The sequence below is a fragment of the Malus domestica genome, chromosome 10 (genome assembly GCF_042453785.1).
Source record: "Malus domestica chromosome 10, GDT2T_hap1".
NCBI classification, from domain to species: Eukaryota; Viridiplantae; Streptophyta; class Magnoliopsida; order Rosales; family Rosaceae; genus Malus; species Malus domestica.
In genome coordinates, this window is record NC_091670.1 from 40,410,885 (window position 1) to 40,461,578 (window position 50,694).

General features: G+C 37.3%; 6 protein-coding genes and 1 long non-coding RNA gene across 12 annotated transcripts; 4 read left to right on the forward strand and 3 right to left on the reverse strand.

The window, feature by feature from the left end:
* Positions 1-9,254: 9,254 nt before the first annotated feature.
* NAC2 (NAC transcription factor 25-like) lies at positions 9,255-10,795 on the forward strand. The gene is given in 3 exon segments (NM_001294041.1): positions 9,255-9,461; positions 9,565-9,890; positions 10,103-10,795. Coding segments are annotated over 3 exon segments (1,107 nt in total). The 5' UTR covers positions 9,255-9,277; the 3' UTR covers positions 10,700-10,795.
* Positions 10,796-15,467: 4,672 nt separating this feature from the next.
* On the reverse strand, positions 15,468-19,588 carry LOC103446448 (serine carboxypeptidase-like 31). The gene is made up of 10 exons (XM_008385565.4): positions 19,242-19,588; positions 18,487-18,594; positions 18,032-18,127; positions 17,729-17,821; positions 17,555-17,637; positions 17,170-17,457; positions 16,468-16,598; positions 16,221-16,316; positions 16,022-16,127; positions 15,468-15,877 (listed from the first exon to the last, which is right to left on the reverse strand). Exons 1-10 carry the CDS (start codon positions 19,519-19,521, stop codon positions 15,728-15,730), a joined length of 1,431 nt encoding a protein of 476 aa, XP_008383787.1. The 5' UTR covers positions 19,522-19,588; the 3' UTR covers positions 15,468-15,727.
* A 4,254-nt stretch (positions 19,589-23,842) lies between these two features.
* Positions 23,843-24,505, reverse strand: LOC139188356 (uncharacterized). The gene is made up of 2 exons (XR_011571740.1): positions 24,289-24,505; positions 23,843-24,193 (listed from the first exon to the last, which is right to left on the reverse strand). It is a non-coding gene; the product is annotated as an uncharacterized lncRNA (long non-coding RNA).
* A 1,860-nt stretch (positions 24,506-26,365) lies between these two features.
* Positions 26,366-27,909, forward strand: LOC103446451 (caffeoylshikimate esterase). Its single transcript, XM_008385568.4, has one exon. The coding sequence runs from the start codon at positions 26,726-26,728 to the stop codon at positions 27,752-27,754; it is 1,029 nt and encodes a 342-aa protein (XP_008383790.2). The 5' UTR covers positions 26,366-26,725; the 3' UTR covers positions 27,755-27,909.
* Positions 27,910-28,245: 336 nt separating this feature from the next.
* Positions 28,246-36,748, reverse strand: LOC103446452 (helicase-like transcription factor CHR28). The gene is made up of 12 exons (XM_008385569.4): positions 36,138-36,748; positions 35,460-35,532; positions 34,859-35,257; positions 33,482-34,704; positions 32,875-32,946; positions 32,274-32,351; positions 31,284-32,178; positions 30,794-30,924; positions 30,378-30,599; positions 29,333-29,950; positions 29,009-29,218; positions 28,246-28,767 (listed from the first exon to the last, which is right to left on the reverse strand). Exons 1-12 carry the CDS (start codon positions 36,273-36,275, stop codon positions 28,663-28,665), a joined length of 4,164 nt encoding a protein of 1,387 aa, XP_008383791.3. The 5' UTR covers positions 36,276-36,748; the 3' UTR covers positions 28,246-28,662.
* A 1,331-nt stretch (positions 36,749-38,079) lies between these two features.
* LOC103446453 (protein GID8 homolog) lies at positions 38,080-41,033 on the forward strand. Of its 6 annotated transcripts, none has more exons than XM_008385571.4 (7): positions 38,080-38,302; positions 38,458-38,568; positions 38,740-38,899; positions 39,008-39,114; positions 40,030-40,161; positions 40,336-40,492; positions 40,667-41,033. In XM_008385571.4, the coding sequence occupies exons 2-7, from the start codon at positions 38,518-38,520 to the stop codon at positions 40,786-40,788; spliced, it is 729 nt and encodes a 242-aa protein (XP_008383793.1). In that variant the 5' UTR covers positions 38,080-38,302; positions 38,458-38,517; the 3' UTR covers positions 40,789-41,033. The 6 variants fall into 6 exon arrangements, with proteins under 6 accessions (XP_008383793.1, XP_008383794.1, XP_008383795.1 ...); XM_008385572.4 differs by having other exon boundaries at positions 38,136-38,302; positions 39,011-39,114; XM_008385573.4 differs by having other exon boundaries at positions 38,136-38,302; positions 38,740-38,878; positions 39,011-39,114.
* A 4,988-nt stretch (positions 41,034-46,021) lies between these two features.
* Positions 46,022-47,438, forward strand: LOC103446556 (uncharacterized). The gene has a single exon (XM_008385688.4). The coding sequence runs from the start codon at positions 46,051-46,053 to the stop codon at positions 47,167-47,169; it is 1,119 nt and encodes a 372-aa protein (XP_008383910.1). The 5' UTR covers positions 46,022-46,050; the 3' UTR covers positions 47,170-47,438.
* The last annotated feature ends 3,256 nt before the right edge of the window (positions 47,439-50,694 follow it).

Sequence of the window (50,694 nt, forward strand, 5' to 3'; positions counted from 1 at the left end):
TGGTTCTAAACCTAAAATTAGATATCCTAGAATGAGTTCTGCATTACGAAAGGCTGGAAGGCCGATTCTGTACTCCATATGCAAATGACCTCATGAAATCGTTCTATATATACTCCTCTAAATTTGTTTACAAGGTGTTTGTTTGCATCACTAGAAGGTTGGAAATTTTTTGGTTTTGTCAAACAAAGCTTTGATAAAGAAATATGTTCTTAAAGGGGACAAGAGGATCCTGCGAAACGGGCTGGTCAGTACGGCAACGCTTAGAGAACTACAGGAGACACTAAGGACAACTGGGAATGGTTCGATAAAAAATAATTCCTTTTTCCTTTCAAGTTCTCAACCTGAATTCTGATATGCCAGAGAATTCTAACTATGAAAACATTAAGACGGTTGCTTGAATTAATCTAATGTATACTACAATTTTAGTATCACGTCGAATGCAGATCAAAACAACATTTGGGGGAGATATGCAGGACCTGGGAAGTGGAATGGTAATATTTTATGTTGTTGCATTGACTGCCCTGTTTTCTTATCTTTGTTAAAAAAAAATGCTGTGTAATTATTCGAAGTTTAATTAATCGTAATACATCCTGACATGTTGGAAGTGGGAAATGGAGGGATGAGTTTTGAGGAGTACCGGCCTCATTTTAGCATTTGGGCTGTTATGAAAGTATGTACTCTCCACATTGTCTGATAAATTTCAGTTCATTGGTTTGACTCGCATTTATACATTGATGATCCCAAAAATATAATTGCAACATGCTCCCTTACTTGTCGGATGTGACATCCGATCTGTAAGCAAAGAAACTCTTCAGATTCTCAGAAACAAAGAAGTCATTGATGTTAATCAGGATCCAGTCGAAGTTCAAGCAGGGAAACTGCGATCTAAAGATGGCCTAGAAGTATGTTGTGTAAAATGCCGCCATTTTCCATAACTTCTACAATTAATTTTACGTTTCTGACTGGTCATGCTTGGGCTGCAAGGCATCGGCTGACTTTGAATTTGATGCAGGTATGGGCAGGACCACTATAAGGAGAAGAGTGGTGGTAGTGTTGTGGAATAGAGGCAGGTAATTACTCATTAGCACCTATGACTATGACATGGAGGAAAGTTGGACTCTCACCACATACGCCTGTTGTAGTCAGAGATGTATGCGTGGTATGACTAAAAAAAAAAAAGGTCGTACCCAGTCCCGCTTTACGCAAGGTCTGGGAGAGGTGAATGTCGGCTAGCCTTACCCCCATTTATGGAGAGAGACTGCTCCCAAGTCTCGAACCCGAGACCTACCGCTCATGAGTGGTATGACTGCCACATTAAAAAAATTCTCTTTCTAGTACCTCATAAAATAAAGGGTTTTTATCACAAATAGTCCCTGACATTGATCAAACACATCATTTTGGTCCCTGACATTGAAAATCAATAGAAATGGTCCCTGACATTGATCAAACACATCACAAATGGTCCTTCCGTTAAAAACTTTTTGGCAATTTTCAAAGTTTCGTAACTCAATCGTTTCTTAACCAAATTCGACCCATGATATATCAAAATGAAGATAGGAAAGTGTAGAACAAGATTATACCTATTTGGAAGCCCAATGGTTGCCGGAGATTGCCGGAACATAGCCTCAAATGTGACTGGTCCGCGAAAAAACTGTAAAACTCGCCTGAAATGGGGTAAACTTTAAACATTCATAACTTCTTCAATACTCAACGAAATTGAGTGATTCAAAAATGAAAATCATATTTCTCAATGAGAAAAAGAGAATGGTATCTTTATTGACAGCTAATTTACCGTGGTTTGACCGGAAAATGGCTCAAACTTGGATAACCATTTTCGAGTTAGCCAATTTCGAGTCGTTTTACGGCCAAACTACGACGAGTTAGCCATCAAGAAAGCTACCATTCTCTTAGTCTCATCGAGAAGTATGATTTTCGTTTTTGAATCACTCGATTTCGTTGATTATTGAAGAAGTTATGAATGTTTAAAGTTTACCCCATTTCAGGCGAGTTTTCCAGTTTTTTCGCAGACCAGTCACATTTGAGGCTATTTTCCGGCCATCTCCGGAAACCATTGGGTTTCCAAATAGGTATAATCTTGTTCTACACTTTCCTATATTCATTTTGATATATCATGGGTCGAATTTGGTTAAGAAACGATTGAGTTACGAAGCTTTGAAAATTGCCCAAAAAGTTTTTAACGGAATGACCATTTGTGATGTGTTTGATCAATGTCAGGGACCATTTCTATTGATTTTCAATGTCAGGGACCAAAATGATGTGTTTAATCAATGTCAGGGACCATTTGTGATAAAAACCCTAAAATAAATGAACTATATCTTAGTCCTCACTAACAGAAAACCGTAATGTCATTTGGCTGCAGCACTCATTTGTTTCAAGGAACATGCAACTAGGCTGACTGCAAACGTTGCTCTTCATGGTTGTAACTCGTAAGATGTATGTCCTGATTACTTAATTAGTCCTACCATAGGGGATTAATATCTCCAAAGATTTATAAAATAAATATATAAACATCTGTTGAATTGAATTGAATGGTTTGACTTGTATATTGAATGAGAAGTTATGGGATTGCTTGTATGAATTTCTCCATTGCCCCTTCCAGAAACATTACCCCATAAGGAAAAATAATAGAACCACTTGGAAAATATGCACAAATTTGTACAATCTCTCCTGTTCATATGAAGGGCTTATTTTAACAATAACCCTTTGTAATCTTTATCAAGTCTCACTTTATCACTGCACTTTATTGGGTCTCACTTTTCTTCTTGTACTCTTGTTTAGTGTCCCAGCTTCGTCTATCTGTTAATTTTGTTAACAACACCATGAAGTAGCTGATGTTGCATAAACATTACGTTTAATTTCTCCATTAACATCAAATACAATTAGAAAGTTATGTGATATAATGAAATCCCTCAATATTTTGCAACTTTCAGCTACCCCGGTCCAACATAAGGCCTGCTAAGTCCATGCATAAAAAATAACTAGCCTTCATGCAAGCGCTCACGCGCATGCTTAAGACATTTTTTGAATCACGACGTGCTATGTAACATCCCACATCGCCCAGGGGAGTGATCCTTAAATGTATATTCTCATCCCTACCTAGTACGAGGCCTTTTGGGAGCTCACTGGCTTCGGGTTCCGTCGAAACTCTGAAGTTAAGCGAGAAGGAGGTCAGAGCACTCCCAGGATGGGTGACACACTGGGAAGTTGTTCATGAGTTCCCAAAAACAAAACCGTGATGAAATGGTAAGCCCAAAGCAGACAATATCGTGATACGGTGGTGGAACGGGCCCGAGAAGTGGTCCGCCCCGGGCCGGGATGTGACAATTTGGTATTAGAGCCAATCCCTGGCCGGAAGTGTGCCGACGAGGACGTCGGGCTACTAAGGGGGGTGGATTGTAACATCCCACATCGCACAGGAGAGTGATCCTTAAATGTATATTCTCATCCCTACCTAGCATGAGGCCTTTTTGGAGCTCACTGGCTTCGGGTTCCGTAGGAACTCTGAAGTTAAGCGAGTAGCGCACGAGAGCACTCTCATGATGTGGTGGACCCGGGTCGAGATGTGACATGATACGCGTTATTTACACGTTTTAAATGTATTTATATGCACGAATTGCTTGTATAATTTTTGTTATGACAAAAAGAAAGTCAAATATTTGAATTAAATGTATAATATTAGACCATGCTAGAAGAAACCTCTTAGTGTAGATAACATCTTTTGTTCAAAAAAAAAAAATCATTTGAAAACTAATTGAATCACATTATTATGTGTGTGCGAAAGACCTTTTTTATAACTAGCACTACGCGCGCTAGTGTTTAAAAATAGATAAATAATATTTAATAAACAATAGTGTGCAAAAAGTATTTTTTAAATCACATCGCGCTACACACGACTTACATTATTTTCCTTTTTATCATTGGCGTTATACACCTCTTAAGATGTCTTGAACACAACTTTCATGATTTTCCTTAGTTTTTATTATATTTTCCTTTCCCCTTCAAGTGATCACCATCAACTTTCCACTCATCCTTTTATTTATTTTTTATTCTTTTCTCTTTCCGTTTATATTTATTTTATATTTTTATGATGACAAAATTACCAAATTACTCATGTATTATTATTATTATTATTATTAGATTTAATATCAAGATTGAGATTAAACATTGAAAACATCTTTTTATTTTCCATCTTTGATATCAAATTCAAAGTTGAATTAACATTTCAGATTGATTTAGAGGACAATTAGTTGAGCGAAAATGACTTGCTAAAGACAAACTGGAATTTGAGACTTCTTTCCAGAAACATTATTCATTAAGCCTTAATTTCAATTCGAACTTTGAAGTCGGGCCAAAAAATGATTAAAAATTGTTTGAACATGAAGCCACGATGTTTTAGATACCATCTGACCTTCGAGTATGTTCATGTGCATGTTTACACAATTTTGCACCATATGAACTAATGAAGTGTGATGGGTCGCAGATTTTAAGCCACAGAACACCATGTTGTAGTACACATGATAATGGCAGCTGTCATATGATTATAATTTTAATTAAGAAAAGAAATTTTTTGATGTTCACGGGCATCTGGGCCAACCCACTTGTTGATTTCCTAAACGCTTTATAATCGTTTTTATTAATGAGACTGTTATTAGTATTCTAAAAAAATTATTCTACACTCTTCACGAGTGTATTTTTTTTTAATTATAGAAAGTTAAGAGTGCCAAATAAAATTTTTAGAGTACTAATAACAATTTCCTTATTAAAATTTAAATAAATGCTTTTAGAAAGCACTTCTATAGCTTATAAATGGTTTAAGTTTTTTTTTGAAACATTTGCATATAGCGTTTTTTTATAATCATATAGCATTTTAGCTCTTCCAAAAGTATTTCAATCAACACACCAATAAATTAGTGTGCATTCAAATTAGAATTTTTTTACTACATTTGGTAAAGCGAAGCTAAGTTGTATCATCATCATGCATCAACTACATCATTGACCCTAATTAAGCTTTAATTAAACATCAGATAATGAAGAAATTAATTCCACATCCCTCAATCATAAGCTGATCACAGATCACTAATATAACTTATATTATGCCAGCATGTGGCTATTAATAATCCTAAATAGATCTCATCAGCAAAGTTTGGATTTTGTGATGCACAAAGCATCCCAAGTCACGGATCAATGTGATATGGTTCAGAAGCAAAACTGCAAAGGTATATAAAGCTATAGAAGCAAAGCAAATGACCTCATTTGTTTTTATAATTTGTGGATGGTGATGGATGGTTTTGGTTAGGGTGGTGCTATCTATACATTCTTTTTTACCTTTCATACATTCTTGTTAATTTTTTTTTCTTTTGATCATCTTCAATTCATTTGATCTCACAGTTGAAAATTTGGAGGTGTATGGATAGCACCACCCTTCAATGATGCTCACCTAAGGTCTTAATTTTGAGGAACTTTTTATGTGAATCAATAGATTAAATTGACGGTAGCTAGGTTTATTAGCTTAAATACTCCATGTTACACCTAAACAAAATATTAATTGATAAAAAAATAAAAATAAAAAGAGGGAAGAAGGTTTCACATATTCCCTCCATCTACAAAACCCATCCATCCTAATCGTGTATCTCAACAAAATTCAACGTTTGAAAATTGCTTCAACAATTCAAGAATTCAATTTTTCTGACAAAAACGACGCAAAATCCCATTCATGCAAAATCCCAGTCGGACCTTATTTTTAATAGGCAAAAAATGAAAATTTGAGATAGAGAAAGGATTTCCGAGTGAAAGGGATTCGATGTTGGACATAATCAACAAGGTGCAAACGATAGCACGCTATTCTCCGTTGACTGGGAGAGATTTTTCAATGTGATCGGCACATGAGGTGGTATATCATATGTCACTATATGAATGGTAGGATATAGTGTTAAAAAGTTAATAACTTAAAAAGTAAAATTTCTCACCGCTTACATAAAAACACGTGGTGTACCACCCGTGTTCTCGTCACAATAAAAAAATTATCGTCGACTAGAAGAGATTGATCCCCATCTTCTTTTTTAATTGGTTCATGTGCTAGATTTGTTTTGGTACAACATAGCTTATTGGGTAAATTACATTTTACCCCCTATGTTTGGGGTCAATTTCAATTTGTTACAATATTTTTAAAACATTTCAATTTCATAAATTTACTTATCATTTTATTTCAATTTCATACATCTGTTAGAAAATCCGTTAAGTGATGACGTGACAAATATGAGATCCACATTTGTGTTGTGGCTGGCACGTGGCAAAAAAAAATTTTATGCATTTAAAATATAATAATTTACCCTTTAAGAAAAATAATAAATTAAAAAAAATAAAATAAAACCCATCTTCCTTCCCCGACCCCTTCCCCTTCCCCCCAACCCAAACCCCACCCCCACCCCTATCTCCCCCGCAACCCCCCCCCCCCACCTCACCCACCCCCACCTCTCCCGCAACCCCCCAACCACACCCCACCCCACCCAAAACCCAAAAAAACCCAGATGTTCAACCCACAACCATGGCCGGTGAAATTAAGCCGAAGACAAATAATATAAGTCCAAACTGCCTCTGCCACCTCCATCTGCTCTCGCAGCCCAACACAATCTTCAAGCCCAACAAAACACAGCAGCAATCTCGTGCCCACCACCGTTGCCGAGTCTCTTGCACCGTTTGATTTGAAGGTTAGACAATTAAGGTTTACAATTTGCTGGGCTTAGCCGTGGAATGAGGCACGAAGACAGAGAGGATGGTTGTTGGAGAGAATGGAGGGTGGGTGCGAGTTGCAGAGGAGAGAAGGGTGGGTGGGGTTGTAGATGAGAGAATGGAGAAAGGGGTGGGGGTGATGAGGTATGAGACATGTGGGTTTTAGGGTTTTCGGTTGAATAGCTAGGTTTTTTGGGGCTTTGGGTGGGATGGGGGGGTTGCGGGGGAAGGGTGGGTTTTTGGATGGGAGGGGAGGTGAAGAGAGTGGAGGACAGGGAGGTGGGTCGAGGGGAGAAGATGAGTTTCAGGGTTTTTTTTTTTTTTTTTTAAATAGGGTAAATTATTATATTTTAAATGCATAAAAAATTATTTTTTTACCACGTAGCACAAATTTGGCAACTACGTCAACACAAATGTAGATCCCATATTTGCCATTTCATCACTTAACGGATTTTCTAACGGATGTATGAAATTAAAATAAAATGATAAGTAAATGTACGAATTTGAAATGTTTTAAAGATATTATAAGAAATTGAAATCGACCCCAAACCTAAAGGGGTAAAATATAATTTACCCTTATTTTAGTTAATAAGCTTAGCTATCGTTAGATTAATCTAACAACTCATATGAAAGAGGTCCTCACATGCTCTCAAAACAAGGACCTTAAGTGAGCATCACTGTACCACCGTTTGGTTATTGAAAGCAAATTGAGTGGACAAAAGTAACATGGACCGTTCGTATAGTAGTCAAAGTCGGAAGAAGATCCTCTCTGAATTCATTTTATGGGGATCTTGGGAATCCTCACATCCTAGCCGTTCAGTATATATTGTGCGACCAGTATTTGTCAGATACTATTTGTGTTTAATTTTAAATAAAAAAATCAAATAATTTATTATCGCATGAGGTACGATGAACGATTAAGATGTGAGAATTCCTATAATCCTCACAATTTAGATCCGTATGGGATCCAAATCCGTCGAAGTCCATCCATGCATGATTAGGCCTATATAATTGATTCCATGGATTAGTAGTTCTCGCCCATGTGATAATCTGTAGAAATCGAAGTAATAATACAACAAAATGAGCCAATAGATGATTGCGTTTTAATTACCTAAAAGGAAATTAGAAAATAACATTCAACTGAATCTTCTAGCTAGCCATAGCTAGGCCACGTTATATGGGTAAATTACAATTCAAATGTCATTTGGGTCTTATTTTAAATGGCTAAATTAATTTGATCACTAGCTACTTGAGCTTCTAAATTAATTAATACACATGCAATGAGGAGCTAGTGGTGGAAACTACACTAACTTGACGTGTTTACTTATGAGAAATGAATGTTAAGGTTATTCAATTTTGGATTTTCATGTGTTTATTAATACATATGAATTAATAAAAATAATATGTTAATTTCCATATTAAAATTTGCAATCCAATTTCTAAAAACTTAGAAATTAGATTGGTCACTTTTTATTTTTTTTATTTGAAAAGTTGATCACTTGTATATGCCTATTTCCTCTTAACCTAGCCCTATTTTAAGTAAGTAAACATGTTATCTGCTTGACTATAGATTCAATCCGATAAAGCTTGTTGCCTTTAATTAACATCTATTACAAAAAAATTTAAGTCAATCACATCTACAAGCAATGAACTCACTCACCTGGTAAACAAAAGTAAAAGACAAGTTCAAGAGGTAGGTGTAATTTTCCCATACGATATTCATTGAAAATTGAATACGTACAATATTAAGGATATGGTGCATACAATGAATCTCGATAAAAACTTTGTCGGAAATTTTAACTCGAATGAGAAAAAAAAAAGCGTTCATCACCAATATAAAGATCACAAAAAAATACTATATCCTCAATGAGAAGATCACAGATTACATCAGGATCTTCCCTTGTGTTTTTGGTTCATCAACAAATTGAGAAAATGGAATCTACAACATGCTCTCTCTCTCTCTCTCTCTCTCTCTCATAAATCTGTTATTTGGAGGGAGTGTTTGGCTGTCCAACAAGAAAAGCATGACATGAAAGGCGTACAGGCAGTTCCAAAACTCCGACCCACATAACCTGTCCCTCCCCCATTTCGTTTCTCCCTCGTATCCGAGATGGATTGTCTGCTCTTCCCTTCCCATACTCTCTTCATACCTTCCTGTTTTGTGTGGTCATGATTAAGTCATATCAATATTTTATATTAATATTTTTATAAAAATAATAAAATAAAAAGTAAATATTAACGTGACTTAACCATAACTACATAAAATAAGAGGGTATGAGAAGAGATGGCAGACAATTCATCTTCCCTCACATCACCGCCCCCTTGCAAATTTGTGGTCCCCGACCCCCACGTGTCGCCAAACCATTGCGTAGAAAATCCACATGTCGGGCGATCACCTGTTCCCCTTTTGTCTTTTATATCCAGCTCCCACTGCCAACTCTCAAAACCTTTCTAAATCCTCATCAATTCATATTCGTATTTTTCTTTTCTTTCCAATATTAATTATTTGTTGAGAGGGAGAATTTTGATGGAGAGCACAAATTCATCATCAGGTTCACAGCACCCGCAGCTCCCGCCGGGGTTCCGGTTTCACCCGACGGACGAAGAACTGGTGGTCCATTACCTCAAGAAAAAGGCCGCCTCCATCCCGCTTCCGGTCACCATCATCGCGGAGGTCGACTTGTACAAGTTTGATCCATGGGAACTGCCAAGTACGTTTCTTTGGTTTTGTTTACACTATACGAACTGACCTAATTCGCGTCTGAAATTGAATTTCAATTTGGGAAAATTTTGATTTTGGTTTTGGTGATATAGGTAAGGCGACGTTTGGGGAGCAAGAGTGGTATTTTTTCAGCCCAAGGGACCGGAAGTATCCAAATGGGGCACGGCCAAACAGGGCAGCAACTTCAGGGTATTGGAAGGCAACTGGGACGGATAAGCCTGTTCTATCATCAATCGGAAACCACAAAGTCGGTGTGAAAAAAGCTCTTGTTTTCTATGGAGGGAAGCCCCCAAAAGGGACTAAAACCAATTGGATTATGCACGAGTATCGGCTTGTCAACAACACCACCACCACCATCAACATGAGTTCTAGTACTACTAAGCCTTCTGATGCAGCTAACAAGAAACCCTCCCTAAGGGTATGCACTTTTTTTGTACAACAAAAAAGACATGTGTAGCACAAGATGGACTGACTGAAAGTGTACGGCATATCGTGTTATCAGGCACAGTCCACGAATAGCACTTTCACTCAAGCCATCATGTGCGACATATATCTTGTGTTCATTTTTTTTTTGTCATGACTGTATGATCTATTCCTTGTTATGTATTGTTGATCATGTTGTTGTTGTAGCTTGATGATTGGGTTTTGTGTCGGATTTATAAGAAAAACAAAGGGCCTGTGATGTCTATAGATGGTGATCATTTTCTTCACAAGGCCGAGGACTCTAATAGTTCTATGGAAGAGGGTATGTTTCTCCACCCGTCAATACTGCCAACTCAAAAACTGCCGCCGCTGCCGCCGCCACCATCATCAAAGCTGCCAACTACAGATTACACCGCGTTGCTAGAAAGCGATGATCACGAGAGCTATCTTGAGGGCATACTATCGTCAAGCGATCATCAACCAGGCTCTCACTCTCATGATCATGATCAGTTTGGCACTATATCAACTTCCATCTCAAAAAGCAGCCTACCCTTGAAACGTCATCTTCCTTCGCCGTTTTGGAACGACGTGGGATCGATAGGGACTGCTGCTGCTACTACTACTTCATCGAGCAAAAAGTTTCATGCTGATCTCATCAATGAAAACAACTCATTTGTTTCTATGCTGAATCAGACGCCACAGGGCACGGCACCGTTTCACGCTAATGCTGCACTTCTTGAGTTGCTAGGAGATGGGGTTTTGCGCCCACAGTTTCAACTCCCAAGCATGAACTGGAATTCCTAGTTTGGTTTTGGTAAGGTTTCGTATATATGTTTTATGTTATTATATTTTTTTTAATGAACATGTGATTTAAATTTTTAGTTTAGTTTCACTCTCAAATTATATACTTGTTATATAGGCGATAACAAATATGTTATATGTAGTTACAGAAACAATTGATAAAAAAAAATTAATTTGATAGTTTTATCCAACTCTAATTTGTATTAAGTGTGAATATATAGAAACCTTGATTTATTTATTTTTAAATTAAAAGCAATACTCTATACTAATTTACACTATGAGTTTAGCATGCCTAACCACCGGGACAATCTATTACTTAATTTTTAATGTGGTATGAGGTGTATCAAAAAAAAAAAAATGTGGCGTGATCTGAAATTATCTTAGTAAAATTCTAACCAATTCCCTCACCAGACCGTACTTAAGCCACATGAGATGTTTCTCAATTACGTACGATAAGCCCATATGAGATGTTATCTACATTTATGCACAATTACTTAATATACACTAATAATTTTCGACTCTTTTTATTTATTTATTTATTTATTTTCACATTTATAGAACAACACTAGGCAATTCGATTTTTCTTGGAAAAATGTTTTTAATTGTTAGAATTATTTTCTTTATTTTAATAAATTTAAAACCTATGTAGGCCAGCCCAAAAACCCTTTGATTAAAAGCTAGAATTTTTAGAACTATTAAAACGACTTTAATCTACTGTAAACTAATGACATTAACTAGGCATGCATGCAACAAATCGAAGGAGTTGAGGTTTCACCATAAAATTAATTTGTAATATGGAGATTAGTTCAATTACTTATAACTTATAAGCACATGCAATGTCATCTCCCGTTAATGTGAAATTCATTCTCAACATACCCCTTAAGTGTGGCTTTCAAACCTAACACGTAGACAACACAAATCGGGTGATGTGAAGTACGTGTGTCCGCTGAGCTTCACACATTGGACCCCTTGATAACCAATTAGCAATATATGAAATAGACCAACTATTTATAAGCACATATAAGGTCTCTTATTCCATGCGAGATTTATTCTCATCACAAACTTGTACGAAGCTTCTTTCAGTTTTTTTAGTTGTCTCCAATATATATACTTTCTTTTGACTAGCTAGGGTTTAGCTATCGGCTAGCAGCACCTTATTTCATTTGCTTAATTTCTTTCATTTTTAACATGAAATGTTAAATTCTGTCTAACTAAAGATATGATTTTGTATCTTCATCAAAACAAAGGATTTCGTTTTATATTTTTGTTGTAGATATTACCTACATCTTAGACATCTTTTTTTCTTTTTGGAAAATACACAAATGTTCTTGGAAAATTTTGATAACTAGCCATATTTTTCACCACAAAATGATTTTTAATCAACCTTTTATTATTCTTACAAATTTAACAAAAAACTCATGAAAAAGTACTAAATTACCCCCTCCCTTCTTCTTTTATCTCTTCCCCCTCTCGAATCCCATCAGTCCACCATACCCCACCCCAATCCAACTCAACCTGGCTTTTCTCCCAAATCCACCACCACCATTGCCACACCCACTACGACCGACGCCGCCGCCATATCTTGCTTTGTTTCTCAATTTGGAAATCAAATTAAAGTTTAATCTTTCTATGCTTGCATTTTGATTGTTGGATGTTGTATTCAGTTTTGACTCTATTACTCTTTTGTGGTAGAGTAAACTCTATGAATATCATTTTTTCTCTTCATGTTTGTCATTCTTCTCCGTTTTGTGAATGTGCTGTTAGTTTTGTTGGTGATAAGGACAATTATGATGTTTCTTGCCACTGCTTCTATGGCTTTTGTTGGAATGGTTTACAAAAAATGAGAATTCAAAGTATGCAAAAATGCTTTAATGGAGGCAAATTAGAACAACGTATATTCTTATTTATTCCACATATCATATAAAACGATGAGATGAGAAATTGCATATTTAGATGCATTTTCAAAAATCTTCTATCGTAAGGAGAGAGCGAGATGTGGTGGCAGTGTCGGTCGTACAGGGTGCCGCGACGGTGGTGATGGATTTGGGAAAAGGGATGGAGTAGGGTGGAGTGAACTGTGGAGTGGACTGTAGAGTCGAAGAGGAAGGAGGAAGAGACAAGGGAGAAGGGAAGGGGGCATTTTAGAATTTTTGCATGGATTTTTTGTTAAATTTGTAAGAAATGTAAAGGGTAGGCTAAAAATCATTTCACGCTACAAAATATGGTTATTTATCAAAATTTCCCAATGTTCTTTATACCTTGTTATATTATTTTAAAACTTTAATAAGAAATATTATCAAAATAAACCTTTATCAGTTTAGAATTAATTTATTAACTAGTTTCGGGGCGCGGTAAAAAACCACTAATGGCATAGAATTTTGGAGACTTTATAAAACATATGATATGGACACAAACCATAATATTAAAAGGACTGATAGTGATTATTGACAGCCAAGTGGCTCAAATCTAATTGAATGTAGGAAGAAAAACCTAAGATAATATATGAAGATATGGAAAATGGGGAGAGACCCAGTGAGGCCAATATTTTCCACGAAATGACGCATGATTATTCCATGTCGCTATCCGCCGTTGATTACAAGATGAGATTTTGGATTTCAAATGTCAACGTGTCAAAAGTTGGCATTTAATTACGCGCTAGAATATTTCATCCGAGCTAATTTTTTCTCTAATTCTAATTTCTAATGCACATTATGTATCGCCCTGGTAATGGCAGGCTTATCTCAAAAGCACTTCCACCTAATTGTCGCGTTTTCTTGATCGGCTGCAGTTCATAGAACTTCATAGCGTACGTGTCCTTGACCTATTTGCCCTAAATCTTAATTGATTAGCAAAATAAGAATTATGCTACTGAAAAAAGAGCATAAAGTACTGTTGAAATCCAATCACAAATATACAAGTGTCCAAATACAATTTAAATTCAATTATTCATATACGTGTCAATTTGTGATTGGTTTTTCAGTAATACTTGCTGCTTTTCTTTTAGCAGAGAAGCATAGTTCGCAAAATAATATGCAATGCAAGGTTTGGAAAACTCTAGGGAGACATCATTTTTATATCACATTTGTGTACCATACGATGTCATAAGTGATGTGTAGACATCACGTCAATTAATAAATTTATCTCATTAATTGAATGTTGATTGTATACATCACTTACTGCATGAAATGATATACAAATAAGGTATAAATATGTGATCTCCTTACCATCATCATCGTGCCAAAAACTAAGATCTTTTACATGATGTTTTGTAAATGTCAAGAAGACATATTTATATCTTGTTGAAGTAAGAAATTATGGATCCACGGAATAATTTCTATATAAAAAAATAAAAAAAATAAAAAACATCATATCTTCATTACCACCTAATTAAACATGCTTTGTAAGCAATCACTTTCTCTAGTTAAGAAAGAGAACAAAATATCTTTATGAAAATATCCACATAATTAGTCCTTCATTTTGGAATAGAAATCGAAACCGGCCATGAAAGTCGTTTGGGGATAAAGCATTTCTTCTTCGAATTCCTCTATATATGTACGTTGAACTTCACCCAAAATCTTAGTATAGTATAGGCATTTCATAATTATCTTTTTTTTTTTGGACAAAATATAATCATCTAAACATTGAAAAGGAGATATCATTTTCATTTCCATCAATGACAATCAAGATCGACGTCACAGCCCACGTCCACACTTTTATTTGTGCACCGATTGTGTAACTTGAAATTGTTCAAAAATCGTAAGAGACTTTTAGTTTAAATAATTAAAAGTATTTATTCTTACACATGAAGTTCTGTGTTAACGCCCACTGCCTCCCACATTGCTTGCAAAATATTGAAACCCCTTGGGCCATTCCATGACAGTGGCATAATGTCAATTGTCCCCTGTCCATTGAGCCTAATCAAACAAAATTAGTAATTTTAAAATGATTAATAGGTACTTACTAGAGAAAAGAGTGATTCTTTGTACGCTTAAATTTGGTCTCTAAACACTTTTGTTTTTCTGAACATCTAATTTACTTCATTTCTTTGAACACCCAAAATATATTCGTTTACATTTTATGAATTTATTTTCTCTAAACACTGATTTTTTATTTTTTATTTTTACACCCATTTTCCCTTACCCAACTTGAAAGGTTGAATTTTTGGGTTATCTGATTGGTCTCGAATTCAAGAGGCAGATGAAGGGGTGTGGGTATGGCTGGGCTGGGATTAGGGTGGGAGGGTGTGGGGCGCAGATGGGCCGGAGGATATCTGGGTACGAAAGCTTGCTTTTTTCTGTCTTTTCACCCACCATTCAACTTGGTATTCATTCTCCTTCACAGACAAACATTTCAATTATTTCTTGGAAATTATTTCATAATGCCCCAGCCCCCTCCTTTGCTCTGTCTAATGCTAAAAATAGATAGTATTCCGGTTAATTGTGATTGATCCACAACTGATACTCTAAATGTTGGTTTGAGCCAGGATATCCGGTCGACAACTGATATTCTAGATGTTGGTCTGGGTGAGATCTATATGTGTACCACATCAACACACTAATATAAAATTTGACAAAAGGTAACAGAAGAACCAAATTGATTTCGAGATTCATTTTTCGGGACCAGAATGAAGGATTTTCTATTCCAAGGACCTTTTGATTAAAAGGTTCAATTTCAAGACCAAACTTGATAAAAACCCTAAAAAAATTGATAGGTGTACAGATACGAAACTTGAATATACAAAGAACCACTCAGAAAAGTAGATACCAGAACATTTGAATGATATCTGAAGGTTTTATTTTGGATACGTAGTTTTGTATACAATACTAGTTAATTTCTTGGCACCGAGGGCTTTATTTTATATAGAAATATTTGAAGGGTTACTCCTCTTGATGTGTAAACCAACTTGTTATCCTTTATTTTGGCTATATATAGTCTTCTACTACATATGTCGTCTAGCAATAGTTGGTATAGTACTAAGGGCAAAATCATTTTGAGCCCTATACATATTAATATAGGATCTACTTTAATTAGTTACACTCGAGAGGCGGGCAGAGGTTCACCAAGGAGAAAAGACGTGAAGAAAGCCAGTGAGTTGCTTGGTTTGAAGCAGGGAACTGCATGCCCAGCTCCTCTAAATGTTGCAAATGTAAGACCTTCATATTCTTGAAACCATCCACTGACCTGCAACATATACCATAATCCCAGATCAATTAATAATTTGGTAAAGTCGAATTAACAGAGAACAGAAAAAAGCTATATCATCATAGTTTTAATTATTTATGCCAACTTCAATTTTTAAGGCTAGCTAATTAATCAACTAATTACCTGCTTCTCGTGGTACCAAGGTCTCCATGCCTTAGTAATAGGCAATCCCAGAGCACTCAAGCTGTATCTTGTGGAAAGCACAGGAACTCTTCCATCTGTGTCTCCGCTGAGCCATCCGAAAAATAAAAACATAAGCCGGCGGGGTTTCATATTTTTTATATTTATCAAGGAAATCGATACTGAGGCAGGAAACATCTACCTGTACACCCATATTCTAAGTCCTGCTGCAATGAGTTTCTTGTATATAGGGAGAACAGATGGCTTCGTATATGCCCAGTCGTCGAATATTTTTTTGCTACAACCAAAATAGTTGAAGAACATGTTCTCAGCAAGTTGGAATTTCTTGAATATACATATATTAGAGATAAATGACCTTGGAAAACATATTAAAATGAATTATAACTGCTACTTTCAGAAAAGACCGAGAGGGAGGCAGCGGTAATTACTTGCAGATGCTCCAGTTCTTGAGCCGGACACCATCACTAACATGAAGGGCCTTTTGCACATCTGGTCTGTTATAGAAGGTTTTTGAATATTCATCGAGACATGGATCGTAGCCACCCATAATCCTTGGCATCTGATAAGAATTAATCATGAACGTTAAACTAACTAAGGGCTGGTTTGGTATTGCTGTGCTTTGAAAAAAAGCTGCTGTGAGAATAAGCGGTTGTGCTGTGAGAATAAGCGGCTGTGAAATAAATCAGCAGAGTGTTTGGTAAACTTTTTTGTAAAAGTGCTTTTGGAAAAAAAAGCAGTCTGATAGTGGATCTTTTCATTAAAGGAGCACTGTAGTTCTATGTGCTTTGAAAAAAAAACCAGTTTTCCAAAGCTACAAATTGCAGTTTCAGCTTTTTCCTTTGATTTCAGCTTATTCTCACAGCGGCTTCCAAAATAAGCCCTTTTTTTTAAGTTTACCAAACACCAAAAACACTCCCAGCTTTTTTTCATAGGAGCTTTTTTTAAAATCACTTCAACCCCAAACTGGGGCTAAATGTGCCTAAAATATCTGTTGAACCAAAAATTCGTAAGTAATGAAAAAAGTTGATATACCAATTCACTCCTAAAATTGTAGAATTAAGGACATAATATATCTGTATATCACTGTACTGGTTTATAAAATTAATTTAAAAAAAAAAAAGCTTACTCACCATCGTAGATGTGCGCTTCATCATGACGTGCATCGAACCATCATTTGAACTTGCCGTATCGCCAATGCAGACTGAGGTGTAAAGGCTGTAAATATCTATCTCCCCATACTGTTTTAGCAATTCTTCCACAGCTAGAGTACAATCCTTGTTACTCCAAGTATCATTTCTGTCGAAATCACAGCTTTCGCCTATTACTTTGTGAGTTTCGTCTGATATCACAGCATGACTCCAAGCATAATCTACCAGACCTCTCCAGTCATCAGCATCAGATGTTTCAGGATTACCCAACTGTATATCAAACACAAGAAATTGAAATGACAAATTTTTTTTTATTTAATGTCTAAACGGAGCTCGATCCTTTTTATTGTTTCCCAAATGACCATACCAGGATACCCTTGAGATCAATATGGAGGGAAGGATTATTGTTCTTGTCATATATGAGCTCGGCGAGCTCCGGAACATACTTTCCTGTTAACAAAGAACGAGAAGAATTAGGGTACACAAAGGAAGTTCAGTTGCAGCACATGGTCAAAAGGGTGAGGGACTGAGAGCGACTTACCTGCATAACTCTCTCCAGAAATGTAGAAGGTCCTTCTTCTGTATGATGGGAACTTGAGATACCACTTATGCAAGAAGTTATACGCATCATTCGCTGAATTAAATCCAAGGAACAGAATGAAAAACATATCAGAAAACCAGATTAAAATCTTCTAACAGTCATGAGACTCGTCATTAATTAGGTCAAAATATATAAATTAACATGTTTGGGAAATAAATAGAGCAGTAATACTTGTTTATTATTGCAAATAGTAATATCAATTGCTAGAGAAATATATAGCAGTCAACTTTAAAAGTAACTGACCTGTAAAGCCATCTCCGAGATTATCATAATCACTAGTTGTATTAGAGTATGAAAAGCCAACCCCAACTGGAGATTCCAAGAATAACATGTTGGCCTCTGCGTCATACACATGCAAATTAGGGCGCACAATTACTAGAAGCAAATGTGATGTTTAAGTGTAAAACATATGACATAATTTTGAGTGCAACCAATGGTATATCTTGTTCAGTTCTCTCTCATTATCGACTAGGTCACTTAATGAGAGAAAAAGAGAGTAGAGATATAAAACCAGTTGCATGGTAAAATCCGCCATAATGCAAGGCAGAACTTTAGGTGCAACAAATGATTTATCCTGTCCCTCTCATAACTTGGAAGATACACAACTGATTGCATAGCACAACCATTGATATATAACATTCTCTCTGTTTCTCTTATAACGTGGCTGGTTTGATTATGAAATTTGAAGTACCCAATACCTTTATTCCATGAGTAGTTATTAGATTTAATTCCATGTCCATCAGTGTCCACTAAGAATGGACCAATCTCTTGGGTTGCTCCATATCCCACAGAAGAGCACCCAGGACCTGAAACATAGAGCATCTTGTCACCTAAGCATATAACATGAGGCAAAAAGTTGCAGGTGGGGATTATGTATCATTGAACACTCTTTGGATGATTTGGAAAGGACAAAGGATGACCTCCACTAAAGCAAGTACAATAGGATAATTAACCACCCCATAATGCAATACAAACTTTATGTAATTGTTTATTAACACAAAATTAGAATGTTTATAGCATGACGAACTGTCTAAAGATTAGGAAACATGAAGATATCAAGGAACCTGTGGTTTGCTTCCTCCTCCACACATGCATGATTATGTATTTGGCATATAGATAATTGCATACTTAGTCAAAAATGGATACATACATACATACATATATATATATATATATATATATATATATATATTCACACACACACACACACACACACACACACATAATAGCATGGAATATATCTATATGGCTAAAAAGATAATTGCAAGCTGATTAATAATTGTTCCCGGCTAAGATGATCAGGTTTAAAATTCAAAAACAAATTGATCGATCATGTGTAAATCTTTTTCTCAGGCTTAATCAAATTAATTAAGTGGTTTCAGTCAGGTATCACCATGATTAAAGCACTGATGATATATAATATACAGTTTTGATATTGCTCAGGAGTGTTCACCTCCATTAAGCCACAACACCAGAGGTTTTCCATCTGGGTTGGACGCAGCCTCATAAAACCAGTAAAAAAGAGCCCTCCCATTTGTTTCGTTCACGGTCACATAGCCTGCGTAGTGCTTGAAGTCTGCAGCAGGCTGGCCGGGCAAGTTGGTCACAAGGTCCTGAGTCCTCATCCGTTTCTCAGTACTAGACCGTTTCCTTCTACCCGAAACAGGCTCCACAAACAGCAGTGCAACAAGAGCCAAAACAAAGAAAACTGTCGCTTTTTGTACAAAATTCATATTGTTGGATATATGGAAGTACAAAACTCAAACTATATCTTAGCTAGAGACAGCTACCATAAAACAAGGATGAAACATAAGCGAATCCACGTCTCTATTTATAAGAAACCATACGAGGATGATATAAAATTGAAAAAAATAAAAAAGCTAGGAAAGAAAAAGAAAGTAGATATAGTCCTACGTGGCAATGTAATTTTTTTAAGGCTAAATAGTCAAAATGTTCCCTGAGATTGTCCACCATCCATGATTTTAGTCATTCCGTTAAAAACTTTTTGGACAATTTTCAAGGCTTCGTAACTCAATTGTTTCTTAACCAAATTCGACTCATAATATATCAAAATGAATATAGGAAAGTGTAGAACAAGATTATACCTACTTGAAAGTTCAATGGTTGCCGAAGATGGCCGGAAAATAGCCTGAAAGGTGACTGGTCCATGGGAAAATTGGAAAACTCGCCGGAAATTGGGTAAACTTTAAACGTTCATAACTTCTTCAATACTCAACGAAATCAAGTGATTCAAAAACAAAAATCATACTTCTCAACCAGACAAAGATAATGATATCTTTCTAGATGGCTAACTCGCCATGGTTTGGCCGAAAAACGGCTTGAAAGTGGCTAACCATTTCCGAGTTAGTCACTTTTGAGCCATTTTCCGGCCAAACCATGGTGAGTTAGCCATCAAGAAAGGTACCATTCTCTTCGTCTGGTTGAGGAGTATGATTTTTGTTTTTGAATCACTTGATTTCGTTGAGTATTGAAGAAGTTATGAACGTTTAAAGTTTACCCAGTTTCCGGCGAGTTTTCCAATTTTCCTGCAGACCAGTAACCTTTCAGGCTATTTTCCGACCATCTCTGGAAACCAATGGGCTTCCAAATAGGTATAATCTTGTTTTACACTTTCCTATCTTCATTTTGATGTATTATGAGTCGAATTTGGTTAAAAATCGATTGAGTTACGAAGCTTTTAAAATTGCCTAAAGAGTTTTTGACGGAATGACCAAAATCATGGATGGCGGACAATCTCTGGGACCATTTCTATTGATTTTCAATCTCAATGACCATTTCTATTGATTATGCAAATCTCAGGAAACATTTTGGCTATTTAGCATTTTTTTTTTAATTTCGTTGAGGAATCTTGCATTGACATCTGACGTGGGTTAATTACGCAAGCTCAGCTACTAGGGTATTCATGCAGGAGCAAGAGTGTGATAAGTGGTACCTCCATTGTCTAGTGTGTGGGTTGGATATGACATGATGAACAAACTAAGTGAATGAGTTCAAAACAATACACGTATTTGATTTTGAAACCTCATACGAAGAATTCAAACATATATGCAATGAATTTACTTGAGTGATGTTTTTTATTGGATGAGTTGATACGTGATATGGTCTTATGATGTTGGATAAGTAATTAACTTTTGACCGTTCCTCTTGGATTTGCATTTATCGTGTAACAATTGAAAATTCTGTGCAAATAACTTTACATTGTGGAAGTAGTCAGCTCTTCCACAGCAACTAGCATGATAAATTCAAGAACACAAAGGAAAAAGTTACCCAGCAAATTAAAGGTCAATACATTTTTTAGCATTATCTTATCTGCAAATAATCAAATTAGATATTGCAGTTAATGGTATATTTCTAATTTAAAATTACTAACCTATAGGATTAGAGAAAATATATACAGAGGGGAGATAGCACTATAAAAAACCAGTGGTATTAGGCTTAGCTTTACATGTGGAAAAGCAGTCATTAAAACAGATGGATGGGACTAGAGTCCCATAGTAAGTACTAACTAAACCTAGGGAATCATTATCCTTAATATACATCGTTGTGATGCCGAAGCCACTGTTACAGAGTCTAATGACGACTAATGGCTACATGTTCATGATTGAAAAAGGATAAACCAGGACAGCTCGTGGCGATCTCTTGGTGCATATATATATCAGATAGATCATGTTCTTGCCAGTCAATGAGTATATCACACAGTGGAAAAGCCATTTTGGTATATATTCCAAATTGGTGGTGTTCTCTCTAATAGAAAAAGGAAAAAAACTACTCTCAAGAATCTCATCATAAAAAAGTAGGAAGACGGATTTTGTGGCGAACCTTGTGCGTAATGACTCTTGAATCTGGCGAAGGCAAAGAGGCGAAAAGGAATGAAGACAACCAATTAAGTAAGTGGGGTTGAGCAATGACTTGGATTCCAACTTTATTAGTTGAAAATAGAATGGAATAATCTCTTAATTATTCAATTTTCAATCTAATTTAACTTTAATTTGTTAAATCCTTGTGTAAGACATCTACACTTTAGAACAAACCCTAGTTGCTATTTTCAGGTTCACTCAATACAACTCGAGATGGTTTCAGGCAGTTTTATCTTTACTGCAAATCCAATACTATGACAGCAGATTAGTACTGGAAGTGTAAACACATCTATTGAAAAGCAATTATTCTCAGTCCCACCGGTGTGTCATCTCGTTAGGGACGTGAAAATACATCTCTGGCAAAGGACTTGCCACATGCATCTATGACCTACCTCCAACTTAATGAGTAGATCTCCACCTATTTCTTTAGGAAACTATTTTCCTCATTTCACTTTTTGTGTTTTTCATTGCCACTGAGGTGGAGTTTAGTCAATGCAAATAGAGGAAAGTGCAAATCTGTATTATACATGCTCATTAGGATTAAACTTGATCGCCACTCAACTAACATCTCAAGTAAACACGCATCAGAACATGTAATATTTATGCCCGCGTTCGGTGTATGCATTCAGTGCTCAAAATTCATCATCAGTTTTGCTACCAACCATATGCAGAATGAAGACACCTTTTCCTAAAATCAGGAACTCTACATACTTTACGTGTAGGTTTCATTTGACCAAGCGCGATCATCACTTGAGTCACCAAATGCTGAAAGGCTCGAGCTTGCTGTGTAATTTTTTTCCTTTCTATAACCCTGTTAGGTAACAAGGCATCAGCAATCTGATCAAACTTCAGATAAAGCGCACTGAATAGCTACAGGATTGAAATCAACTTTACAAATTAAAAAATTCAATGTCAAATTTAACCAACTATTGAGGTACACGTGGATAATACAACAAGTTGACATGGAGCACATGTGACCGTTTGACTTCACATGTAGGATAACCTGCTCTGATACCATGAAGAAAGTTGAGGTTCCACCATAAAACCAATTAGCAATATGAGGAGTAGCCTAACCTCTTATAAATTCATGCAAGATTCCTCCTTCTATCAATGTGGGACTCATTTTCAACACATGATATATGCTTTTATGTATATAGAATTGAGAAGACAACACAATTCCCATTACAGATTAAAAGTACTATGTATGCACATACGCATGTCATCGAACATTATGCTTCTAAAGGTAGAGAAAAAGCTTATATTTAGGGGAGTGCTATTCGCATTTTCCTTTTTACTTTCCACACACTCTTGTTAATTTTTATCAATTGATCATCTTCAATTCATTCGATTTGACGGCAGAAAGATGAGAGAGGTGTGTGAGAAGTAAAAATAGGTGTGTGGATAGCACCAACCTATTTTTACTGTCATTGTCAACGTAGATAAACATTCAATTAGTCTTTAAGGTTTTTAGATCCCTCCATGGTGAACCAGCCAGACACTTTAGTATAAACTAGTAACTAGATAATTCAAACAGGATGACTAGATTTGTTTGTACTCGGAAGACTTGGATAATGCAAACCGGTCTAGGCTATTAGTGCCATGGAAACCAATTATCGCTGACTTTACACACTGTGAATCTACAGGGACTATTGGTTTTAACATCTAGCAACATATACTCTTGCTTCTAATTTCCCTCCCATTTTTGAGGTAAATTTCCTGACAATTAAACGAGACTTTTCATATGTGCATATGTCTGATGCATCAAACACTATAGGTTTTCGTGCTCACGCAAAAGTGCACGTCTAAAAATAATAAACAAAATAACGAGTGCTACTAGCAGGACGAGGACAACCATAATCTTCTGTCTATTGCCTCATGTACCTGCTTGCAGAGAAGAAACCATCTAATGATCTCATTGGTTGGATGGAGAAAAGGCAACGCCATGTGGTTTACGTGTTAACATATTGAGATCTTTCTTCCCTGTAAAACGATGTCACCAAGCAATTAAAATTTTTTAAGAGGACTACCGACATCATAATCCATGGAGAAGCAGCTATAACCTATAACATACATTTTTTATGGGAGGAAAGGATACTTTTAGAATTCATAATCATGTAATACTGAAAATGTTATATCTATCATAAAGTATATAACATATGGCTGAACCAGAAGAAAATCGTTCGTAATCCATTCAACAAGTTATTATTGCCCCAATATTTTGGTTCACACTACAAAAAGCTAGCTTACACTTAATGGGAGACTTCTTTTTGAGGGTGATATAACTGTGCATAGAGTTCTTCATTGATTGTGATAGGCTTTCCATCCGAGCGTACGTCATTCTTGCTTACATAACACTTTTCCTAGAGCATTTACTTGAACCTATATAGATTTACATAAGAGGAACAAGCTCCATTACCTTTTCCAGTTGGTTGGTGTGAGAGTTATCTAATGTAAGATTTGATAAGAGATGATCCTGGTGCCTGGTGCCTGGTGCCTGGTGCCCTACAATCGAGTTGCATCCAATTAACTGAAACATTAACATGATGACATTTAGATGAACAAAATATGCAGCTGTTCTGTGCATTGATGGATTATATACACACTATGTTACTTTCATCTTACTTGTCAAGTATTCATGCAGTTTTACTTCACTTCCTCATCAGTGTAAGAAGAAAAACTTTCGTAGATAGTAAAGGTCACACGGGCTTTGGCATACTCTTAGTGAATCCTTTAGATTGAAACTTTTCATTGACCAAAGAAAAAGATTGTAACTTTTCCATAAGGGAAGTGATTTTCGCATTCCCTTTTCTCCTATGCACCGTTCCCTTTTTTTCTAACCTTAAAATTAGATAAATTAAAGAAAAATTAGTGCATAAAAACAAGAAACTAAGAGGCGTGAAAATCACTACCGTTTTAATAATTTCACCAGACTACATGAGAACCTTCAAAGTTCTTTTGGAAGACCATGCTTTCACTTTTTAAAGCAAAACAAATCTGATTAAGCTGCCTAAGATTCGCATCATTAGTCAAATCACTTGGAGAACCCAGACATATTAGGTAAAGATCAATAACAGAAAAATGTGGGGGTCTCTGGGAGACTTATTCTACTCTATGTCATCGGTAACATATTCCGTTAGTTAATTATTCAGTCTAACTTTTTCGCAATCTAAAAGCTTCCTTGCGTATTTAGTGCAGAAATTCTTTAATCATACTCTCAGCCCTTTCGCCTTTTAATACTAGCATTATTACCTCCTCAGTGCCCTTAGTGGAACCGCTATCATATTCCCTCCAACAACTCTGAACTGTGCACCTTTTGTTTTTCTTCTTCCCTTTTGCCTGTTGCAGTTGACTATACCACTTCCCTTTTCTATTTTTTTTTTTCAGTTAAGATGTCAGATTCTAAAGTTCTTGCGGAATTCAGGGTAAGCAAGAATGACATGCGCTTGGATGGCATTCAGATTAGAAACAAATGATAGATAACTAATACTTGATTCGATTCGTATCCGAGCGCATGTCGTTCTTGTTCAACAAAACTCCGTATATGTCATCCTGATTAAACAATTCATCTGTTAGGGTTTGAATCGGCCGGTTCATATAACTCACACCAGATAAGACCCTTAACTCATTATCTTGCTAACTCTTCCCTTGAAGTAGTCTTACTAATCTCCATTACACCATCATAATTAACCAAGGTAAATCTGGAAATTTACAAATCACAGACGTATACCGGATGAACTGGAACCCTTAATCTATTCTAGTCATTACCCAAATATGAACTACTTTACATTGTTCATTATAATGATTAAAGTAATGTGAACTACTTTACATTGTTCATTATAATGATTAAAGTAATGTGAACTACTTTGCATTGTTCATTATAATCTTTTGAGCTCCCTATCACTGTTACACGAATTCAACCAACATGGAAGTATCATAAAAAAAAAAAAAAAAAAAAAAGAGTAATCTTAGAGAGAGCAACTTTTTAAACCAAATTTTATAAATCATATGATGTGGTTATTGATGATTGAATTATTACTTAAGTATTGATTAACGTGTTTATTTCTTATCTGTGACATGTCATATGGTTTGTAAATTTGGTCTAAAAAGTTGATCTACCTAACATTATTTTAAAGAAAAATATCATTCAGTAACAATTAGGGTTGAGTTTGGTTTTATTCCAGGTTTTTTTTCAGTTTGTTTTTATTTTGGTTTTTTTTTTTTCAATTTTTTTTGTTTTTGTTTTTAACCTAGGAATTGAGAGAAGAAGAAGAAAACTCTAGAGAATAAGGCTTTCAACATATTTGGGCCTAAAGTTGGGTTTTACAAATTAGACTAATGGTTGACTTGGAATTGGCTTAGAAAATGAAAACCCAACATAAATAAATAAAAAATATAAGTTATATCTCATTTGGTTTAGTTTGTTTTGATTCGGTTTTTGAACCACCAAAATCGAAGCTGAACCATAATTTTTTATTTGGTTTGTGTTTTTTTTATTTTTTTTGTTTCCATTCAATTTTCAATTTTGATTTGATATTCGTTTTACCTTTTTTATTTTCATTTTTTCGAGTCCACCCCTAGTTATGATATCATTATCCTAGCTATAACGATTGTTAGTTGCATAAGAACCCATAGGCAAGCCGTTTAGTGGGAGAAATTTTTTATTGTAACGGGAACACAAGTGGTACATCACATGTTTTAATAAAAGTTGTGAGAAATTTTATATAGTGATACGCCTCTTTACCAATCACACTAAAAAATATCTCTTGTAGAGGAGAGATTATTGGGTAGACCGTAGAGGCTTCCGTTCCCCGTCATTTGTACACTCAAATACACATGAAAAATAAATCCGCTACATTTAGGTCCACACAAGCCCATTTTGGTATCGAATTGTCATTGGTGTAGGTGTCAGGTTGACCCAAAAATAAAAGCATCCAAGTCAAACACACCTCGAACAAATCAACATCCAGCCAGCCAAAGAAGGTCACATCCTTCTCTCTCATCGCTCCGTCGCCTGCTGCTCTCCAAGCAGAGGAGCAAAAGCACTTTTCAGCTTCCAACGATGGAGGAGCTAGAAAGCGTCACCACCACCAGCCCGACCCAATCGGGCCAACCCGAATCCCAACCCCGAGCCCAGCTCCCCCACTACTGGGGCACCACACCAGAGCAAGAATACTACAATCTCCAGGGCATCAAATCCTCCAAATCCTTCTACACCTCCCCCAGAGGCTTTAAGCTCTTCACCCGCCAATGGCTCCCCCTCCGCCGTCCTCGTGGTATCATCTTCATGGTCCACGGGTACGGCAACGATATCAGCTGGACCTTCCAAGCCACCCCGATCTTCCTCGCCCAAAACGGTTTTGCCTGCTTCGCTCTCGACCTCGAGGGCCACGGCGGCTCCGACGGCCTCCGCGCCTTCGTCCCCGACGTTGGCCTCGTGGTCAACGACTGCCTCTCGTTCTTCAATTTGGTCAAACAGCAGGACCCCCAATTTCAGGGACTCCCCTGTTTCTTATACGGCGAGTCCATGGGCGGCGCGATTTGCCTCCTCATCCACTTCGCCGCCCCGGAGGCGTTCCAAGGCGCGATCTTGGTTGCCCCCATGTGTAAAATCTCCGATAAAGTAAAACCCACATGGCCGATTCCGGAAATTCTGACGTTCGTGGCGGGATACTTGCGGAGATTGGCGATCGTCCCGACCGCCGACCTGATGCGGAAGTCCGTTAAGGTGGAGGAGAAGAAGATCGTGGCCGATATGAATCCGTCGAGATACCGGGGGAAGCCGAGGCTGGGGACGGTGGTGGAACTGCTGAGAGTGACGCAGCACGTGAGCGAGAGATTGGGGGATGTGAGTCTTCCGTTTATTGTGTTGCACGGCAGCGCAGATGTGGTGACGGACCCGGAGGTGAGCAAGGCGTTGTATGCGGCGGCGAAGAGCGAGGATAAGACGTTGAAGATTTATGAGGGGATGATGCATTCGCTGCTGTTTGGGGAGACTGATGAGAATGTGGAGGTTGTGAGGGGAGATATTTTGGGTTGGTTGAATCATCGGTGCGGAGGAGGCGGCCGCGGCGGCGAAAGAGATGAATGACTTGAGATTATTGCATTAATTATTGATTGAAATACTGAAAGGATAGGTGCATTATATATTGATGAACATGTATTGCTGTCATGATTCTGCGTTTTTTGTGTGTATTATTTGTTCTATATGTTAATTAAGACATGTCCAGAGTTGGATTCTCAGGATGCTCTGGACTCTCAGGGTTCGATTCCCACCCTTTCGAGGGAGAACTCCTGCCCTTTGAGTGAGGGAGAGTAGGATAATGAGGATACGCGCACTCCGCCTAGTACTCCATTCCTACTCTTTCCAACGGGAGGAAGGGTGAGGAGTATAGTTATATCCACTTGTAAATAAAGTCTCAAATTCGACTCACTCAGGTCTCATACTCATTCAACTGACGGGTTTGATACCTGATTATTATGATTATCAAAAGCCGAAAAATCCCAAGCCGTGATCTCATTTCATCGCATCTCAAATTGTCATTCACCATCAGCGTTAATTAAGATTAATCACTAAATCAATTTTCTAAGAATATAAACCTTTGGATTAATCATCAAATTTCACCAACACGAAACAAGCAAATTTTACATCCCAAACTTTCTGTACTCTCTACGAATTACAAATTAAAGAGACAAATCTTCACATCTTTCATTGCTTTAGACTACCTACTCCACATCCTATACAATATGATAACGAACGACGAGGACGGGTAAAGAATAGAAATTGTTAAATGAATGATCATGTGATTCTATACAGACTATTAACATAATCTTCTAGTTGATAGCCCCATACGCTACTTTTTAGATCTATTGTCAGATAGTCTTCGAGTATCAATCCCGCTGCTGCCAATGCCAAAAAAAAAAAAAATAACTATCGACGATACCTTTTTGTGTGTTAGCAAGCCAAAATCTCCTCGACCTATAAAAATCTCTCTCTAATCACATCATAAACAGGTACTTAAGATCCTCTACTGTCAGGCGAGTCTGTCCACCACCCGTTTTATCCTCTCCAAATGCAGACGCAACCATCTCTCTCTTCTTTTGCTGTGGAAATCAACCGTATGTATCATAGTATCAGAATGGCAACGCACAGATGGTGTTATCAGTCTAACAGCGAGATATACAAGATCATGAAAAGCACTCAACCATTCTTGCTAGTCCCGATCCTGACATGGGAAAGGGATAATATGCAAGAAATATGCCAGAAAGATCCTGACATGGGAAATGGATAATATGCAAGAAAGTTATTGTGACGATGGAAGGTTTCACTAAACAATGACAGTACCTGAAGGGCTAAAATACGATCTTCAACGGTGTCTTTAACAGTCAAACGCAAAACTGTAACAGGACGGGTCTGCCCAATCCGATGAGCTCTATCAATTGCTTGATCTTCTGTGGTAGGATTCCACCAAAGGTCCAAAAGAAGAACATGACAAGCTGCAACCATGTTGAGACCAAGACTAGCTGCTTTCAAAGACATAATCATGACTGTCACCTACAAGAATCAGGGTCAAACTTCAGAACCATCGCGGACAAATGAAAATACCAACTAAAAAAATTACTTCAAAGATTATTAATGAATTCAAGATATCCTATTATTTCCACAAACCTCTGGAAGGGTGTTAAAATCCTTGACAGCTTTATCCCTAGCTGTTACTGACATTGTTCCATCGAGTCTTCTGTACTCAATGGAAGATGTTTTAAGACATGCTTCAAGCAAGTCCAGCATCCTCGTCCACTGTGAAAAGACTATTGCTTTCTCTCTAACTACCTTCTTTGTATTCTTAGAGCCCACCACCACATCCAATTTCTGACTCTTAGGAACGTCCTCAAGTGGTTCAACCACAGAAATATCGGAAGAATTTTCAGAACAGCTGGCATTTCGATCAACTCTGTCCTCTAAGCAACTATTTCCAGAAATGCAACCCTGTGGTTTACACATTGAGCACAGAACCTCAAGAGCAGCCTTAATCTTGGAAGAATTGTATGAGCGATCCTCGTAGAAAGTCTCTACAGCATCAAAAACTTCAGAACCAATGCTTTCTGGATTAGTCTGGTCAGAAAGAGAACTGTTCAAAGTGGCTTTTGAAAACACTGAAGAAGCGTGGAGTCGAACTTTGCAATTTGTGTTTGGGCACTGGTTATCATCACCGGTGAGATGTTCATTAATGCATTGGCTACAGAAGACATGACCACATTCGGAAACAACAGCGTCTTCAGGTGGATCCTAAGAAAATAAAAACGTAGGTGTCAACAGGACATTTCCCCTAAGGAATGGTCTAAATGTTCTATAAAATTTAATCAATATTAACTTTTAAGACAATTCCTAACTTATTCTAAAAGAATCAAAAGATTCCCAACTGTAATCACCGCAAAAATTAAGAAAAAAATTTTGTAAAATAAACATAAGATATAATTCCTTTGACAATTATACAATATTTTCACCTCAAATTGCATTTATAAAGATACGAGAGTAGTGTCAAATTTAATATGCTCAGCATGGAAGGTCCTTCAGAAAAGAAAAGTATGCTCCACAAGAAAGTACATCACAATAACACAGTACCAACTATGTACATTAATTTGGAAGATCAGTAAATGCCATCCAACCATTTTAAAATACAACTATGAAATAAAAACAAAGGTTGAACACTTACACTGCAGATGCCACATATCGCCAAAGAAGCTTCTAAGCAATTCAGAAGGGATTGTTGTTTATCAAGAGGAAGTTTCTTTGCCTTCTCAACTGAAGATCTCCATAAAGAATTTGAATCATACCGTCTAACAAGAAGAGGGTGATCACAAGCTTGTCGAAGACGCAAAAGCATCAACAAAATGTTAACATAATTTTGTTTGACAGTTCCCGCAGCTGCATATTCCTGACATGTGAAGCAAATATATTTAAGAAAATGACCAAAATGAATTAAACATGGATACCACAAGCTCTGAATAAAAAAATAGAAAAGAAAAAGAAGCCAAAAGTCTCCTTTCAAGAGGAAAAAAGGGGCACATCAGAAAAATAAGAAAGCAAAACTGCTATCAACCCCAATATTAGCTTTGCACTAAACCATACTTCAAACTGAGCACGTGAATCAGCCTCTAGCCTTGAGTAGAAATCTCGTTCTTCCTTCGAAAACTCCACTCTTTTCAATTCTATGGATTTAGGTGGTAAATTAATAATTGGTTGTCCATCAAGAAGTGTGCCTACAGCAAAAAACTACCATCAGATGGAGATAATCAATGCTCATTAAATGGATGTCAACAATAAGAATTCCAGTGGAAACAAAATGATGAACACTTGGTTTTAATGTAAAAGCAAGTTCTGAAAGGAAATGCCTTGTGAATTCAATTCACATCACAGAACTTAAGCTTAATAAATAGTAATATATACCAGCAAATAAGAGTGACTGGTAAGAGACAGTTCACTCGTGGCTAAAATCAACACATACCCAATGAATTTTACAAAGGCACGAAAAAAAACAACCAAGTAAAATTTTCGAACTAAGACTATTTTTATTCAAGGAGACACAATCAATGAGCAGAAACAATATATTTGGTCCCACCTTTTGTGCGGCGTAACATAATTGTCTTCAGTACAGCTTGAAGTTTTCTGTACCCTTTTGTTGGATTCCTACTAATTGGGACCTTAATTGTAGAGATAAATGACTTGTATACAGCATAAGGGTCATATTTGAGAAATCTGAAGTAGCTATAAAGGTCATCAATTGCATTCTGGATAGGAGTGCCTGATAAGCACCACCTACGTTTAGCGCGAAGACCCCAACAGGCCCTAGCTACTTGAGTTCTGTGATTCTTAATACTTTGAGCCTCATCCAGAACAACCCTAAACCATGCAACCTTAGCAAGAGGGCGAGCAACAGACTCGAGCACAGCACTTTCTAATCCCTTCTTACCTTTTGAACCTTTATTTGAGGAACTTTGAGGGTATTTCCTTTTCTTACTGGAATGTGGACCATCGTACTCGTCTCGGTTTCCTTTCTCCTCATCATCGTCATCAACAAGAGGTTGCTTAGGAACCTCCATGCTGACAATTGAATAAGTTGTGAGGACAACATCATGCTTAGCCAGCTCCAAAGGATCCCTTGTCCGGTTGCTTCCATGGTAAACTAGCACCGAGAGATTAGCTTTTTCAGTTACCTTATTCTGCAACTCCTCGGCCCATTGCCGGAGGACACTCGTGGGACAAACAACAAGTGTTCCAGCAGCTGGCCTTCCCTTTGCTTGTATCAAAGGTTTTATGCTCTCGTTTGGAGTTCCATTTGAAATAACTTCATGGGCATCAGCATGTTGCTTCCTTCCACCAATCTCAAAATGCATATCATTATCATTGTCCAAATCCAGAGTTTCCAGCTTTTGCTTTTTTACATCTTGACAAGCTCCATATGAAGGCCTTTCCTTAAGTATAAGTGCAATTGTCGATATTGTCTTTCCTAATCCCTGAAAAATGAAGATCACATATACATAATTATATTAGGCACAAGTACTTGAAAGATGGAAGTGGTGATAGCTAATCATTACTGAATAGTATAAACCTGATCATCCGCAAGAATTCCTCCAGAACAGTGCAAACTAGCTGTCTCTTTCTGAACCATCCATGACAATGCAATTCTCTGCCCACAACATGAATTAAATTAGATGGACCCTTTTCCGTGCATTCACCACAGACACATATATATGCAAACCAGGTGTCCAAAACAATTAGTCACTGGTTCAAATAAAACTAGACTAGGCACAATGCGACGGACTCCTTAGAAGGAAAGAAAAACAAAACAAAACAAACAACTATTCCAAATAACAAGTTGCTTATGACTTTTTAGCAAAAATAAAAACAAATCATAACATTTAATTGGTATGCCAAAACACTTAATTAGCAGATGAAATAATCCAACTTCTAATTTAAGCTTGAAGATTTTGATTCCGTAACAAGAACCATATGGTAAACCTCCACAAATTATTCAATAGAACATGTGAAACTGGAAACTTTCTTTCCTGTCTATTGAAATACAGTAGAATAACCCTTTAATTTACCTAGCATTAAGGCAAAAACTATTCAAGGCACAATTGCCTTTTTATAGGTTGTTCATATTATATTTATCTAGAATAAAAGTCAAAAGAGAGGGTACAATTTAAAACCTGATGTCGTAACAGAGGAACTGCCAAAAGTCCATCTGGTGGAATAGCTTCTGACTTGGGCTGTGAAAGGTCCTGCACACAAAATTTATCTCACAAGATTTCAGATCTCAACTTCAGTGATGGGCACAAATTCTCACTTTTTCTTACTAAAACAAAGAACCAAAACCATATATAGGACATAATTCAGGCACACGATAGCATTTTGAAACATATTTCCAAAAACTTGCCATCAAATTATGAATTCTAATGACCCATTTTGCAACATAAAGTTACTTGATCAGTTAACAATTTGACACAGAAAAAGTGATCCATCTTATGATATGAAGGCTGCTTAACAAATCAACAATTTGACGCAAAAAAGTAATCCATAATATAGCTACTTGATAAATCAACTATTGAATGCAGAAAAAGTGATTCAGCTTAGGGTACATTTAAAAGAAAGAAAGCAAATCTCTGATTCAATTAAAAGGGCCACAAGACCCATGAACTGATATAGGCATTGTGGGAGGCATGAGATTTGAGACTAAATTGACAACATCATGCTCGTTCAGGGGGGTAAATGGCAGTTTACTCTGATAACAAAAACAATATTAAGGTTAGGGCTAACCTGCAATGCTACTCTCAAAACCAATTGTTCATCTCGTGTCTTGAATCTCATGCCTCCCACTCCTCCGTAATGATCACTCGGCATCAATTGTTGTGAATTAACAACAGTATTTCCAAGTGCTGGAGACTGTTTCATGGGCGCAGCGTAATTAGTATTGCTAACCACTGAAGAGCGACTTGAGGGTGCAGGATGACTGATATGTTCAATAATACATACATCAACGTCATCATCTGCAGGGGATTTGTCAGAGAAGTTACTATGAATTGATTCAGGGCTGACTTTCGAAGGGTGCATGCTCTTAGAATGAGTGACTATATCCTTCATGTAACCCTGACTCTTGCATGAAGTGAATGACTGAGCACCTTGAGAATAGGCATTTGAATTCACAGATTGTCCATCAACAGGGGATGTGGAACTTCCATGCTTAATATCTTGAGAAAGACAAGCTCTCTTACATGCACCAATCGTGACTTCTTCATTATCCAATGAGTTACCAAGATTCTGTGTTGATATACCAAAACCAGACTGCTTGAAGTCTTTCTCAAAAAAGTGATCATGAGCACTAAAAGAAGACTGTCTACTGACAGCTTCATCCATGCCTCGAAAAGAATGACACATAACACTACTTGGAGCAACAAACTCATCATTCTTTTCATCCTTCACACCAATACTTTCCTTTTTGCTTGACATGTATGTCTGAGTAGAACTCAAAGGCTCAACTGATGCCTTATTGTCAACAGGAAAAGAGTCAGCATCGAATGAAGAATTTCCACTGATTGCTGACATACAATTACCATATCTCAAATTCCACTCCTTTCCATCTAAAACATCAATCATTGACGGCTCAAAAACAGATCTACCAGTTATCACCTCCTGACCATTTAAATTCATCTTGCTAGTTGAGCATGAACTATCAGCTGGAAACTCCCCTGATTCATCCTTCACATTAGCCATCATTTCTTCATTAATCGGAAAATAATAACTGGTAGGACTATGATGCATTAAGACATCAGTGAAATATGTATTATCTAAGCTCATGCCACACATAGCAGTATAAGGGTCACTGAAAACATCAGAATTTTGACAGAGAGTAGAGCATATTTCCATAGAAGTGCAGGAATTATTTTCAGATGGCCCTAAGGTTTCCGTGGTATTTTGTCCCAAAGTGAAATAGGTTCTGGAACGTAAGCCCATGTTCTCAATATCGAGGCACTGCAAAGCATCTGCAATCAATCATCAGAAGACATAAATTTGTGCTTCCACCTCAAAATTTAAAAACAATACAAAACACATATGTAATGATCTACATCAATAACTTCAAAAGCCCAGAAAAAATGCAATTCTCTAGTCTATAGCAAATATGAAATATTAACATACATTCAGATTCAGCTTTCCCAGGCACATCAACTTCCCTCTGCAGGACATTCAGATCTCTGTGGTCCAAAACATGGTTGGCATGCCCTTCAGAAATACTAGACGACATACTACATGGCTGTGAAACTGCAACCCTCTCTGTAAAGCAAGTCTCATCGCTTGGAACCAAGGAAATCCAGTCTTTAAGACTCATAGAGTATGTATGCCCCAGAGAGCCAGTGTTTGCTGATGGTTGCATTTCTTTGTAATCAAAATTCATTTCATGGTTCCCTTTATAATCAAAAGAGCCATCAGGACCCCCTGCCCCAGAGTGCGAAGCTTCTGAGCTGTACGGATGATTCCACGCACCTGGACCCATTAAATCAGTTTCTATTGGTGGTTCTTCTTTTACTGCTTGGGATCCTAAACAATCAACAGAGAAATAAGCAATCAGATGTGGTCAAACACATATGTTGCCAATATAGAATCATAGATGTTCCAGAATACCACAACAATATAGAAGATAACGATGCCCTACTACAAAACAAAGCTGAGAAAACTATGTCATATATGGGAGAAACAATAAAACATTAAAAAAGCTATAAAGTCAAAACAAAATACTAACCACTTAGGAGCTGAGCATCGGAAACTTCTTCAGCGTCCAATTGATTTTCCAACGACAAATCCTCTGGACAACTCTGCGGTTAATCCTCAAAAAGTTCCGCATTAAAGAAAAACAGGTGGGGCTAATAATTAATAGAGAAAAACATGAACACGAAAAACGAAGACATATGTAAGTCTTATCTAAACTCAGTGTCAACAAAAAAGTGCTCGATGAAATGCTCAAATGCCTAGTTAATTAAATGTAGCAATAAACAAGAACAAGAAAGGCATGTGTGAATTTATCTACAACAACAAAACGATGTGTGAATATGCTCATAAACCCCTTTGGTGCTTCCCCTTAGTAAACCCATTTCTACTAGTAATTTAAGCAGAAATTCGATCATTCTTATCCACAACACAATGATTTTTTTTCACTAGTAACCAGCTGAGATTAAGTGTTTCCACTAGAATTGCATGCAAATCCTTCAGCATGCACAAATACATACACGTACAGACTACAAGCTCAATCTTAAGTCGCACCCAATGGAATCGAAAACCCACTCCCGCAGGAATCCCAAAACCCCCACAAGATTGCCTTATCTTTCACACCGCAGCCAAACATCGCAAAAAATCAAAGCTCCCAACACAAGCTGCAAACAAGTTCAATCCTTTCCTATACAGTTGTAGTACCAAAAATTACCGTGGGTTCTTCATCGAGAAGGCGATAGAGCGTGTCGACATCTATGCACATCTCCTCGTCTTCGTCAAATTCCTCGCCTGCAAATCCATCGACGGCCGGTAACTCTCCCCAATTCGAGCAGTCCTCCGCCTTCAACATACTGTGAAACCCTAACACTAGCTTGCTCGCACCTTACAAAAAATCCCTAACCAGAACCAGAAGCAGTCAAATTACACTCGGAATTCCGAAACAAAAACCTGGATCCGAGCAATTGCAATCGCATTCTCAACGAAGCCGCCGAGAAAATCCAAAGAAATCGAGCGCGCAGAGAGAGAGAGAGAGAGAGAGAGAGGCAGAGTTCGGATCGTTGTCGATGTGAAGGCGTCTGAGAAAGTTCGCAAGGCGACTTTTGGTTTTATTACTTTGTTTTATTTATTTATTTATTTTGCTTTTCGTCGACAAAGTCTCGCACGGATCGTGAAGAATGCGGTGGCGCAGGTTTAGATTGGGTTTTGGGGATTTGGATTGGAGGGGTGCGCAGGTTAACGACTCGTTCCCTCCTTTTTTTTTTTTTTTTTCATGGGGGATTTCGTCGGGAGACGTGTCGGTTCGTATACATATTTCGCCGTCGTTTGGTTTTCCTGCTTGAACTAGGAATTTTTTGGGTTAAATGATTTTGATTTGATTATTCGTAGAGGTGACGATGTTTTTTTTGTCTCTTTTACAACCGACATAAGCATGAAAGAAAAAGAAAGATTATATGAAAATATCACGTGATCATAAAACTTCAGTTATATCTATAACTATTGACCGATAATACAAAAGAGAAGCACGTTCAAAAAATATTGATAGAAAACAAACTCACACCGATACTCACTTGTTCTAATTGCTAAGGTACTATGCAAGATTTCCAAAACCTAATTTGTTTTCTTTACGAATAAATTTCATACTGGAAATAGGGGTATGAACTAAATCACGCAATGAATTTATTATAAATTGAATATGAGGTAAGTGAGGTTAAATAAGAAACTCGAAAATGTTACAATAATTTAAAGAAATAGGGGGTTTTTAATTCAATACGCATGGATAAAAACTCAATATTCTATCTACTAAGATATTAAACCATATCCTATAGATGGAGTGATGAGTTTCTATCCATGTATGCATTCGAAACTCCTTCATTTAAATTATTGTAATAATTTCAAACTTTTCTTTAATAATAATCAAATTAAAAAATACATTAAGTGGGACTGGTAATTTGTGCCTTGTGGTGTATATTAGGCGGAAAGTACCGGTTATACCTAACCGGTCCGTTTTCGCGCCACTAATGTTGTACCTGCTTTTCTTATACTTTTGGAATTTTCTCATTCTTTTTATTACTTGGGGGTCTTTCTATTTATTTGTTTTTTCAACAAAAGATATTATTTATACTAAAAGAGAGAAGATAAGTTTAGTCTTACAATGGACTAGTAATAATATGGTTCAAATTTGTCTTTGACAAGAATCGAATCTAAAACATTTACAAGTGTGAAATTTTTTTTCGAGAGCAGCAATTGAGAATCTCCATAAACAGAACTCAGGCAACCGAAACTTCATAGTACGGTCTATTTGAAGGTAGTTTAAAATGGCTACGAGGTTTTATGACAACGTTTAATAGAAAAAACTTGAAAATACAAATAAAAAAAGAATTTCATTGCTCTAGTCTCCAATGCTTTTATACTTAAACTATTAGAACAAATTTATAATGCTTCAAACAATCGTTTATGAGGAGAAGTATTTTACGTAGAAATAGACGAGCCATCCTTTTCGTGGACATTCTTTGTTCTCAAGCCCTTAGCCATGAACTCGCCTGCAGATCAAGATGTAGCCCGAAACTAAAGCCCGAACCTCGATTCGGGTTTTAAAACCCTACGGTTCCGTGAGCCCAAGTGGAATATAAGATTTGAGTGCATGCTCACGTGACACGTCAAAATTCAACCCAAAACCCGACCCGCTCGAGGTCAGGGCCCAATTAAGGGAACCCGAGAACAGTAGCCAGAGTGAAAGGTCAGAGAGCAGCGAGAAGAAAGGGATCGCCGGAATCCCAATCACTCGCGCACACTCACACCCAAATCCCGAACCAATATACATATACAGACGCAATCGTCGCAAACCCAGCTACCCAGCAAACCCAGCACGCTTCGAAGGTACCTTTTTACTTCACTATAATTTTCTCGGCAAACAAACACTTTTCTTGGATTAAAATTTTCTCGGGAATATTATCACTCGGCTACAGTTGTAGGGTTTTTGGCGAGTCTAGGGGTTCTTGTTGCGATTTGAATCGGTGTTCAAAATTTGACAGGACGATTTGAAGGAAAGTAGTTGCTGGAGTTGAATAAATGGGCTTCGAGGCCGTGCACTGATGTCCCTGTTCTGGATTGTTGTTCATCAGCTTGCAGAGATCGAAGCAATGGTAAAGTTGAAATCTTGTTGTCGATTCTAATTTCTCTGTTTTAGCTGCTTAATTTCGAGTTTATAGAACGAGATTACGAGGTTGATTTGAGGTTGAATATGCAGTAATTAGGTCAATAAGCATTGCCATTGGCATGTTAAATCTGTATATCATTTGTATTTTTGTGCACAGGCCGCGTCGAAGAAAGTCATAACGAGGGAAGAGTGGGAGAAGAAGCTCAAGGATGTAAAAATTAGGAAAGAAGACATGAATAAATTGGTGATGAACTTCCTTGTCACTGAGGGTTATGTGGATGCTGCTGAGAAATTCCGTAAGGAATCTGGAACCGAACGTATCCTTTTGTTTCCGTAGTGTAATGGCCTACTCTTATAATTGAGACATTGCTGGTGTGATTCATTTTGTACTATATGTTGTGGTGTTTCTCCTTATCGGTATATAGCAGATATTGATCTTGCAACAATAACGGAACGCATGGCTGTCAAGAAGGCAGTACAATGCGGTAATGTGGAGGATGCGATTGAGAAAGTGAATGACTTAAACCCTGAGGTGGGATGTCAATTCTCAAATCTCCATGTTTTGTTCATGGAGTCTATACTTTTGATACCATTGATGAAAAACCTTTGTCTTTTCTTTCCTTTGATGGATCTTATTGCTTTCTTTTATTCGGCCTTGCCAGTATCAAAGTTTGGCCTTGCATATCAAGTTGGGCAATTAGTTGGAATGATCAGTTTTTGACCTTTGTTTTCAGAAGTGATTGGTTTTTTGTAACAACGACATGTTGATCATATATCGATGACATAACGATCACACATCGATGATATAATGACGACATGGTAAAAACAAATCATTTCTGCAACCAAACGTAAAAAACTAATCATTCCAGCTAATTGCCCTATTAAGTTTGGAAGTATAGTTTGAATAATTGTGACTCGTGTGTGTCGTACAAACTATACATAAGGTTAACTGCCTCATTTGAATTCCCTTTGGAATTGAGGTTGTATGAATCATTGCTACATATTTTCATAGATTTGTGAATCAGGACATCAGGTTGAATATGCAGCATCATTGGGTATATGATGTAGCGATAAACTCCAACCACAAAGTTGCTGCATTCAACCTCGTAGAGTAAAAATATGCACATAACAAATGCAGACCTGGTATTACATGGGTGGTTTACACTTTACAGTTACTTGTTTTGGTTTGTTTTTCTTGACATGCATGTACTTTAATGTGACATTCATTCGTAGGGAGGGTTCGTTTCCTCCTTTATATGATGTTTTATTTTCTTGCTTTATTTTGATCTCTTGTTTATATTAATGATGGCTCACAAGTAGTTTGTCACCTAATCAGAGTTCGTATCCTTTGATTTTTTTTATTTATCTTTAATGAGCATCCTGTTATTATTTCGATCGTAATCTTTATTAAAATTATTTAAAATATCTGTGCAAATTCTGTCTGCAGATTCTGGATACAAATCCTCAATTATTTTTCCATCTCCAACAGCAAAGGTTGATAGAACTAATTCGGAATGGAAAAGTCGAAGAGGCTCTTGAGTTTGCTCAGGAAGAGCTAGCACCAAGGGGAGAAGAAAATGTAAGATTCGGCCCATTGCAACTTTCCTTGATTGACTATCATGTGTATAATTTGATTATTTATTATTTAAGTTCCTTCCGGCTTCCTCCGTAACTCCATCCAACTGAATTGTGTTCGCTGTGTTGTTCGTATTATCTGGTCCTAAGTAGTACTTATCAATACTGTTATGTGCAGCAAAGCTTTTTAGAAGAGTTGGAGAGGACTGTTGCACTGCTAGCTTTTGAAGATGTGAACAACTGTCCCGTCGGAGAGCTTCTCGACATATCACAGCGCCTAAAGACAGCAAGTGAGGTGAATGCAGCCATCCTTACCAGCCAGAGTCATGAAAAAGGTTAGTATGTTTGCTAAACTTTTATTTGTTCTAGTTCCGGAGGAATTCTTCCATGAGCGTCTTTGAGACGAGACGATTAGATCTTTGAAAAAACATTTGATTGAGTCTATGCTAATCCAATACAAATCTCCATAGAGGCTAATAACCATCATATATTTCGCTGTTCTGTCACAGATCCGAAGCTTCCAAGCTTATTGAAGATGCTGTTATGGGCTCAGAACCAGCTTGATGAAAAAGCCGCTTATCCTCGGATAAACGATCTTTCCACTGCCAAGCTAGAAGACCCTACCGTCTAGATGATCTCCAACCTCCTTGCATGGAGAGATGGAGGATTAGGTTTCGTCTAGGCTTTCTCATGGGATGTCAAATGATGTATGTACCTTTGTTGCGAAAAATGACTATCTACACTCCTCTCAGATGCTGTTTCATTGCGATCTTTGTTTCCATTGTTGTTGAGAGATTGTGGATTATTTCTTTGGCTGTTTAAGGTGTAACATAAACAAATGATATGATTAACGCGACGGAGATTTAAATTGGGGTAGAGGTTTTTCGTCAAGTGATATAATTTAGCCCGAGAGATTTAAATTTGGGCACGCTGCTCCGACCAATTGACTTAACTTGGATTCATTCATCGTTTGGACAATGACCATGCTTTTTGAACAAGCATGGGATTTTTTAACACAACACAAAACTAATTAAAAATAAAAATAGAACAGAACAATTTACTTTCCTCCGCCATATTATTCCAAAAACATCACTCGGAAATCACCCAAAGAATATAAACCCACCCAGAACTGCAGATATCCGAATCCGAATGATGCTGAGGTCTTGCATGTTTGAAAGCAGCATTTGCGCCTCCCTCCCCCGATTTCCAGCTTCCATCGTCGAAATTCAGGGCGTAGCTCGAAGGATCATACTGGAACGTCCTCAGCCGCTGCTTCCCAGAATTCTTGATAGCCTTCCTCAAAGCGGCTCTAACTCTCCAGAACAAGCTCCTGCACTGCTTCCTGCTGGATGCATTCACCCAAACCAACTTTCCCACTAACCCCATATTCATACGTCAAAAACCGAGGATTAAACTCTCTTTTTTCCACTTTTTTCTGAAGAATTTGAGAGATGGGTTGCAATTTTTCCTTGTGGAAACTGGAAAGGCATAAAAAGGAGGAGAAGGAAGCTTTTGGAGAAAGGTTTAGATGGTGAATGCAATCTTTTTGGTCTTTCAAAGTAGCTATGCAGCTTGAGCTGCAAGCTGCAGTCCTACTACAAACTGATATACTTTTTTTCTTGAAAGTTACGTTGGGATGCTCAAATTCCGCTCTAAAGAGAGAAACGAGAGAGAGAGAGAGAGGAGTTACAGTGGACAGAGGGCAGTGGCAGTGGGCAGAGAGCCGAAGGTCGTATCACTATCACAGCAGCATGTGGTTGTCACAAATAACGAATCAATTATTTCACGGTTTTTTCTCGGTTTTTACATTTTTTCCCTATTTGAAGCCATATGACCATCTCCTTTATTAGGAATTTTTACATGACCTTAAACCCTCTATAGCCCCTAGCAATTAGTGAAGCCTCAACCTTGAGAAGTGCTATTACTTACATTTTTCAGTACGACACCATGACATTCTAAACAAATAACACAATCTTTTGTGTTTCTAAATAATATTACAGGAAAACTAATTAAAATTGTTTGAAAACTTTGAATTTTAACTATAAAGACAAAATAAATGGTAAATTAAACAGTACCAGAATTGACTTTTTAGTGTAAAAATATGGTTTTTCGTTAAAATAAACAGTACCGGGAGTTTTTTGTTAAAGTTCTCAAATAATATTCCGCTATTAGTCCGACATGTTAGAGTAGTATATTAAGAGCTTAAGAAACTCTCTTGTCAATCCCATCCCAGTATAAAGTGTCACTATGTTATTAGCATCAAAGAAGAATTATAAGTCTGAAACGACTCTTTGAAATGACAATAACATTTCTTAAAAACCTTGACGCTTCTTAGAACTCACTTGTACATTTACCTAGATAACGAAATGATTTAAACTTCTAATCTTTTCATTTGAAAAGGAAAGCCTGATAATTCAAATCACACGTCCACTGCAACAGTGCAAAGAGGCTCTGAATTTAGGGTTATTGATTCACAAAATCATCAAGAAAATAATGGACAACGAAAATTTGGGGAAATCCAAACTCCAAAGTGAAAAAAAAAAAAAAAGTGCATTGAAGCTCTGCATTGAATAGTCAAATCAGAGTTTTTATTTTCCTCAAAACTGGTTTGTCTCCTTTTCCTTCTTTTTTGTCATCGTCTTCAAAGCCTTTTCTGCCTTCTTCCATATGCTCATTAAATTCCGTTTTGTCTCTCTCCACGGTTAATCGCGGCACTTTCCTCAGTCTCTGACTGTGCCTAATTCCACGCTACTCCCAACCAGGTCCATTTCGGATGACCTGTCATTCTATCCCACAGAGCAAACCTTGTCTTAGTCCTTGGCAGCTGTTGGCACCTCTCTGCCTTCTTCTTTCTGTATGTAGCTTTCTCTGGTTAGGGTTTTGGTTGTTCTTAGTAAATTTGGATGATTTGGGAGAATAACTTCCATAGAACAGAGTGTTATTGTCGACAGTGTTACAAGTCAATCACACAATATTGTATGAGAAAATATGTAAGGCACTGGAAAGAAATTCCGTATATTGGAGAATGAGAAGGGAAGTCTCATTTTACATAACACAACGGATAAGAATGAATAATGGACGAACACCCATGCATCCTGAGTGGAGAGCTAACATGAAGTGGGATGTATTTGAATAAAAGAAGAAACTCAACTGATCAAAGTTAAAACGCATGTAGGTATATATGCTTCTCTAGATGAGTAAAATACTGTTACAGTAGCATTCATGATGTATTTAAGTCTCTCTCACTAAGTGGAATATTTTGAGTGAAAGTTTTGCCAAATGGCATTTTCTTCAAGTTGGGGCCTCTTTGATGCCATACTTCAATGGTCCTTGGTTAGAGATAAGTTTTCATGGTGGACCTCAAGACAATGGAGATTTTGTCTTGATCAAAGGTTGCATCTTGCAAATTAGGGCTAGGTATATGGGGTTGAAAACAACGTTTGCTAGCCCGAATTATCCATGGCAGCGCACATTCAAATCTGTCAGCTCAAAAATTATTTTATCTTTCTCAGGTATACCTTAACCTGTACTTGTTGTTTCTTGTGTGAGATTTAGCTTTGTGCATTTTTTGATGGTGATCTGATCATCTGCTTTTACAACTTTCCTCATCAATCCTGGCCTTCTATTTCCTTTGCTCTATATACCATATTGACAATTCGTTATTTAATAAAAACTGAACCAAACGTTCTTAATAAAAAAAAAAAGAACGTCCTGTTCAGAAAACTGATAATTCTCTTGAACAAAATTGCACCCTTGACCATGGATGATTTAGTTGGTCACATGCCTTGGTTACTGTTTGTTTCCCCAATATGTTAAGACTACTTTCTACTGTTTCAGAATCTGCATGATAAAAAGGCAGAGATAAAGTATGAGATCCCAGGAGCAAAAATAAATATAGTATTAAGCACTTTTACATATAAAATTAGAAATTAGTTTCTTGATAAGCAAACCCAAATCTAGAGGGATGATTCTGTGTTTCCTTGTTGTCAAAGCAAAGGATGACATATTCCAGAATATGTTCATGGATCATATATTAGGATCTCATGTGGATTTGCCCTACTGAGGCCTTTTTTAAGTGCTTTTTCACAGTGCTGCTTCATGTATGTTTTGCCTAGAAGCCCTTCTCCCAACCCTTCTGTCTAAAAAGTGCTTGTGCTTCCTTTTTTTTATAATAAGTATGAATTTATTAGGGATTATATGATATTGTTAGTAATTAAAGGTCAGCAGCCCATGTGTTTAGATCACGGGGGACAAAAATGCTTTGGAGCAACCTATAGCATGGCAAACATTTCAGCAATCAGCTTTCTGTTGATTGACCAACCACTCAGTGCCATGCCAGCAATTCTAAACTAAGTTTGCAAATCTGAACTTTGTCCAATTATGGTAGTTTAGTTCAGATGTAAGGTAGGTTAATTAGATTGTGAATTTGAATTTGATTCTTTTTTTACATTAAAAATTTCTTACGTTGAACAATAGGATCAGGTGGACTGTCAAACTCATTTACAAATAAATAGCTATCTGTAGTTAATTAAGAACTGCTTGGCCTGGCGTAGATAAAAACCTCACAGCAAGGGTCACATCCTTGTGTGAGTGAGTTGAACTGTCTGCCTGGTTCCACTATCAGAAACCTTAATTTCTCATAAATTAGAGCAATGTTTTAACTAACATTGAAAATCATTGACTATGATTAAAGTCCAGCATCAACTAAGTTAGTGAGTGAGGATAAGCTAAATTCAGATCACTTTCCATCTCTAAAACCCCAAAAAATAAATAATTAAAATCCTCTTGTATTTGAAGAATTCGGTTCCGCTAAGATATTCTCCATGGTATGCAAACATATCTTCCATCGGTACGAGTCAAAGTTGTGTTTTTTTCTATGGGAATTTAATAAATTAAATCAAATTTATCAAAGGTATTGGTTAACTTAAAGACATGTATACTTTCTACAAGTATTGATCTTTTTGCTTTTGTTGTTTTGTAAAAGCTAATTTGTCATTCTTTTCTGTAGAGATCTGAGCTCTCAGCATGACTACATGGTTGAACTCGAACTAGTAAGGTGCAAATCCTAAAAATTCCAAAACAGTAGAGACTGTAGAAAAAGAAGAAGAAAAACTTAGTAGGTAAAAAAAAATAGTGATCACCACACCACTTCACCATTTACTCTCCCCTCAACATTTTCCATACCACACAAATGTATACAAGCAAACCACATAACCAAAGAAAGTACATAAAATTGGCTCTTTTTTTTTTCTTTAAAAAGGGGACAAATTGGTGGTTTCGCAATTGCAGTCCACTATTTTGGAGACAAAAAAGACTCACAGAGGTATTTCAACTTCCTCCTGACCATCTTCGTGTAACTCACCAGTGCCAAGACTTGCAGGGCATGCCGTATGGAATACAGACTTAAATTCATTTCCAACCACTTGAGCTATCCTATGATGTTTCTTAATAATTGGTTAATTAGATATTGTAATTATTGCCCCTGTCACAATTAAATTGACCTCAATCAAAACTATAGCCCAAACAAAACCTAACCATCAGATAAAAGAGTGACTCAACTCCACACTTATTTCTTTAATCTTTGCGATCCGATTCCCCCTTATTTTCTCTTCGAAATCTCCGGAAAACTTGATTATTTTACAAAATCGACAATGGAAGAGACAATAACCCGCCAAAACACTCTTATCACCTATTCCATCAATCAATACAAGAAACCATAGGTTTTCACATCAACCCTAGTTTCTAGTCGATGTCCTCAAACCACACATTTGTGGTATTCTCCGCTATCTCCATCTTATGTTCCCTTCATCTCTTATATTATATTTCCCATTTGCCAAAACACAAAACGAACACAAATTTACAAATCCTAATAATCTCCTCCCAAGCAAGTCCAATGGGTTCCCTCGCATCTCCCCCAAGACCCTCAACTCCACCACCCTCTTCGCCAAACCCTAATTCTCTATCCAATTTTAGGGTTTTTGCCACGTTTTGCTATAGAGAGCCCGCTCCAAACCTAAACATTTCTAATTGGATAGAATGCTACGATCCGTCGACCAACATGTGGACGCATGCCAGCTCCATCCCCGGCCTCACTGAGAATCATGTCCTCAAGGGTTTTGCCATGGTGTCTTTACGTGACTCGGTTTACATAATTGGTGGTAGGGTTTGTAACAAGGAGAGAGCTCACACGTCGGACGAGTGCAGCGAGCTTGTCGACATGGACATTGAAGTCTCCTCCTCGGTCTTGCGCTACAATGTCGGGTCAAACCAGTGGTCTACCTGCGCGCCACTTGGCATCCCCCGGTGCGACTTCGCATGCACGGTCTCAGATAACAAGATCTACGTGGCGGGGGGAAAGGCCACGCTAGATTGCGCGAGGGGCATCCCGTTCGCCGAGGTGTACGATCCGGACCACGACGAGTGGACTCCGCTGCCGAACATGAGCACGTTGAGGTACAAGTGCGTTGGAGTGACGTGGATGGGCAAGATCTACGTGGTGGGGGGTTTCGCGGAGAAGGCTGACTCGGACGTGCCGGCCATTATGGTGCGCAGCTCCGCTGAGGTGTACGACCCGCTAGTAGGGAAGTGGGGCCTTATCGTGGGGATGTGGCAGCTGGACGTGCCACCTAATCAAATCTTGACCGTCGATGGACGGCTTTTCAGCTCGGGCGATTGCTACAAGCAATGGAAAGGCCACATAGAATCCTACGACGGCAAGCTCAACATATGGAATGAAGTTGAAGGGTCCCGCCTACAAAGCCTCACTGCATTGGGGCCACACGATCAAAACTGGGCACTGAGCCAAAGGCGTTACCTAACAATGGCAACCATTGGAGTGGATTTATACTTCTTGGCAGGGTATGGGATGGAGAGCGAATCATCAAGAACAATGTCGATCGTTCATAAATTCGATATATCTGCAACCAACGATGCATGGACGAGCATGGAGCCGATGGAGGAAGATGGAGAGAAAGAGCTCTGTGGGCATTGCTGTGTTGTTCAACTCTCATGAATCTTGCCTTTTGCTTGTAGCAAAAGAAAGAAAGAAAAAAATTTGGTACCTGCTTAATTAATTAGTTAATTATATTTATTACTAATAACTATTATTATGATCAAATTATATTATCTTTGTGTAAGGTTTTGCTGACTGATCTATAAGTTTTCACGGTAGCTGTCTTAATTAGTCGGATTATATGCTCAAGTTGTGAACTTTATGGAGCAGTCCTGATGATTTTGGATACCTTGTGACAAAATAAGAAGAAGAAAAAAATCGTTGTAAAATCTGTTTCCTATACTAGTTACTAGTTTATGAATTATACATATAGATCATTTCTTGAATTCGAATATTTTACAGTTGAGAAAGCATGTTGCTTGTGAATTTTTGTTCATGTTATCTGATCAAATGAAGAGTGCTATATGATGAACAGAATATCCATCCGGGACGACAATGTTTTACGATGACATTTAGATGCATAAACGACAATAAACAAAACAAAATGTACTATACGAACTTTGTATTGCATTGTTAGGGGGTTCGTTTGAAAATATTTTTAAAATGACTGAAAGTACTTTTATTGAAAATATTTTTGAATTCTAAAGGCACTTGAAGTATTTCCTGCAAGAAGCCCATAAAAGCACTTCAAGTGTTTTTTTTTTCTTCAAAATTCACTTATATTTTTACTAAAACCTGATTTCAAAAACATTTTCACTAAAAACACATTCAACTATTTTAAAAATATTTTGAAACGGGCCATAAATTAGAAAATGAGATTTAACCTATGCCTATTAGAATTTCGTTTGTTTTCCAGCCACTTTGTAATGCTCGCTCAATCCGACTTCTAGGATGACACATTGTGTTGGCTGCCTAAAAAGATAACTGTAATTTATAGGTATAGGTATAGGGAATTAGGGTATGGGGCATTCTTGTTTCTGATCAAATGCATTCCATGGTGCTTTGTCCAAAATTAGAAAGAAACGAATGTGACCTGAATCATTACATATGCTATTTGCGAAGAAAGTTGGAGTTTTATTATAAAATTAATTGACAGTATAAAAAACAGTTCAACTTTTTGGAAGTCAATGTAAGGTCACTCATCTCATTAATGTGATATTCATTTATTCTCAATACGCCATTTCATGTGTGGCGAATTTTTAAGCCTCACACATGGACAACACACACGAGTTGACTTGGAGCGCGTGTGGCCATTTGACTTCACACGTAGAATAACTTGCTCTTATACCATGAAGAAAGTTTGGGTTCCAATATAAAACAAATTAGCAATATAGAAACTAACTTAACCTCTTATAAGCCCATGTAAGGTCCATCTTCTCATCAATGTGGTATTAATTAATTCTCAATAGTGCTCTTCGCTTTAGAAGTAAGAGGTCTTAGGTTTGAATATCATGAATGACGAATTCGATACAAAATTAGGGTGCCCATTGTGTGGCTTAGCCGAACTCTCCCTCCTCCTAGCTTAAAAATATCGATGTATTAAAAAAATAGTTTGATAACGTTTTAAGTAAACTGTAAAGAGAAATGCTAAGAGTACTCTCTCAAGAGTAAGACTCTCTATGATCTCTCTGACACTTCATAGTTTAACGTCAATTTTCCTACCAACATTATAAAATATTGTGCCAAAAACACGAGGTGCCAAAGAGTTCATGAAAGTTTCTTTTTTTAGAGAATCCTCTTAGCATTTCTCAACTGTAAATCATTTGCTATGTCTCTTCATCAACAAAGAGGTAAATTTAGTTGTTTCATCATTTTCTTAAAATAAAATTATTATACTTAAACTTCAATTTCCAACAATACAATTTTTTAACCATTCGATATTTCAAACTACTTTCATTAAAAAGGGTCATTTAGCTCTAAACAATGTGAGAAATACACACATACAAACCGGTCTAATTCACATCTGCTTCAAATACCACGTAAACTAATTTTTCCCATCAGTCTACATCAAAAAAAACTATGTTGCTCCCCTAATTGGGCCCTATCAAATGTCCCATGCCCCAAACCCGTTAATAAAAATCTAATTTTATTAGGCAATGCTTGGAATCAAAAGCCCATATGGACCAACCCAATTTAGTTCTATCTATCTGGTGGGCCATACTCGGTTCTCAAAAGGGACCCACCTATCCATCCTCTTGTTTGTGTGAATTTTCTTTTGCCCCTAAGAGTTAAGGGTTTTGGAATTGGATCCTCGCCGGATCCTCTCCTTGAGGAGTCTAGGGATCAACGCACACGGACCGTTGATAAAAAATCGTGCAGCCCCAAATAAATGATTTTTATATTTTTAAAAGTAAAGTAATCTCATTTCACGTGAAAATATATAAAAAAAGAAAAAAAATTATGATCGCATGATTTTTGATCAACGGTTCGTATGCGTTGATCCCTAAGATCCTAAGGAGGGGATCCGCTGAGATCCAATTCCAAGTGTTTTAGGGCTTTTCAGCCCAAAATTTTGAGCTTGAAATTGGTCAAGGAGGTGTCCAGCTTTAGGCACCCTCAAAAGAAGAGAAAGCTGGAAACCAAAAAACTCAGCCGGAGAAAGCGAAAGCAAAAGATTCATCAATGAAACTCAAATCTCTGCACGAGCCACCCACACACAGAGACACCCAGAGTCGCACTCACTCACCTTTGGTCCTCTGTTGCTTCTACTAATGGTCCCCAACCCTGGTGGTATGTCTTAGATATATGATTTCTACCCGATACATTACTGTAACGATATTTCAAATCAATAATATACTCTGAACCCACCTCACTTTGTGTATCATGAAAAACGTACCCAAAAATTTGAAATATAACTATGTCTGCGCCACTAACCCATCCTCTTAAATACATATACAATTTGCGATTAGTTTGAGATATCGTTACAATTATAGCTTGAATGCAAGTAAAAGTCCGTCAGGTTTGAGGACACCCTCGTGGAGGGAGAATCCTCGCCGGATCCTCCAATTACATAAGTTCATCATATATTGCACGGCTAGTTTTTGTTAGATACTGTTTATATTTAATTTTAAATAAAAAAATTTACAATGATTTCTCATCGAACGATGTACGATAAATGAATGTGATTGGAGGATTATCAAAATCCTCACAAAGAGAATCCGACGAGGATCCTCCTGGACCCTTGTGGACCTCACCTCCTGACCCTGCAGGCCTATCATCTGACACTCCTATGCACTCCGATTATCTTTCCCAGTCCCCGTCAAAATTTCAAAAGAGCTTTTACAAATTTCTACTTGGACACGCCACCGCACGTGTAAACGGGTACACACACAAAACCCGCTGGTTTTGCACGCGTGAGAGAATGTACGGCGCTTTCTTACCTCACTCCCTCTCCGTCTACACCGCGTCGGCTGTACCGTGTAGCAACATCTGAAATCTCAGAAGCTGATGAGTTTTCGACCCGTGCGACTGTGACCATCTCAGACACATCAACGGCCAGATTTTGCACCCTCGGAAACTGAATCTGAGCCGTTGACGTCGGGAGACAATCCTCGAGGACTTTTAGATGTTTCACATGTTGGTCAG

Bases quoted from the DNA above. Each gene is read 5' to 3' on its own strand.
- LOC103446448 (XM_008385565.4), bottom strand. From the start codon at position 19,521: ATGAATTTTGTACAAAAAGCGACAGTTTTCTTTGTTTTGGCTCTTGTT. The intron at 16,599-17,169 runs GTGAGTAAGCTT...AATTCTTATCAG, and splicing joins TGAAGCGCACATCTACGATG to ATGCCAAGGATTATGGGTGG. The intron at 16,317-16,467 runs GTAATTACCGCT...TTTTGGTTGTAG, and splicing joins AAGAACTGGAGCATCTGCAA to CAAAAAAATATTCGACGACT.
- LOC103446451 (XM_008385568.4), top strand. From the start codon at position 26,726: ATGGAGGAGCTAGAAAGCGTCACCACCACCAGCCCGACCCAATCGGGC.
- LOC103446452 (XM_008385569.4), bottom strand. From the start codon at position 36,275: ATGTTGAAGGCGGAGGACTGCTCGAATTGGGGAGAGTTACCGGCCGTC. The intron at 35,533-36,137 runs GTAATTTTTGGT...GATTAACCGCAG, and splicing joins TTCTCGATGAAGAACCCACG to AGTTGTCCAGAGGATTTGTC. The intron at 29,219-29,332 runs GTTTGTGGAAAT...TGATTCTTGTAG, and splicing joins ATTTTAACACCCTTCCAGAG to GTGACAGTCATGATTATGTC.
- LOC103446453 (XM_008385571.4), top strand. From the start codon at position 38,518: ATGTCCCTGTTCTGGATTGTTGTTCATCAGCTTGCAGAGATCGAAGCA. The intron at 38,569-38,739 runs GTAAAGTTGAAA...TTTTGTGCACAG, and splicing joins TTGCAGAGATCGAAGCAATG to GCCGCGTCGAAGAAAGTCAT. The intron at 40,162-40,335 runs GTAAGATTCGGC...TGTTATGTGCAG, and splicing joins CACCAAGGGGAGAAGAAAAT to CAAAGCTTTTTAGAAGAGTT.
- LOC103446556 (XM_008385688.4), top strand. From the start codon at position 46,051: ATGGGTTCCCTCGCATCTCCCCCAAGACCCTCAACTCCACCACCCTCT.